This window comes from Diceros bicornis, chromosome 35 (genome assembly GCF_020826845.1).
Source record: "Diceros bicornis minor isolate mBicDic1 chromosome 35, mDicBic1.mat.cur, whole genome shotgun sequence".
Lineage (NCBI taxonomy): Eukaryota > Metazoa > Chordata > Mammalia > Perissodactyla > Rhinocerotidae > Diceros > Diceros bicornis.
This window is the reverse complement of record NC_080774.1, coordinates 27,152,700-27,224,328: the sequence shown is the minus strand read 5'-3', so window position 1 is coordinate 27,224,328 and position 71,629 is coordinate 27,152,700. Positions and strand designations below refer to the sequence as shown.

At 45.7% G+C, this 71,629-nt stretch overlaps 1 protein-coding gene and 2 long non-coding RNA genes across 5 annotated transcripts; 2 read left to right on the top strand and 1 right to left on the bottom strand.

Moving 5' to 3' along the window:
* Positions 1-37,377: 37,377 nt before the first annotated feature.
* Positions 37,378-40,377, top strand: LOC131398406 (cationic amino acid transporter 4-like). The gene is given in 7 exon segments (XM_058531912.1): positions 37,378-38,410; positions 38,884-38,980; positions 38,982-39,037; positions 39,040-39,132; positions 39,135-39,472; positions 39,730-39,838; positions 39,939-40,377. Coding segments are annotated over 7 exon segments (1,848 nt in total). The 5' UTR covers positions 37,378-37,428; the 3' UTR covers positions 40,112-40,377.
* A 3,343-nt stretch (positions 40,378-43,720) lies between these two features.
* Positions 43,721-54,760, bottom strand: LOC131398414 (uncharacterized). Of its 2 annotated transcripts, none has more exons than XR_009216873.1 (3): positions 54,744-54,760; positions 45,690-45,838; positions 43,721-44,308 (listed from the first exon to the last, which is right to left on the bottom strand). It is a non-coding gene; the product is annotated as an uncharacterized LOC131398414 (long non-coding RNA). The 2 variants fall into 2 exon arrangements; XR_009216872.1 differs by lacking the exon at positions 54,744-54,760 and adding an exon at positions 46,134-46,249.
* Positions 54,761-56,778: 2,018 nt separating this feature from the next.
* Positions 56,779-66,455, top strand: LOC131398417 (uncharacterized). 2 transcript variants are annotated; one of them, XR_009216878.1, is made up of 3 exons: positions 56,779-57,000; positions 65,570-65,635; positions 66,248-66,455. It is a non-coding gene; the product is annotated as an uncharacterized LOC131398417 (long non-coding RNA). The 2 variants fall into 2 exon arrangements; XR_009216877.1 differs by having other exon boundaries at positions 56,779-57,019.
* Positions 66,456-71,629: the final 5,174 nt, after the last annotated feature.

Below are 71,629 nucleotides of genomic sequence, written 5' to 3'. Positions count from 1 at the left end.
TATCATAGTTTTAGAGTTGTAGCTCTTCTGTGTGGGATGCAGCCTCAGCATGGCTTGATGAGTAGTGAGTAGGTCTGCAACCAGGATCCGAACCGGCAAACCCTAGGCCGCTGAAGTGGAACATGTGAACTTAACCACTACGCCACTGGACCAGCCCCGATAAAACATTTCTTTAAGTCTGGAAAAACAAAACTTTGGAACATCTTTCTCAGCTCATGCAGTCCTATGTAATTTAATGTTTCTTCTGCTTGAATCCAGTTTTTCCCTTAGTTTTCTCAACTTTGCCTGATGATTGAAGGTGATAGGGACAGTGAGCATCCTAAGTTCACAAAGTTTTCATTAATGTTCATATGATTTTCCCAGTGAAATGGGTGCCTTTCCATTAGGAGGGCATCAGCTTTGTGGCAAGAGAAAGGCTTTAACCCATCCAGAAAACACAGACAATAACGAGAACATATTGATGAGCCATAGGAAGTGGCAGTTGAATGAAGTCCAGCTGCAGGTTCTCAGAGGACCCAGAGGGAGGAGTTCTGAGGCCTCTGGGGACAGAAATAGTCTTTCCTATAGTGGGTGAAGCAATGTAAAAACTGAAACGTGGGATTTGCCACAGAGCCAGGAAGAAACCAGCAGCCATCTTGGGTTTTCCATAGCCCCGTTTGTTGAATTTACAGCCATTGTTTCCCCACCTTAATTTCTCTGCTTCAGGAGCAGACTGTTGCCATGTTGTAAGGACATCAGGATGGCAAAAGTCTGGCAGTGAGGGACTTTTCTTTGCAGAGGCAGAATGGACCTCACCTACATTTGCTAACATTTATAGATTCTGTTGTTGCTGCCTTTACATAAAAATCAGGTAAGGAGCTTTCCTAATATTTAGTGTGAGCCTCAATTTTGATGACAGACAACATTTTATGCCAGGACAATTTAGAGCCCCAGGAATTTCACACAGTTTCTGGAACTCTTATAACACATATTTATAAAGACATTACATAAAGAAGGCTAATGTTATTCCTATTTGACAATGCTTCCCATGAAATTTAACGTATCAGATAAGCCTAATTAGTTTAATACCTGTCTTTTTAAAAGGAGAGAAAACCAATCTTTTGAGATTTTTCAAGGATCCTCTGAAAAATCCCAATGTTAGCTAGAGGTCAAAAAAGACTTCACTTAGAATCTGATTTGGGGAAGTTTGTCAAAAATATCAAAGAAAGTCTTAAAATACTTGCCTAAATAAGATCACAGATCACTATCAAACTTAAATTAAGTATCTGTTTAACCAAGGTGACAAAGCGATTTCAAAGACAAATACAGAAGGTTACATAGCTGCAAAACCTTAGCTCTTTGTAACAGGAATGAGTCAGCTTTTGACATAAAGCATAGGAAATTATTTTGATAAAACATAACATCCCTCCCTTTTATGCAGGTTAGTTAACCGTAAAGAAAATTTTTCATAATCTCTTTATCAAGAGTAGGTTAAAAGCCCAAGAAACCTTGTCCCTATAACAAAAACAGAGAAAACCAAATTCTAATTTTACACCAGCTTATTTCTGATATTAAAACTCATTTACTTAGTGAAATTCATTCCAATCTTTGCCAGCTTGACCATATACAAGACTGTTTTCTCAGGGTTCCCCTTCCACAAACTTCCTTTTTTACATTCAGAATTTGTCCTTTCTTCTTTCCCATAACCAGTTTTACTTTAGGACAAATTTACTTTCTTAACAAAAATATCTCCATTCCTTATACCTTGTTTTATTGGAAACATATATTTTCTCAGCATAAGTTTTTAATGTGGCACAAGATGTGTTTACTAATAGATCCAAACATCTTTTAGTTTTTCTGTAATAAGAAGCCAAAAGTAAATAAACTCTTGTTTAGTAATTAACATTTTCCTGTTTTATCTTATCAGGAGATCTATTTTATCTTTTCTAGATATTCAATGAATTTTCCATCATTTAATTTCATTTAGCAAAACTCTAAGGTTTCAAGTTACCAAAAGATTTGGGTACGCTATTTTAAACTACACATACCATAAAACATAATTATTGCACTTAAAATTCCTACTCCATTAACATGTGTATAATTCATTAATTCTTAACAATCATACTTTGATTATACATGAAAATTTCATGAGACATTAAAGCAGTTAGCCTTAATTTTAAGTTAATTTTTTCTTGCTGACAAATTTCATAACAGTGATACCATGAGATTATTTGATTAATAACCCAAATAGAATAAAAGTTATATGTTTCCATTATCTCCAGTGCTGAGAACTCTGAAGACATGCCTTTCTTAATTAAACCAACCAACTTAAGCAAGCTTTTATTGACCAGAGATTATTTTATAGCACGTTAACTTGAAAAACATTTGGGTTAGTTTCTATTATATTTAGAAATAATTTAGACAAGCTCATGCTTTAAGTTCATTAAATAGAACTCTTTTTAGAAATTAATTTTGTTAATACCACCTGGAGGTAGAAAAATATCACACATGTATATATGTACATACATATATATAGACTGACACAGACCACATAGCTTTTATTTTAAAAATTTCAGCCATGGATCAGGTACAATACAAAACACAGTAGTTTATAAATAATTGTGTCTCTAGCAGATAGAACAAGTTAAGGTTACCTGCTTAAAAGTTGTTGTTGTTAATATTTGTGGAGAAGACCTTTAAGATTTATCTTTGCTGTAGATAAGGAGGTTATGAATTAGATTTGGGGTGAGAGAGCTTCTCCAGCAGCCTGCATTTAAAATGAAACATTTCCCCCCTTTTTTTCTTTCACCTCAGGCTTTACTGATTCAGCTAGCCAGGTTTAGTCTCAGGTGACTGTGGGCTGTTATCTCCTGGGGTGTTTACATTCTAAAGACATGGAAAAATGTAGAACTTCAAAGGACAGACAGAAAAAAATGCAAGTTTTTTCTAGAAGTTTCAGGGTAATTGTGATTTAAAATTTTCCTCCAGTCTTAGGAATTGGGGATGGTCTAAATAAGAGTTCCTGGAGAGGTTACCAGGTTGTGAGTCAGGTCCAGGAGGTTTTAGGATTGGTGAAAGGGAAGGGGTGGAATCTGAACTGCCTGTAGAGCTGCATTTTCAGTCTTACAAAGATTTATGGGACAAGGACAGTTGCTGTCAATGACTCAGAACTTGGGTTGTAACTTTTTACATTAGCCCCAATATGCTTCTTTCTCTCTGGGTATATAGTTTTATTTTAACTTATGTAACTGTGGGCCCTCCAGGACCAGATCAACTGAACCCATCTCTTATCAACAGAAGTGATTAATAATTGCCTTTCAGAAAATGTGCAAAGTCACGTAGTAGTAAGAGCATGTGCAGAGGAAGAAATCTTGACCTGAGATGATGAAGAAACCAAAGATTCTCCTCTCTGTGGATCCCAAAGGACTAGGGGGACATGACCAGAATGTGAAGTTGAACCCTTATCAGAAGTGAGGGGTCCCTCATTCAGGAAGATCTGGTGTTAAAATTCCTTCCCCACCACATCATAGATGTTTATAGACCTATCATAAAAGTTTAGAACCTCATCATAAATGTTTAAAGCCTTACCATAAATGCTTGAAGCCTACCAATCAAAACCTGTACCATGAGCATTTCCTCAACCACCCTATTCTCCTGAATCTCTTAAATTTTGCCCAAAATCCTAATTCAGGGAGATAGATCTGAGGGCACATGCCTTCTGCCTCCCAGCAGATGGATCTCACAGAATAAAGCTGATTTCTTCCCCAAAGGCTGATTCCATAATTAATTCACTGTTTATCCACATCAGGCAAGACAACTCCAATTTGTGCAGTAACAATTGGCGACCACGAAGGGACAAGTTCCTGTGACTGCCTGCCCAAGGCTCTAGAACCCCCAGTCGGGTGTGGGGTCTTTTCCTCGACCCTAAGTGTCTTCCCAGACAATTTTGTCTAGGGGCTCAACTGATTGGATTCCCATTTCCCACCGTGGTGCTTCAGACCCCAAGTGTTTTTTTTTTTTTCTCTTTGGGAGAAGACACAGCTTCTGGATCAAGATGTTTCTTGGCTCTGGGTGAGTAACTTTAAGAAAGCGACTGTTCCTTACCTCATCTCTCTGGTTTGATTTCCTGGAAATATAAGTTTGGCTTATTCTGGGGAATCCTGGTGGGCTGAGACCCAAACCTTGGGCCTGAACCCCTCAAGGTAATTAGAGGTAGGATAAAAGTTTCACTCGTGAAGTTGCTTCTGGATCTGGTCAATTTTGGGCACTAGTTGTGAGCTGCCCCTGACAATCTGGTTTTGAGTAGCTCCTGGCACTGGTTCTGAGCTCCTGCTGGAAAAGTAGCTATTATTCTGGTCTGTGTTGTATGTAGAACTGTACTGTGTGTTAATCTTCTTCTGAATTGAACAGGCTATTTGGGGACTGAGTTTCTCGGTGATAGTAACAAACTTTCTTTAGAAATTACCTTTTTTGTTGTGGCCACTTTGGAAAAAGCCCCCTAAAATGGGCATAACCATAAATAGCTGGCAAAATAACCTGGGATAATTTAAAATTACAGTGGCTGCTTTGAGGGTCCTTTTGTAGAGCCAGGTAACAGACAAATTTTTTTAAAGAGTTGAGCTCACCACCTTCTAGCACCTAAAGGGGCCAGAAGCTGTAAATGTTTACAAAGAACTGCAGAATCTTACCAAGCTTGTTTAGTGTCCTGAGGGCTTGGCTTAATAACCATCAGGTTTGCCAAACTACAGTTGGGCAAAAATGCAGTTACACTCCATTTTGTGGCTGAGGGTCCTACCAAACTGCCATCAGCCTCAGGGGCATTACATTGGCCGTTAGAAGGAAGCCTTGGTTTGGCCTTCGTTGTGAGGGTCTTGGTTTCAGGGATGCCTGAAATTTTCACAAACTGGTTCTAGCTGCAGCATAAAATATACTTTTGACCAGCTGTCTCCAAATTCTGAAACAATGGGAAACAATAATTCAATCCCCATCTGTAGCCCCTTAGGCTGAATTCTCCCAAACTGGGCGACTTTTAGCTACAAGCCCATGAAACAGGAAAAGATGATATTCTTTTATAACACCATATGGCCACAATGTTCTTTAAACTCTGAAGAAATTGGCCAGACGATGGCTCATTCAGGAACTCTGAGAAATTTGGTTTGAGTACTCAATGGTTTATTGATCCTTCTCCTATCACAGATGGTCACTATTTTTCCTTGTCTCTGTCTTTTGTGTCATTTGTCATAAAAAGGAAAAAACCATAGGGCAAGACACAGGCATCTCCACAAGCCTATTGTCTGGGTGGGCCCCAAGTAAAGTTTGCTGTAGGTTAAGTATGTGCATAAGGTCAAAGCTATTGCTAAGGGGCCCCTTGGAAGCCAAAAAAGACCACAAAATTGGTGGGTACAGGTGGAGCAGCTAAGAGCCATTATGGTGCTCGCCACCTCCGGGAGACTTCTGTGATAGGATAAGTTGGCCTCAGAATAGGCTAGATGATGACATGTCCCCTGCCAACCTCAAGAAAATTTTGGTGGAATGAGGTACTCTGTAAAACAGCACACAATCCCCAACCCTGAGGCACTTCCTTCCTAGGTATTACTTTGGCTCCGAGAGACCCATGGCATAGGGTTAAAGCTATTAATGTGCATATAAGATGAGTTTTTTTTTTTTTCTTTTGTCTTGTTCTATGTCTTGAGAGCTTGGCTTTGTGACCTCTTTGGTCTCTGCCATCCAGAGAATGCATGTACCAGCGTGCTTTTGGTGGCCGGTAGCACAGACTGGGGTTCCGAGATGTATTCTCTTTGTCTACCTGTATCATCTCTCAGGGGAGTTTGTCATGAGGAGTCCCAGTCCATCGGGTGCCTTTGTTGTCTCAACCTTCATTGCTTGTTAGTGCACTAACATCTATGCAGTGCAAGCCTTTGCTTTCTTGGACTATTTTTGGGAGTGAACTTTCTGGATCTTGTGAGGGCTGCTTTGTTTGCACTCTCTTTTGGGGACACCTCTTGTGTCCATAGTTAAGCCATAAATGCTTATTGGTTTGAGTTGATATTAAGATCCTACTCATCAACGGTCATAGGATGGATCCTTAAATTGGAAAAATTTCTGAATTGGAAAATTTATTAGAAAGCTATCATAATGACTAGTTTTAAGAACTTAAGCAAATTTGGAGTCTCAGCCTCCTCTCATGATCTTATAGATGCTAATGAAAGCTCCAGCTGCCACCCCCCCAGGGTAAATTTGTCTAGAGTTTAATTGTTCACTTGGAAAAGGTGCCTTTATTAAACACTTTGTGCAGACTTTTTAAAGGTATGTGATACGTTGTCCTGAAGTTTTAGAATACAAAAACCTTTTGATTCACCTCTTAAGTTAAAAATATCCCTGATATAAAGGAGCAATTGGAAAAATGTAGCTTAAAGGGTGGGTCAGACCCTTTTATCATTCAGACTGTAATCCAGTTCTTTGGGGAACTGGAAACAAGCCTCTTTGTCTTGAAAATCACTGCAGGGCCAGAGGTATGCCTCTAGAATGTGATTCAAAGTTCACTGGTCATTTTTCCAATCCTAAATCCTCCTCTGTTCCTCTCAAAATGCTCACAGATATTGGGATGTTAGAAAATGATAAGACAAATATGTCCCAGAAATTGCATCATGGAGAAAACTTTAATGATTTCCCTGTGCCTTTGCAATGTAGTTGGACAGGTAAATCAACCTATAATGTCATCTAAGTTTACAACCCAGTTTCTGAGGCATGAAGAGCAACTGTCCTTTAAAAAAATCCTTGCAAGAGTGGAAACACAGCTCTAGAGGCAGTTCAGATTTCACCCATTTCCCTTATCTCAAAGAGCTGGCAAACTTTCTGAGAACTATCTAGCCCATCACTAATTCCTAAGACTGAAGAAAAAAAGAAAAAGGAAAGAAAAATGGTCATAAGAGTGCCCTCATCAACAATCTAGCATCTTGTGTCTTCTCCACAAATATTAGTAAAAAGGTTAAAACAAATTTGGATTCATAACTAGGGAGCCTTGTATTACTGTGCCTGATTCATGGCAGTAATTTTAAAACAGTAGCTGTGGAGTCTTTGTGTCTGTGTGTGTGTGTGTGTGTGTGTGTGTGTGTGTGTGTGTGATATCTGTACTCTGGATGGTGTACCTTCTAAAGGGCTTTATTCAATTGGTTTAAGGTAAGCGCTTATATAAACCATTTCTAAATGTAATGGCAACTAACCCAAATGTCTTTCAAGTTAGCATGATAAAAATTAATCTTTGGTAAATGAAAGCTTATATAACATTGCTGGTTTAATTAAAATGGACACGTCCTCAGAGTTATCCGCACTGGATATGATGCAGACATGTAGTCTTTATTCTACATTTATTGGTCAAATAAGCTGATGTTATTCCTATTACCAAACTGGTTAGCAAAAATAATAACTTAAAATGATAGCTGATTTTGCCTACTGTCTCATGGAGTTCTGTAGGCAATCTAAGTAATTATTGGGAATGAGTAAACTAAATAGACATGAAAAGATAATGTTGGGTGAACTTTTTAACAATAATTATGTTATGGCATGTACATTTAAGATAACTTCCAAAATCTCTCTGGTAACTTAAAACTTTGAAGTTTTGCTAGATGAGATTAAATGATAAAAAACACATTGAATATCTGGGTCATTTTCAAATAAGATAAAATACTGAAACATTATCACTAAACATGTCTAAATTTATCTACTCTTGGCTTCTTATTGCAGAGAAACTAAAAGATGTTTTGGTCTATTAGTAAACATGTCTTGTATTTTATTAAAAATTGTATTATGAAGTATCATGTTTCTGGAAATTATGAAAAGTGTTTATAACCTTGCCAAGCCACAGAATGTTAATGTAAAAGAAAGTTCATAATTACTTACTTTTTAGTTTTCACTACAAATTAAGGTCTGTAAGAGTTAAAAATTTTAATTAATATATGTAATTAAAGCTACTAAATATTAATAATGAAAACATCTTTCTATTCAAGAAAAATAAGGTCTATATTTTCAGTAAAGAAGATATAAAGAATGGAAATATTTTTGTTTCGTTAAGAAAGATAACTTTATCACGAAATACTAGAAGGGAAGAAAGAAGGCATGGGACAAATTCTGAATGTAAAAAAGAAAGTTACAGAAGGTTTGTAGAAGAGGAACACTGAGGAAAGACTTTTGTGTGGTAACACCTATGGAAGAAAGCCTATTAAAAAAATGCCTATCAGGCTCTAAATATCTGCTTTAATTTGGCCAATTTTTGAACATAGAGCTAATTTTAAAAAATCCTCCTAAATACCCCATTAGTTTTCAGCCAGGACAAACAGTAAATATTTCTAGCAATATTTAATAACTCCATTAATTCTAATTTATTTTCCACTGTGCTGTTTAAGAGAATAGCATAGCAGATTTTTACTGGGAAAACCCTCAGAGTCTCATCAACTCTGGAGCGGCCTATCAGGGAGCCCTCCTACGATAGTGGATATGAGAGTCTCAGTAAGGCAACTAACTTGGTGGACTTCTGTAACAGTTGTGTAGTCTTTTCTTTTAGGTACCTTTTTACGTATAGCTTTAATTTTTCATTAGCTTTCTGCAACAAAACTTTAAAAGAAACCATCTTAGAATTTTGAAGCCTTTGCTTTCAAGTGCACATTTTAAATGATTTTATCTAATTAGAATGCTCTGTCTACTGGCTATTGTGATTTTAAATCATTCTTAGTAATTTCGGTTGATTGACATAGAAATTTACAAAAGAAGGGACCATAGTTCTTAAATCTAAACCCAGTTGGAGTTACTGATAGAGAAACCTCTCAGAAACGTTAGAAAATGAAAGTCTCATGTGAAAGAAAAGCACACATATAAGAATGACAGTAGAAAAATCCCTCAATTTAGTGAGAGTACCCACTGGTCAAAGAAAAAAACCCTTCTGAGGAAATCCCTTCCTATAACAATGGCTGCCGCATGGGACTGAGACAATCATCTCCTGGATGGTCACCCCCCAATCCCAAAAAAAAGCACTGACCTCAACCAAAGGGAGGGACGTCAGAACCTCAGAGGACCCGCAATCAGAAGAGTCAGCTATACATGGAAATGGTGAGCCCAGGGAGGCTTGTGCAGGCACCAAACCTGGTTCCAGGGGAGGACAGTCCATGAAAGTGAGATCACTTCAGGTCCTGCTTTCTGACACCATATTTGCTAACCTAGAAATAAAGAGACAAAATGAGAGGCAGAGAGATCTTTATCTGGGGATCAAGAATTTCAATTCTGGGAGCACAGATTCAGGTAGAAACCCAAATAGTGTCCCACCAGGGAGTAAAAGTCAGGGGCCTTTAAAGGCATAGAAGGGAGGTTTGCATGACAAAGAATGTTAATTATGGCTTGGTGCAGAGAGCCAATCTTGGCTAAAAACAATTGATTGCTAAGGCTTGCTAGAGGGAGGTAAAAGTCCATCACTGTGAGGAGCTGCAGTTTCTGGCAGCGTTACTCAGTTCAAAAGTTCATGATCTGCCCAATGAGGACGTGCATAAAACCCATTTCCTTCATGGCTTCCAAGCTCCATTTTAAAGCCCTTAGACTTAAGTGACTGTTTTGTTTCACATTTCACAACTTCAATCAGATAATGCACAAGTGGCCAGTTTGGGGGAAACACTGGCCTCCTGACTTCTTACTCTATTCCTCTGTTTGCCAGGTTTCATCTCTCTCTGGCACTCAGCCCTTCCTGCCCTTGGAGTTCTTCATGGTGTTTACACAAATAATCCATAACCAATGTATAAATCAAAATTGGAGTGAGTTAATTATGCGCTAGATCTGAGGGCCATATAGCATGGGAGAGTCCTTTCACAAAGGAATGGAGCACTCCAAAGAAGTGGGGGTATGCCAAGTGGTCAAACAGTGTCTATCACATATGATTGGAATGTCCTTTTTACAGTAGCCATGAAATTGCTTTACTGGCACAGCAATTTTGGGAATGCAGCAGGTCAGTGGTCTCAAGGTGGGTGGTCACAGCAGGTGAGCAATCAATCCCTAGCCTAGAGAGAGATGCTTATCCATAAGGAAATGCTGATGTGGAGGAAGTTACTTTATCTTTAAGGGCATTATTCTTGTCTTTGGGACATGGTAAATACTTAAAGCAGATATACAATACATGCTCAACAGCCAAGTGAGGTCCTTTCAGAAAAACAAGGTCAGGCCAAATTAGTTTTACATCAAATGGCTTCCTCATATACTCCAATATATCCTATTGCTTGTCATTTATTCATCACTTGGAAACAGTTTGGTGCTTTATCTTTTATTTTGATAAAACCTTTATTCACATGCCATAATACTCACAGACTGAAAATGTACACTTCAGTGGGTTGTAGTCTAGCCACAGAATTCTGCAACCATCACCACTATCTAATTTCAGAACATTTTCATCACCCCAAAAAGAAACACTGTACCCATTAGCAGTCATTTCCCATTCCTCTCTCCCTCCATCCTCTGGAAGCCATTAATCTACTCTCTGTCTCTGTGGATTTGCCTATTCTGGACATCTCATATCAATGAAATCATACAATACGTGATCTTTTGTGACTTGCTTCTTTCACTTAGCATAATGTTCTCAAGATTCATTCATGTTGTATCACCACTTTATTCATTCTTATGGACAAATAACATTCCATTCTATGGATATTTCACATTTTGTTTCTCCATCATGAATTGACGGACATTTGGATTGCTTCTACTTTGGGGCAATTATGAGTAATGCTGGTATGAAAATTCATGTACAATTTTTTGTGTGGACACATATTTTTCATGTCTGAGTATATACCTAGGGATGGAAGGGCTGGCTCATACAGTAACTTCATGTTTAGCACTTTAAGGAACTGCACAGTTGTTTTCCAAAACAGCTGCACCATCTTACATTTGCAACAGCAGTGTGAGAGGGTTCCAGTCACTCCACATCATCTTCAACACTTGTTCTTAACTGACTTTTTGACTGTAGCCATCCTGGTGATGCATTGCACTGTGGTGTTGATTTGCATTTCCCTAGTGACTAATGAAGTCAAGAATCTTTCCATGTGCTTCTTGGACATTTGTATATCTTCTTTGGAGAAAGGTCTGTTCACTTCCTTTGCCCATGTTTAAATTGGGCTATTTATCTTTTTATTGTTGAGTTGTAAGTGTTCTTTATATATTCTGGATACAATCCCCTTATCAGATATATGATTTGCAAGTATTTTCTCCCATTCTGTGGATTATTATCTTTTCACTTTCTTGATGGTATCCTTTGAAACAGATGAGTTTTTAATTTTGATGAAGTCTAATTTATCTATATTTTTCTTAGGTTGCTTGAATTTTGGTGGCATATTTAAAGAAACCATTGCAGGGAGAGCAAAATGGATAAAAAGGGTCAATTATATGGTGATGGATAGAAACTACATTTTGGTGGTGAGCACACTGTAGTGTATAAAGCTGTTGAATTATAATGCTGTACACCTGAAACCTATGCAATGTAATAAACCAATTTTTTCCTCAATAAAAATAAAAAATAAAATAAATAAAGAAAGAAACCATTGCCTAATCTGTGCTCATGAAAATTTACTCGTATGTTTTCTTCTAAGAGTTTTTTGGGAGTTTAGCTAAACTCCACAGCATTGCTGCCTCGGCATCCATTTTGTGTTTCCAAGTGGCCTGCAGGGGCCTTGGGGTGACACTAGCCCCTCCTGAGAGTGCACACCATAGATAATCACCAGCAGAGTCACAAGTAAATGTAAGTTCCTGGTTTGACACCTGCAACTGCCCTTGTGAGAACCATCCTCCCCACATCCCAGGGCCTTTCCCTTGTGTGTCCCCTACATAAGATCCCTGGGAAGCTCACCAAACCCTCTTTTTGGTTTGAATTGACCAATCCAGACTTAGCCTGGAAACCCCAAAGCACTCTGCTTGTTGACCCCAATGAAGGCATATGCCCTAGGTCCTCCCCTGCTCTCTGCCTTAACCTCCAGGTGTGGCCCCTCAAGGTCAGTCTGCTGTGGACCTTCTCCAGCACCTGTAACAAACTTCTCTACTCCAAGTCTTTTGTGGTCATTTGTTGAACAGAGGCTCACCATCCAATACACCCAGGGCTCTACTTAACAAATGTTAACTTGACAAAGTCACAATAGGCATTACAGGCATACCTCCTTTTATTATACTTTGCAGATATTTTGTTTTTTACAAATTGAAGGTGTAGAGGAAGAGGGAGAATTCCTCCCACTTTTTCTCTTCTTGTTCTTATGGTTGGCCAAAGAGTTAAAAATGACATAAGGCAGGTTGGCAAAAGAAAATCAAACAAAGTTTAATACATGTACAGGAGGAATTCGCTTAAGCATGAAGAATTCCAAAACAGTCAGGCAAAATGAGGTGTATATGTCCTTCTGGACTAAGGAGGGGGAGATAGAGGTCTGAGACTACAAAGGGGGAGAAAGTAACTTACAAAAAGATGAAAAGAGTTCATATCTGGTAAACAAATGGTTGCATTGTCCCATCTACAGACAATGGGACCTGAAAGAGATATTTTTATAAAATGGCCCTTGCTAGATGCCTTCCTGACTACTACATCTAGAATTATCTATGGTAACAGTTCCTTTCTGGTGTTGATGCAAATAATCCATAGTCAGTCTATAAATCAAAATTGGGGTGAGTTTACTATGTGCCAGATCTGAGCACTAGCCCAGGACGTTCCTTAAGGAAGGAAAGTCACCAAAGAAGTTGGGTGTACAGAGTGGTTATATACCATCATGGAACAAAGAGCATACTTCACGTATGATAGCAATATCCCTTTTACAATAGTCATGAGATTGCTTTCCTGGCACAGCAGATCCATGAACACAGCAGGTCAGTGGTCACAAGGTGAGAACAACAGGTCAGTAATTAATCCTTAGTTCAGGGAGAGATGCTTATGCTTAAGGAAATGCCGATATGGGAGGAAGTTACATCCCTATCTTTAAGGGCATTCGTCTTGCCTTTGGGACATAGTAAATATTTAAAGCAGATGTACAATGCATGCTTAACAGGCCATGTCAGGTCCTTCTGGGAACACAAAGTCAGGCCAAATTAGTGTCAACCCAAATGGCTTCCTCATATACTCCAATATATCCTATTGCTCTTCATTTATTTATCACTGGGACAAGCCCTTCTATCTTAAATTCTTTTAGACAATTTGGGGGAAGGTCAAATGTTCTTCTAGAGTCTTCTGAGCCTTGACTATCTTCATTTCAAAATAGTCTGCATACCAGAGGGGCACATCTTGGGGCGGCCTGCCCTGAACCCCATCAGTTCCCTCCCCTGAAACTTCCCTGGAAGTTTCTCATATTAAAAGCTGAGCCAGTGACTGTGGAGAGAAAAAAGTTGTAGCTGAGTGATAAGAAATCTGCAAAGATAGCAAAGAACACAGATTAGAGTGAGGATGAACAAGCAGAAAGGAAGGGATCAGAGCACATCTCCTCACACCCCATTAAACCAGTTCCTCGATCCTGGGAATAAAGTCAGTCCAATAAAATGGGTGAGCTTCATTCACCTGATGGAAAATGTTAATCTTCTCTTTTAATAGGTGTAAGTTAGACACTACTTGCCCTGTTTGGTTCACATAAAAGCAACATTTTCACTGATGACTGCACAAGCTCCTCCTTGCTGGGCAGTCAGTGTGTCCAGAGCAGGTCAATTGTGGAGGACCACAGAGGTCAGGCTGATAATCTCTGACGAGTATTTTCAAAGTTTCCATGGTGGTGCTGAACTCTTGTTCTATTACCATGGAGAGGTTTAAGATCATCTTTTCCAACCCATAATTTCCAAAGCTGGGGAATAAGACACTCAATGCTGAAAAGAACTTGGAGCTGTGATACACAAGAAGATTCTCTATGATTTCTGAATTGGCACATTTATGTGGCACAATCTTATGAACAAAGGAACCCAAGCTTGTAATGTGGCTGGCATTTAGGATGGAGCATCTGGTGACAGAATGGTCCACATCGTCCTGACCAATTAGGTGGGAACCCTTTCTATACTTTATTGCCACATAAAATGAAAAGACCAGTGTGGTCTGCAGACAAGGTTAAAGCTGAACCTGTAGTTCCCAGCGTCTGGAGTATTCCATGACCTTTGCCACTGGTACTGTTAGTGCCTAAACATCTCCATTTTCCATGGATTCCTGTCAATCTGAGAGAGAAGAAGACATTGTGGAATAGCTGGTACGGGTGGCCTGCACTCTGATTTTGGCAGCTATAAATCCTGGTCCTGTCACCTGACAGAGTGAGTCTAGGGTTTTGACCCACCCGTACATAGTCTGGGGTATTGGGCAGCTTAACCATGTGGGCAGCTGCAATACCCCAAGTTGTACAAGGGTGGCTCATAAGCCATCCAGAACATTTGGTGATTTGGCAAATGTTTGTGCCAAAGGGAGTAGTGTTAGAGTCACTTACAATTTCCTTGAGAGGTTTGAAGATGCCACCTGTGGGATCAAACCACAGAGTTTGATTGCACTATTGTCCTGGAATGTCACCCAGGAAAGGTCCAGTGTCATGTTTACTTTCAATGCAAAGGGAACAATTTTCACCTATTTTCTTTCTCTGGACAAGGGACAGCTTCTATGGAGGGTTTCTGGGCCCAAAGTAGCTCACCAGAAGAAAAGGCAGAGTGAAGTTTTCCTTGTTGTGGATGCCATACCCTGTCGTTCATCTATCTTCTGTACTTAGTCCACCAGGTGTTCACACCAGCAGGAACAGACATGTTCAGGTTCTTTTGTGCTCTCTAGCTGTCAACATAACCAGAAGTCAGATTAATTAGTTAGCATGGCCAGGGTTTGGTAAACTGGCATAGGGGGTGTTTGGTCTGTGCTTGATCTGTTGAGAAAGAGAGGGTTAGTAAAAGCGAGACACAGGTTGGAAAAGAGCCCATAGTGGAAACTTAGAGAGGGGAAGATGGACAGGTAAAGACCAGTGTTCTCCAGTCAACTTTCTAATAAATGATTAAAGGAATATATATATTTCTTAATAGGAAAAAGATTGTGTGTGTGTGTGTGTGTGTGTGTGTGTGTGTGTGTGTGTGTGTGTGTTTGTGTCTGTAGAGAGTTTTAAAAGCAAGGGGGAAAATAGGTGAAAGTGAGGTTTCTTGCTCCATGGTCTTGGGAAAAGTCTCTACTTCATGAGGTCAGCTGCTTGTGTGGTCTGGGAACTGGCCCTGAAAATCCTTAGTTTAAGGTCACCTGTGGGGACTGTCTCCTAGTTGTCTTGAGAGTGATGTTCTGAGTCTATTATGGCATGGCTTGCATGGATCCAGGAAGATTTTTCCTTTAATTTGAGGGCAGGTATGTGGTCAGTAGGACTTCATAAGGTCCTTGACAGCATGTTTCTTTTCCTAAAGACCTCAGAGAGTGTACTTCCAGTTGTTTGGGTGGTAGTTTTTCCTGATCTCCTTGGAAATCACCCGATCTCCTGGTCCAAAGGGATGGCAAGGCCTCTCAGAAGGTGGGGCCACATCTCTTTTACCTGTTGATGATATGCTTCAAGTATACCTGTTAATTTTTGTCTATAGCTAGTCATAGCATCAAATTATTTAAGGTCCAATAATATTCACTTAATCCATGAATGGAAGGTTTAGAGATGCCAGTAGGCATCAGCTGTCCAAAAACTATTGAAAAGGAGTCAATCCATGTCTCCTATTTGGAATATTCCAGATCTTTATAAGGGCCAAGGGAAGAGCTTCTGCCCACCTAGGTCTAGCTTCTTGACAGACCTTTCCTAAAGTCTCTTTGATGTCTAGATTTTTATGTTCCACTTGCCCTGATGATTGAGGATGATATGGGGTATGAAATTTTAATGAGTACCCCAGAGTTTCTGCAAGCAAGTTGCTTATCTCTGCTGTAAAATGAGTTCCTTGGTCTGATTCAATCCATAAAGGAATGCCAAAACAAGGAATAACTTCAGTCATTAATTTCTTTACCATTGTTGTGGCATCTGTATTTCTACTCAGATAGCATTCAGTACATCCAATAACCATGCAGATGATAACCAAACAGTGAGAATAGCCTAAAGCTGGGAGCAGGTCTATAAAGTGCATTTGGAGTGCTGCAAAGGGCGGTGTGGGCCTGGAGGGACTTCCTGGGGTACACTGATTTCTCCCAGAAACTTGGTGAGATTGGCAAGTAGTGCACTAGGAAGTAGTTGAGTCACAAATTTTGTGGCTGCCATGGCAAAACCAATTGTCTTTTAGTTTCTTAACTATCCCGTCTGCAAATATGTCCCATTTGGTGGGAGATAAGTGTAAGCCAAAAAGTCAAAGGAAAAGGAGCTACAGGAAGTCCCTTGGCCCAGTGTCTAATCCATTTGATCATTATTTGGCATCCTTTTGTATCCAATTGTCTTTTTCAGAATGTGGGGCATTTGTCTGAGAGTTAACAATGTCGGTCATGGATAAAGGCAGGTTTAAAAATTGGTAATTATTGGCAATTATCTATGGTAAGAGCTCCTTCCTAGGACAGGCCTTTCTATCTTAAATTCTTTTAGGCAATTTCGGGGAAGGTCAAATGTTCTTCCAGAGTCTTCTGAGTCTGGATTGTCTTCAATTCAAAAGAATCTGCACATCAGAGTGGCACACCTTTGGACGGTCTGCCCACAAACCCCAAAGGTTTGTGGCAGTCCACTTCAAGCAAGTGCTTCAGTGACATGTTTCCAACAGCGTTTTCTGGCTTCATGTCTTTGTGTGACATTTCAGTAATTCTCACAATGTTTCCAACTTTTTAATTATTATTAATTTGTTATGGTGAGCTGTGATCATTGACCTTTGATGTTAGTATTGTAATTGCTTTGGGTTGCCACGAATTGCACCATGTAAGACAGCAAACCTAATCGATAAATGTTGTGTTGTTCTGACTGCTCCAATGATGAACCATTCCCCCATCTCTTTCCGTCTCCTCAGGCCTCCCTAGTCCCTGAGACACAACAGTAGGCCAACTCATAGCCCTACAACAGTGCCCAAGTGTTCGAGTGAAGAAAGAGTCGCATGACTCTCACTTTAAATCAAAAGCTAGAAATGATTAGGCTTAGTAAGGAAGGAATGTCAAAATCCTAGATGGGCCAAAAGCTAGGTCTCTTGTGCAAAACAGTTAGCCAAGCTGTGAATGCAAAGGAAAAGTTCTGGAAGGAAATTAAAAGTGCTACTCTAGTGAACACATGAATGATAAGAAAGCAAAACACCTTATTGCTGATATGGAGAAAGTTTTAAAGGCAGGTTTAAAAATTGGTAATTATTGGCAATTATCTATGGTAAGAGCTCCTTCCTAGGACAGGCCTTTCTATCTTAAATTCTTTTAGGCAATTTCGGGGAAGGTCAAATGTTCTTCCAGAGTCTTCTGAGTCTGGATTGTCTTCAATTCAAAAGAATCTGCACATCAGAGTGGCACACCTTTGGACGGTCTGCCCACAAACCCCAAAGGTTTGTGGCAGTCCACTTCAAGCAAATTCAAAATTTGTCCCTTCTTCTTTCCCAAAACCAGTTTTACTTTAGCACATGTTTACTTTCTTAACAAAAATATCTCCATTCCTTATACCTTCTTTTACTGGAAACATATATTTTGTCAGCATAGTTTTTAATGTGGCACAAGATGAGTTTATCAATAGACCCAAACATCTTTTAGTTTTTCTGTAATAAGAAGCAAAAAGTAAATAAACTCTTGTTCAGTAATTAACATGTTTCTGTTTTATCTTATCTGGAGATCTGTTTTATCTTTTCTAGATGTTCAGTGAATTCTCCACCATTTACTTTCATTTAGCAAAACTCTAAGGTTTCAAGTCACCAAAAGATTTGGGGAAGCTGTTTTAAAGTTCACATACTATAAAATATAATTATTGCACTTAAAATTCCTACTTCATTAACATCTATATAAGTCATTAAGTCTTAACAATCATACTTTGATTATTCATGAAAATTTCATGAGACATTAAAGCAGTTAGCCTTCATATTAAGTTGATTTATTCTTCCTGACAAATTTCATAACAGTGATACCATGAGCTTATTTGGTTAATAACCCAGGTAGATTAAAAGTGGTATGTTTCCATTATCTCCAGTGCTGAGAACTCTGAAGACATGCCTATTTTAATTAAACGAAAAAACTTAAGCAAGCTTTTATTGACCAAAGATTATTTTATAGCATGTTAACTTGAAAAACATTTGCGTTAGTTTCTATTATATTTAGAAATAATTTATATAAGCTCTTACTTTAAGTTCATTAAATAGAACTCTTTTTAGAAATTAATTTTGTTGATACCATCTGGAGGTATAAAAATATCACACATGAATAATGTACATACATATATATAGACTGACACAGACAGAGATCATATAGCTTTTATTTAAAAAATTTTAGCCATGGATTAGGTACAATACAAAACTCAATAGTTTACAAATAATTGTGTCTCTAGCAGATAGAACAAATTAAGATGCCTTCTTAAAGCTGTTTTGTTGTTATTGTTAATATTGGTGGAGATGAATTTAAGATTTATCTTTGCTGTAGATAAGGAGGCTGTGAATTAGATTTGGGGTGAGAGAGCCTCTCTAGCAGCCTACATTTAAAATGAAACATTTTTTTTCCCTTTTTTCTTTAATCTCAGGCTTTACTGATTGTGCTACCAGGCTTAGTGTCAGGTGACTGTGGGCTGTTATCTCGTGGGGTGTGTTCATTCTGAAGATATTTACCACTTCAAAGGACAGAGAGAAAAAATGCAAGTTTTTCCTAGGAGATTCAGGGTAATTGTGATTTAAAATTTTCCTTGAGTCTTAGGAATTGGGGATTGTCTAAATAAGAGTTCTTGGAGAGGTTACCAGGCTTTGAGTCAGACTGGGAGCTTTTAGGATTGGTGAAGGGGAATGGGATCAATGTGAACTGCCTTTAGAGCTGCACTTTCAGTTTTGAAAATATATATGAGATAAGGACACTTGCTCTCAATGCCTCAGAAATTGGGTTGTAACTTTTTACATTATCCCTAATTTGCTTCATCTCTGGGTATATAGTTTTATTTTAACTTATGTAACTGTGGGCCCTCCAGGCCCATTCTACTGACCCTGTCTCTTATCAACAGAGTGATTAATAATTGCCTTTCAGAAAATGTGCAAAGTCACGTAGCCAGAGCAAGTGCAGAGGAAGAAATCTTGACCTGAGATGATGGAGAAACCAAATATTCTCCTCCCTGTGGATCCCAAAGGACCAGGGGGACATGACCAGAGCGTGAAGTTGGACCCTTATCAGAAGTGAGGGGTCCCTCATTCAGGAAGATCTGATGTTAAAATTCCTTCCCCATCTCATCATAAATGTTTAGAACCCTATCATAAAAGTTTAGAAACTCATCATAAATGTTTAAAGCCTTACCATAAATGCTTGAAGCCTACCAATCAAAACCTGTACCACGAGCATTTCCTCAAACCACCTTGTTCTCCCTAACCTCTTAAATTTTGCCCCAAATTCTGAATCAGGGAGATAGATCTGAGGGCACATGTCTCCTACCTCCCTGCAGATGGATTTTGCAGAATAAAGCTGATTTCTCCCCCAAAGGCTGATTCCGTAATTAATTCACTGTTTATGCACATCAGGCAAGACAACTCCAATTTTGTGTAGTAACTATTGGCGACCATGAAGAGACAAAGTCCTGTGACTGCCTGCCCAGGGCTCTGGAACCCCCAGCGGGGTGTGGGGTCTTTTCATAGACCCTAAGTGGCTTCCCAGACAATTTTGTCTAGAGGCTCACCTGTTTGTATTCCCATTTCCCACTGTGGTGCTCCAGACCACAAGGATATTTATTTTTTTCTCTCTGGGAGAAGACACAGCTTCTGGATCAAGACATTTCTGGGCTCTGGGTGAGTAACTTTAAGAAAGCAAGTGTCCCTTACCTCATCTGTCTGGTTTGATTTCCTGGAAATGTAAGTTTGGCTTGTATTCTGGGGAATCCTGGTGGACTGAGACCTGAACCTTGGGCCTGAACCCCCCAAGGTCATTAGAGGCAGGATAAAAGGTTCACTTGTGAAGTTGCTTCTGGATCTGGGAAATTCTTGGGACTGGTTGTGACCTGCTCCTGGCAATCTGGTTTTGAGTACCTCCTGGCAGTGGTTCTGAGCTACCTCTGGAGAACTAGCTAGTAGTCTGGTCTGTTATATGTAGAACTGTATTGTGTGTTAATGTTTGTCTGAATTGAATAGGCTGTTTGGGGACTGAGTTTCTCAGTGATCGTAACAAACTATCTTTAGAAATTACATTGTATGTTGTGGCCACTTTGGAAAAAGCCCCCTAAAATGAGGACAACCATAAAAAGCTGACAAGGTAACCTGGGATAACTTAAAATTACCATGGCCACATTGGGGCTCCTTTTGTACAGCCAGATAATAGAGAAATTTCTTTAAAGAGTTGAGCTTACCATCTTCCAGTATCTAAAGGTTCCAGAAGCTGTAAATGTTTACAAAGAACTGCAGAATCTCACCAAGCTTGTTTAGTGTCCCGAAGGCTTGGTTTAATAACAATCAGGTTGGAGGTCCCAAACTACAGTTGGGCAAAACTGAAGTTGCCCTCCATTTTGTGGCTAGGATCCTACCAAACTGCCATCAGCCTCAGGGGAATTACATTCACCATTAAAATGAAGCCTTGGTTTGGCCTTCATTGTGAGGGTCTTGGTTTCAGGGATGCTTGCAATTTTCATGATCTGATTCTAGCTGCAGCATAAATATACTTTTGACCAGCTGTCTCTAAATTCTGAAACAATGGGAAACCCTAATTCTATCCCACATGTAGCCCATTAGGCTGCATTATCCAAAACTGGGCAATTTTTAGCTACAAGAACATGAAGCAAGAAAAGGTGATATTCTTTTTTAACACCGTATGGCCACAATGTTCTTTAAACTCCAGAGAAAATGGCCAGATGATGGATCATTCTGCAACTCTTAGAAATTTGATCTGAGTACTCATTGGTTTATTGATCCTTATCTTTTCAGACATGGTCACTATTTTTCCTTGACTCTGTCTTTTGTGTCATTTGTCATAATAAGGAAAAAACCATAGGGCAAGATGCAAGCATTTCCACAAGCCTATTGTCTGGGCGTGCCCGAAGTGCCTTTGCTGCAGGTTAAGTATGTGCATAAGGTGACAGCTATTGCTAAGGGGCCTCTTTGAAGCCACAAAAGGCCACAAAATTGATGGACACAGGTTGAGAAGTTAAGAGCTATTAGGATGCTACATTTTCAGTTTGTGAGTATTATGGTATGTGAATAAAGGTGTTATCAAAATAAAAGAGCATCAAACTGTTTCACTACAAGTTAAGGTCTGTAAGGTTAAAAATTTTAATTAACGTGTGTTAATTGAAGTTACTAAATGTTAATAACGAAAACATCTTTGTATTCAAGTAAGAAATATATTTTCAGTAAACGAGGTATAAATAATGGAAATACTTTTGTTTGTTTTGTTAAGAAAGATAAATTTGTCCTGAAATACTAGAAGGGAAGAAAGAATGCATGGGACAAATTCTGAATGTAAAAAAGAAAGATACAGAGGATTTGTGAAAGAGGAAGTGTGATGAAAGAATGTTGTGCAGTAACACTTAGGGAGGAAAGCCTATTAAAAAAATTCCTATCAGGCTCTGAATATTGGCTTTTAATTTGGCCAATTTTTGACAAGAGAGATAATTACAAAAGAAAAATCCTCCTAAATATATTGTCAGTTTTCAGCCAGGACAATGACTAAGTATATCTGGCAGTATTAAATAACCCCATTAATTCTAGTTTTAATTCCACTGACCTGTTTAGGGAATAGCATAGCAGTTTACCAGGAAAACCCTCAGAGTCTCATCAACTCTGGAAGGGGCCAATCTGGGGCCCCTCCTACAAGAGTGGATATAAGGGTGTCAGTAAGGCCACTAACTTGGTGGACTTCTGTTACAGTTGTGTAGTCTTTTCTTTTAGGTACCTTTTTAGGTATAGCTTTAATTTTTCGTTAGCTTTTTGCAACAAAACTTTCAATGAAACCATTTTAGAATTTTGAAGGCTTTGCTTTTAAGTGCACTTTTTAAATGATCTTATTTAACTAGAATGTTCCTCCTACTGGCCACTGTGACTTTAAATCATCCTTAGGAATTTTGGTCTGTTGAGATAGAAATTTACAACAGAAGCGACCATAGTTCTCAAACATAAAACCGGCTTGAGTTCCTGATAGAGAAACCCCTCGGAAACTTTAGAAAATGAAAGTCCCATGTGAAAGAAAAGCACACAGACAAGAATGACAATAGAGAAATCCCTCAATTTAGTGAGAGTACTCACAGACCAAAGAAAAAACCCTGCTGAGGAAATCCCCTCCTGCGACAATGATGGCCACAGCCGACTGAGAAAATCGTCTCCTGAGCGGTCATCCCTGATCCCAAAAAAAGGCACTGACCTCGACCAAATGGAGGGAGGTCAGAACCTGAGAGGACCCACAATTGGAAGAGTCTGTGATCCATGGAAATGGAGATCCTAAGAAGGCTCATGTAGGTACCATACCCGGTTCCAGGGGAGGCCAGTCCACAAAGGTGAGATCACCTCAGGCTCTGCTTTCTGACACTATATTTGTTAACCTAGAAATAAAGAGATAAAATGAGAGGCAGAGAGGTCTTTATTTGGAGATCACATAATTGCAATTCTGGGAGCACAGATTCAGGTAGAAACCCAAATAGTGTCCCACTAGGGATTAAAGTCAGGGGCTTTTAAAGGCACAGAAGGGAGGTTTGCATTACAAAGAATGTTATTTGGGGTTGGAGGCAGAAAGCTAATCTTGGCTAAAAATAATTGATTGCTAAGGCTTGCTAGAGGGAGGTAAAAGTTCATTGCTCTGATAGCTGCAGGTTTCTTGCAGCATTACTCAGTTCAAAAGTTCATGTTCTGCCCGATGAGGACGTGCAAAAGACCCATTTCCTTCATGGCTTCCAAGCTCCATTTTAAAGCCCTTAGACATAAGCAACTCTTGTTTTGTTTCACATTTCACAACTTCAATCAGGTAATGCACAAGGGGCCAGCTTGAGAGAAACACTGGTCTCCTGACTTCTTACTCTGTTTCTCTGTTTCCCAGGCTTCATCTCTCAGTGGCACTCAGCTCTTCCTGCCCCTGGAGTTCTTTCCTATCTCAATGCAAATAACCGATAACCAATCAATAAATCAAAATTGGGGTGAGTCTATTATGAGCAAGATCTGAGGACCATATAGCCCAGGAGAGTCCTTTCACAAAGGAATGGAGCACTCCAAAGAAGTGGGGGTATGCCAAGTGGTCAAAGAGCATCTATCACATATGACTGGAGTGTCCCTTTTACAATAGTTATGAAATTGCTTTATTGGCACAGCAATTCTGGAATGCACCAGGTGGGTGGTCTCCAGGTGGGTGGTCATAGCAGCTCAGCATTCAATCCCTAGCCTAGGGAGCAGTGCTTATCCTTAAAGAAATGCTGACGTGGAGGAAGTTACATCCTTATCTTTAAGGGTATTCTTCTTGTCCTTGGGACATAGTAAATACTTAAAGCAGATATAGAATACATGTTCAACAACCATGTCAGCCCTCTTTTTGAAAAACAAGTTCAGGCCAAATTAGTTTTAAACCAAATGGCTTTCTCACATACTCCAATATATCCTATTGCTTGTCATTTATTCATTACTTGGAAACAGTTTGGTGCTTTATATTTTATTTTGATAACAACTTTATTCACATACCATAATACTCACAAACTGAAAATGTACACTTCAGTTGGTTGTAGTATATCCACAGAATTCTGCAACCATCACCACTATCTAATTTCAGAACATTTTCATCACCCCAAAAAGAAACGCTGTACCCATTAGCAGTCACTTCCCATTCCTCTCTCCCTCCATCCCCTGGCAACCACTAATCTACTCTCTGTCTCTGTGGATTTGCCTATTCTGGACATTTCATGTCAATGAAATCATACTATGTGATTTTTTTTGACTGGCTTCTTTCACTTAGCATAATGTTCTCAAGATTCACTTATGTTGTATCACCACTTTACTCATTCTTATGAACAAATAACATTCCATTCTATGGATATTTCACGTTTTGTTTCTCCATCATGAGTTGACGGACATTTGGATTGCTTCTACTTTTGGGCAATTATGAGTAATGCTGGTATGAAAATTCATGTACAATTTTTTGTGTGGACACATATTTTCATGTCTTGGTTATATACCTGGTGATGGAAGGGCTGGCTCATACATTAACTTCATGTTTAGGATTTCAAGGAACTGCCCAGTCATTTTCCAAAACAGCTACACCATCTTACATTCCCAACAGCAGTGTGAGAGTGTTCCAATCACTCCACATCATCTTCAACACTTGTTCTTATCTGACTTTTTGACTGTAGCCATCCGGGGCGATGCATTGCACTGCGGTTTTGATTTGCATTTCATAATGACTAATGATGTTAAGAATCTTTCCATGTGCTTATTGGATGTTTGTACATCTTCTTTGGAGAAATGTCTATTCAGATCCTTTGCCCATTTTTAAATTGGGCTATTTATCTTTTTATTGTTGAGTTGTAAGTGTTCTTTATATATTCTGGATACAATCTCCTTATCAGATACATGATTTGCAAATATTTTCTCCCATTCTGTGGATTATTCTCTTTTCACTTTCTCGATGGTATCCTTTGAAGCAGATGAGTTTTTAATTTTGATGAAGTCTAATTTATCTATATTTTTCTTAGGTTGCTCTAATTTTGGTGGCATATTTAAAGAAACCATTGTGGGGAGGGAAAAATGGGTAAAAATGGTCAATTATATGGTGGTGGATGGAAACTACATTTTGGTGGTAAGCATGCTGTAGTGCATAAAGTTGTTGAATTATAATGCTGTACACCTGAAACCTATGCAATGTAATAAACCAATGTTACCTCAAAAAAATAAAAAATAAAAGAAAGAAAGACAGGCACCATTGCCTAATCTGTGCTCATGAAAATTTAGTCGTATGTTTTCTTCCGAGTTTTATGGGAGTTTAGCTAAACTACTCCACAGCATTGCTGCCTCGGCATCCATTTTCTGTGGCCAAGGGGGCTGCAGGGACCTTGAGGTGACACTAGCCCCTCCCAAAAGTGCTTGCCCTAGATAACCACCCACAGAGTCACAAGTAAATGTCAGTTCCTGATATGACTCCCACCACTGCCGTTGTGAGAAGCATTTGCCCCACATCCCAGGGCCTTCCCCTTGTGTGCCCCCTACATAAGACCCCTAGGAAGCTTACCAAAACCTCTTTTTGCTTTGAATTGACCGATCCAGACTTAGCCTTGGAACCCCAAAGCACTCTGCCTGCGAACCCCAATGAAGGCACATGCCCCGCGTCCTGCCTTGCTCTCTGCCTTAACCTCCAGGTGTGGCCCCTCAAGGTCTGTCTGCTGTGGACCTTCTCCAGGACCTGTGAGTAATAGACTTCTCTAGTCCAAGTCCTTTGTGGTCATTTGTTGAACAGAGGCTCACCATCCAATACCCCCAGGGCTCTACTTAACAAATGTTAACTTGACAAAGTCACAATAGGTATTAGAGTCATACCTCCTTTTATTGCACTTTGCAGATATTTTGTTTTTTAAAAATTGAAGGTGTATGGGAAGAGGGAAAATTCCTCCGCTTGTTCCTTTCTTGTTCTTACGGCTGGTCAGAGTTAACGATGACATAAGGCAGGTTGGCAAGAGAAAATCAAACAAGTTTAATACATGTACATGGGGAATTCACATAAGCATGAAGAATTCAAAAACAAACAGGCAAAATGAGGTATATATGTCCTTCTGGACTAAGGAGAGGGGGATAGAGGTCTGAGACTACAACGGGGGAGAAAAAGATGAAAAGAGTTCATATCTGGTAAACAAATGTTGCATTGTCCCATCTATAGACAATGGGACCTGAAAGAGATCATTTGATAAAATGGCCCTTGCCAGATGCCTTCCTGCCTACCATACCTAGAATTATCTATGGCAACAGCTCCTTTCTGGTGTTGATGCAAATCATCCATAGTCAATCTATAAATCAATGTTGGCGTGAGTTTATTATGTGCCAGATCTGAGGACTAGCCTAGGACCATCAGGAAGGTCACCAAAGAAGTTGGGTGTACAGAGTGGTTATATACCATCTTTGAACAAAGAGCGTACTTCACATATGATTGGGATGTCTCTTTTACAATAGTCATGAGATTGCTTTCCTGGAACAGCAGATCCATGAACACAGCAGGTCAGTGGTCACAAGGTGAGCATAGCAGGTCAGTAATTGATCGTTAGTTTAGGGAGAGATGCTTGTCCTTAATGAAATGCCGATATGGGAGGAAGTTACATCCCTATCTTTAAGGCATCATTCTTGTCTTTGGGACATAGTTAATATTTTAAAAAGATGTACAATGCATGCTTAACAGGCCATGTCGGGTCCTTTTGGAAAAACAAAATCAGGCCAAATGAGTTTTAAGCCAAATGTCTTCCTTATATACTCCAATATATCTTATTGTTTTTCATTTATTTATCACTGGGACAAGGCCTTCTATCTTAAATTCTTTTAGACAATTTGGGTGAAGGTCAAATGTTCTTTTAGAGTCTTCTGAACCTTGACTGTCTTCAGTTCAAAATCGTCTGCATACCAGAGGGGCACAGCTTGGGGTGGCCTGCCCTGAACCACACCAGTTCCCACCCCTGAAACTTCCCTGGAAGTTTCACATATTAAAAGCTGAGCCGGTGACTATGGAGAGAGAAAAGTTGTAGCTGAGTGATAAGAAATCTGCAAAGATAGCAAAGGACACAGATTAGAGTGAGGATGAACAAGCAGAAAGGAAGGGATCAGAGCACATCTCTTCATACCCCATTAAACCAGTTCCCCGATCCTGGGAATAAGTCAGTCCAATAAAATGGGTGAGCTTCATTCATCTGGTGGAAAATGTTAATCTTCTCTTTTAATAGATGTAAGTTGGACACTACTTGCCCTGTTTGGTCCACATAATAGCAACATTTTCACCGATGACTGCACAAGCTCCTCCTTGCTGGGCAGTCTGTGTGTCTAGAGCATGTCAATTGTGGAGAAGCACAGAGGCCAGGCTGTTCATCTCTGACTGGAGTATTTTCAAAATTTCCATGGTGATGCTGAACTCTTGTTCTATTACCATGGAGAGGTTTAAGATCATCTTTTCCAACCCATAATTCCCAAAGCTGGGGAATAAGACACTCAATGCTGAAAAAGAACTTGGAGTTCTGATACGCAAGTGGATTCTTTATGATTTCTCAACTGCCACATTTATGTGGCACAATCTTATGAACAAAGGAACCCAAGCTTACAATGTGGCTGGCATTAGGGTGGAGCATCTGGTGACAAAAGAGTCCACATCATCCTGACCAATTAGGTGAGAACCCTTTCTATAGTTGTTGCCATATAAAACAAAAAGACCAATGTGGTTACAGACAAGGTTAGAACTGAACCTGTAGTTCCCAGGGTCTGGAGTATTCCATGACCTTTGCCACTGGTACTGTTTGTGCCTAAGCATTTCCATTTTGCATGCACTCCTGTCAATCTGAGTGAGCAGAACACCTTGTGGAAGAGCTGATATAGGAGGCCTGCAGGCTGACTTTGGCAGCTGTAAAGCCTGGCCCTGTCACCTGACCAAGTGAGTCTAGAGTTTTGATCCACCCGTGTATAGTTTGTGGTTTGGGGCAGCTTAACCATGCAGGCAGCTTCAATACCCCAAGTTGTACAAGGGCAGCTCATAAGCCATCCAGAACTTTTAGTGTTTTGGCAAATGATGGTGCCAAAGGGTGTAGTGTTACATTCACTTACAATTTCCTTGAAAGGTTTAAAGATGTCACCTGTGGAATCAAACCACAGAGTTTGATTGCAATGTTGTCCTGGAATGTCACTCAGGAAAGGTCCAATGTCGTGTTTACTTTCAATGCAAAGGGAAAAACTTTCACTTACTGTCTTTATCTGGACAAGGGATGGTCCTGTAGCCTCTCTAGAGGTTTTCTGGGTCCCAAGTGACTCACCAGAAGAAGAGGCAGAGTGATGTTTTCCTTGTCGTGGATACCATACCCTGTCGTTCATCCATCTTCTGTACTTAGTCCACCAGGTGTTCACATCAGCAGGAACAGAGACTAGCTCAGGCTTTTTTGCAATCCCTAGCTGTTGACATAACCAGCAGTCAGATTGATCAGTTAGCATGGCCAGGGTTTGGTAAACTGGCATAAAGGGGTGTTTGGTCTGTGTTCGACCTGTTGAGAAAGAGAGGGTTAGTAAGAGCAAGACACAGATTGGAAAAGACCCCATAGTAGAAACTTTGAGAGGGGAGGTAGGACAGATAGAGACCAGCACTCTCCAGTCAGCTTTCTAATAAATGATTAAAAGGAATATTATATATTCATTCATAGGAAAAGGATTGTGTGTATGTGTAAAGTTTTAAAAGCAAGGGGAAAGTAGGCGAAAGCGAGGTTTCTTGATCCACGATCTTGCAAAAAGTCTCTACTCCATGTGGCCAGCTGCTTCTGTGGTCTGGGAACTGGCCCTGGAAATCCTTAGTTTAAGGTCACCTGTGGGGACTGCCCCCTAGTTGTTCTGAGAGTCACGTTCTGAGTCTATTTTGGTGTGGCTTGCATGGATCCAGGAATACTTTTCCTTTAATTTGATGGCAGTTAGGTGGTCAGTAGGGCTTCATAAGGTCCTTCCCAGCGAGATGACAGCATATTTTATCTCCTAAAGACCTCAGAGAGTGTACTTACAGTTGTTTGGGTGGTAGTTTTTCCTGGTCTCCTTGGAAATCACCGGATCTCCTGGTCCAAATGGATGGCAAGGCATTTCAGAAGGTGGGGCCACACCTCTTTTACCTGTTGATGATATGCTTCAAGTATACCTGTTAATCTTTGTCTATAGCTAGTCATAGCATCCAGTTACTCATTTAAGCTCCAATAATATTCACTTAATCCAGGAATGGAATGCTTAGAGATGCCAGTAAGTATCGGGTGTCCAAAAACTATTTCAAAAGGAGTCAATCCATGTCTATTTGGGATATTCTAGATCTTTATAAGGGGCAAAGGCAGAGTTTCTGCTCATTTAAGTCCAGTTTCTTGACAGACCTTCCCTAAAGTCCTTTTGATGTCTAGATTTTTATGTTCCACTTGCCCTGATGATTGAGGATGATATGGGGCATGAAATTTTAATGAGTACCCAGAGTTTCTGTAAGCAAGTAGTTGTCTCTGCTATAAATGAGCTCCTTGGCCTGATTTGATCCATAAAGGAATGCCAAAACAAGGAATAACTTCAGTTACTAATTTCTTTACCACCGTTGTGGCATCTGCATGTCTAGTCGGATAGCATTTGGTCCATCCACTAACCATGTAGACAATAACCAAGCAGTGAGAATAACCTAAAGCTTGAGGCATGTCTATAAAGTCCATTTGGAGTGCCACAAAGGGCAGTGTGGGCCTGGGAGGACTTCCTGGGGTACACTGATTTCTCCCAGATACTTGGTGAGATTTGCAAGTATTGCACCGGGAAATAATTGAGTCAGAAATTTTGTGGCTGCCATGGCAAAACCAATTGTCTTTTAGTACCTTAACTATCTCCTGTCTTCACATATGTCCCATTTGGTGAGAGACAAGTGCAAACCAAAAAGTCAATGGAAAAGGAGCTACTGGAAATCCCTTTTGCCCAGTGTATAATCTGTCTGATCATTGTTTGGTGTCCTTTTGTACCCAATTGTCTTTTTCAGAATGTGAGGCATTTGCCTGAGAGTTAACAATGTCAGTCAGGGATAAAGGCAGGTTTAAAAATTGATAATTATTGGCAATTATCTACAGTAAGAGCTCCTTCCTAGGACAGGCCATTCTATCTTAAATTCTTTTAGGCAACTTTGGGGAAGGTCAAGTGTTCTTCCAGAATCTTCTGAGCCTCGTCTTCAGATCAAAAGATTCTGTATATCTGAGTGGCACATCTTGGGATGGCCTGCCATGAACCCCATCAAAGGTTCGTGGCAACTCCGCATCAAGCAAGTCTTTTGGCCCCATTTTTCCAACAGCATTTGCTCACTTCATGTCTTCGTGTCACATTTCAGTAATTCTCGTAATGTGTCCAACTTTTTAATTATTATAAATTTGTTGTGGTGATCTGTGGTCATTGATCTTTGATGTTAGTATTGTAATTGTTTTGGGTTGCCACCAATTGCACCCATGTAAGACAGCAAACCTAATAGATAAATGTGTTGTTGTGACTGCTCCACCGACCGGCCGTTCCCCCATCTCTCTCCCTCTCCTCAGGCCTCCCTATTCCCTGAGATGCAACAATATTGAAATTAGGCCAACTAATTACCCTACAACAGTGCCCAAGTTCTCAAGTAAAAGAAGAGTCGCATGCCTTTCACTTTAATCAAAACCTAGAAATGATTAGGCTCAGTGAGGAAGGAACGTCAAAAGCCAAGATAGGCCGAAAGCTAGGCCTCTTGTGCCAAACAGTTAGCCAAGCTGTAAATGCAAAGGAAAAGTTCTGGAAGGAAATTAGAAGTGCTACTCTAGTGAACACATGAATGATAAGAAGGCAAAACAGCCTTATTGCTGATATGGAGAAAGTTTTAGGGGTCTGGATAGAAGATCAAACCAGCCATGACATTCCCTTAAGCCAAAGTCTAATCCAGAGCAAGGCCCTCACTCTCTTCAATTCTATAAAGATTGAGAGAGGTGAGGAAACTTCAGAAGAAAAGGTTGAAGCTAGTAGAAGTTGGTTCATGAGGTTTACGGAAAGAAGCTGTGTTCATAACGTAAAAGTGAGGGGGAAGCAGCAAGTGCTGATGTAGAAGCTGCGGCAAGTTATCCAGAAGACCTAGCTAAGATCTTAGATCACTAATGAAGGTGGCTACTCTAAAGAATGGATTTTCATTGTAGGTGAAATCCCCTTTTATTGGAAGAACATGCCTTCTAAGACTTTCATAGCTAGAGAAGAGAAGTCAATTCCTGGCTTCAAAACTTCAAAGGACCAGCTGACACTCTTGTTAGGGGCTGATGCACCTGGTGACTTGTAATTGAAGCCAATGCTCACTTAACATTCTGAAAATCCTAGGGCCCTTAAGAATATTGCTAAATCTACTCTGCCTGTGCTCTATAAATGGAACAACAAAGCCTGGATGACAGCACATCTGTTTACAACTTGGTTACTCTATATTTTAAGCCCACTGTTGAGATGTACTGCTTAGAAAAAAAGATTCCTTTCAAAATATTGCTGCTCATTGACAATGCACCTGGTCACCCAAGAGCTCTGATGGAGATGTGCAACGAGATTGATGTTGTTTTCATGCCTGCTAACACAACATCTCTTCTGCAGGGTCTGGGCAGCCTTTTTGATCATGGATCAAGGAGTAACTTTGCCTTCCAAGTCTTATTATTTAAGAAATATATTTTATAAGGCTGTAGCTGCCATAGATAGTGATTCCTCTGAAGGATCTGGCCAAAGTAAATTGAAAACCTTCTGGAAAGGATTCACCATTCTAGATGCCATTAAGAACATTTGTGATTCATGGGAAGAGGTCAAAATATCAATTAATAGGAGTTTGGAAGAAGTTGATTCCAAGCCTCATGGATGAACTTGAGGGCTTCAAGACTTTAGTGGGTGAAGTCACTGCACATGTGGTGGAAATAGCCAGAGAACTAGAATTAGAAGTGGAGCCTGAAGATGTGACTGAATTGCTGTAATCTCATGATAAAACTTTAATGGATGAGGAGTTGCTTCTTAAGGATGGGAGAAGAAAGTGTTTTCTTGAGATGGAATCTAATCCTGGTGAAGATGCTGTGAAGACTGTTGAAAGGATAACTAAGGATTTAGAATATTACATAAACTTAGTTGATAAAACAGTGATAGGTTTTGAGAGGAGTGACTCCAACTTTGAAAGAAGTTATACTATTGGTAAAATGCTATCAAACAGTATTGAACGCTACAGAGAAATTGTTTGTGAAAGGAAGAGTCAATCAATGTGCAAACTTCACTGTTGGCTTATTTTAAGAAATTGTCACACTCACCCCAGCCTTCAGCAACCACCACCCTGATCAGTCAGCAGCCATGAACACTGAGGTAAGACTCTCCCCCAGCAAAAAGATTGCAACTCACTGAAGTCTCAGATGATGGTTAGCATATTTTAGCAATAAATATTTTTAAATTTATGTATGTACAGTATTTTTTAGACATAATGCTATTGTGCATCAATGCCAGTGTAAACATAACTTCTTTTTTTTTTGAGGAAGATTGGCCCTGCACTAACATCTGTTGCCAAGCTTCCTCTTTTTCATTTTTCTCCCCAAAGCCCCAGTAGTTGTATATCATAATTGTACAGTTGTAGTCCTTCTATGTGGGACACCGCCTCAACATGGCTTGATGAGCGGTGAGTAGGTCCACATCCGGTATCTGAACTGGCCAACCCTGGACCACCACAGCAGAATATGTAAACTTAACCACTACGCCACCAGGCCGGCCCCTAAACATAACTTTTATATGCACTGGGAAAGCAAAAAATTCATGTGACTTACTTCTTTGTGATATTCATTTCATTGCAGTTGTCTGGAACTGAACCTACAATATCCCCAAGGTATGCCTGTATAGTTTCAGCTTCTAGATTTAGCTCTTTGATCCATTTTGAGTTAATTTTTGTATGTGGTGTGAGGTAGGAGTCTGACTTCATTCATTTGCATGTGGATATCCAGTTATTGCAGCATAGTGTGTTGAAAGGACTATTCTTTCCCCCATTGAATTGTTTTGGCACTCTTGTCAAAAAACAATTGGCCATCAAGTGGAGGAGAAAACAAAGCATAGAGAAAATATTTGTAAAAGTATATCTGATACAGGATTGTTACCCAAAATATACAAAGAACTCTTAAAAATCAACATTAAGAAATCAATAATCTAATTAAAAATGGGTAAAAGATCTGAATGGACATGTCATCAAAGAAGATATAGAGTTGGCAAATAAGCCTATGAAAAGAGGCTCCACATCCTATGTCATTAGGGAATTGCAAATTAAAACAACGAGATGTCACTACACATCTGTTAGAATGGCTAAAATCCAATACACTGACAGCATCAAATGTTGCTGAGGATGTAGAATAGCAGGAATATGCCTTTGTTGCTGGTGGGAATGCAATATGGCAAAGCCATTTTGGAAGACAGTTTGGCAGTTTCTTACAAAACTAAACATAATTTTACCCTATGAATCAGCAACCATGCTGTTTGGTATTTACCCAAATGAGTTGAAAACTTATGTCCACACAAAAACCTACACATGGATGTTTACAGCAGCTTCATTCATAATTGCCAAAACTTGGAAGCAACCAAGATGTCCTTCAGTAGGTGAACGAATAAATAACCTGTGGTCCATGCACACAAGAAATATTACTCAGCACTAAAAAGAAAGGATCTATCAAGCCATGAAAAGACACAAGACAACCTTAAATGCATATGATTAAGTGAAAAAGGCCAATCTCAAAGGCTACATACTGTGTGATTACAATTATATGACATTCTGGAAAGGCAAAACTGTGGGGAGAGTAAAAAGAGCAGTTATTGTCACGGTTTAGTGGGGAGGGATGGGTGAATATGTGAGGCATAGAGGAATTTTAGGGCACACTGTAACAGTGTATACATGTCGCTATACATTTGTCATAACCCATGGAATGTACTACACCAAGAGTGAGCCCTAATGTAGACTATGGACTTTAGGTGATAATGACAAGTCAATGTAGGTTCATCAATTATAACAAATGTACCAATCTGGTAGGGGATGTTGATCGTCGGGGGAGCTATGCATGTGTAGGGGCTGGGGGTATATAGGAACTCTACCATTTGCTTAATTTTGTTGTGAACCTAAAACTCCTCTAAAAAATAAAGTTTATTTTTAAAAAAGTGATTGGCCATAAATTTAAATTGGCCATAAATTATTAAAATTTAATTGTCCATATTTTTGGACTCTCAATTCTGTTCCGTATGTCCATCTTTATGTCAGTAAAACACTGTCTTGATTACTGTGGCTTTGTAGTCAGTTTAGAAATCAGAAAATATAAGTCCTCCAACTTTGTTCTTTGTAAAGATTGTTTCGGATATTCTGGGCCCCTTGCATCTCCATATGAATTTTAGGATGAGCTTGATAATTTTTGCAAAATAGGCAGTTGGGATTTTGACAGGGATTGCACTGAATCTGCAGACCAATTTGGGGAGTATTGCCATCTTGACAACATTACGTTTTCCAGTCCATGAACGTGGGATGTCTTTCCACTTATTTAGGTCTTCTGTTACTTTTTTCAATGATGTTTAGCAGATTTCAGTGCACAAGTCTTGCATTTCTTTTGTTAAATTTATTATAAGTATGTTTATACATAAATTTATTCTTTTTGATGCTATGTAGACAGATTTGATTTCTTAATTTCATTTCTGGATTGTTCATTGCTAGTGTATAGAAATACAACTGATCTTTGAATGTTGATCTTGTATCCTGCACCTTTGCTGAACTTGTTTATTAGTTCTAATATTTTTTGTGCAGATTCCTTAGGATTTTCTCCACATAAGCTCATGTCATCTGAGGCTAGAGATAGTTTTACTTCTTCCTTTCCAACCTGGATTCCTTTTATTTCATGTTCTCACCTAATTGCCATGGCCCGAGCCTCTAGTAAAATGTTGAGTACAAGTGGTGAGAGAGGACATCCTGATGTTGTTCCTGATCAAAGGGAAAGCTTTCAGTCTCTTACCGCTGAGTGTAGTAGCCAAGGGTTCATCATAGATGGTCTTTATCAGTTTGGGGGAGGTCCCTTCTGTTCCAGGCTTGTTGACTGTTTTTTTCTGTGTCTTTTGAGATGATCATGTGGTTTTTGTCCTTTATTAATATGGCGTCATACATTGATTGATTTTCATATGTTAAATCCATCTTGCATTCCTGAGATAAATCTCGCTTGATTTTTATATGTTGCTGGATTCGATTTGCTGGTATTCAGTTGAGCAATTCTGTATCTATACTCACAAAAGATATTGGTCTGTAGTTTTCTTTTCTTGTGATGTCTTTTTGGGTTTGGTGTCAGGGTGATCTTGGCTTTGTAGGATGAGATGAGAAGTGTTCTCTCTTTTTCTTCTTATATTTTTTGATGCTTTATCTTCACTGCATCTTCCTGGTGTTGCTCTGTCTAACTGTCTTGCTCAGTGGGGTCCAGCACTTGGCCCAGCCATATCCCTGGAAGTTTACAGCTTACTGTATCAACTATGCTTGGCCATGAATATCCATTGGGTGTTGATGCCTGTGAAGGGGTGTGGTGAGAGCCCTTCTCTGGGTAGATAAGATGTCAGTGCTCTGAAACCCTGCACACCAGCTCTCAGGTTGTCATTGGTAAGGCCTTGGGGGAGCTCCTGTTACAAAGTTGCTCAAGCCTCTTGGTTGGAAATGCATTTTTATGAACTTTTGTGAAGGCATTTCAGAACAAGGAACATTTGCTCAGTTATGTTTAGGCCCCACAGGAGCAAGGTATGGGAGATGTCACCCCTGCAGGAAGTGGGAGCCCATCTGAGAAGTTCCTCAAGACAACATCAGCCAAATATCAGAAAAGGCAAAGGAGTCTGCTAAGGCAAAGTGTTCTAAGTGGCACCATCTTGTCTGGAAGTCGCCCATCCTGTCACCAGCCCACTGAGTCAGACAGCCTGAAGGTGCCCATAAAATCCTATTCCAAAACCACATATAAACCTGACAATATGGAGAGACTTCTGGGGGAAGAGGATATCTGTTTTGGCTTTGCTTTTCTTGGATGGTATGTCATCATTTTGCTGTAAAGAAGTTAACATCTTGTGACACCAACCTTTCCACTTTCAAAGAAGAAGGAAGAGCGGGAGGACAAAGACCCCTCAGCCCCAGGAATAAATAAGCCCAATGGGGGTTTGTGATGGTCACATGATGAGATACATGACATGTCTCCTCGTGATGGGACTGGCATGGAGTAGATGCTCAGTCCATGACACCTCTCACAGATATCCACAAGTGGGGAGCTGCCATTAGGGTCCCCAGGCTTTACAGGTGCTCCTGGGCTAGGAGCGGCTGCCATTGGTGTCTGAGGGGCCCTAGGGTGCCCCCAGCTGGAGGGCTGTAGTCATCCCCAGGAGTCTGCTTGCCTCCTTTCAGGACATTGTGTGTATCTAGAAGCTCAGAACAGCCAGCATGAGTTCTGCCAACTCACAGAACACTCCCCAAAGCTGGGCACTCCCTTGTCAGTGGATGAGGGTGGCTTACTGCTATCCCATTGTGCTGTGATGTCAGGGACTGCCCAGGGCTTCTCAGCCATATTCATACCCTCCTCTTATCAGAGCCTCGCCTGACTCCCGCAGCCCCCACACCTCCCAGTATTGAGGGGTCTGGATGGTGCCCAGCTGGTGGAGTACATGTGTTGGGATGAGGGGTCAAGGAGAGCGTCTGCAGCAGTGGAAAGTAGGTGGGCTCCATACCCTACCCCCAGACAGGGACCTTAACTTCCACCAGCCTAGCAAAGCCACCCCAGCGATCTGGGCTACTCGCTTTCCTGATGGCCTGGGCTTCCTCATCCTTGAACCAAACACAGTAATAGGGCCTCCCTTGAACCTGGGGAGCTCTGGCCTTGACACTCTGTGAGGTGTGGGTAGGGTGTCCTGAGAGCCTGTGGGACCTGGAGGTGGTGCTCAGTTCTGGATACGTCCCCAGGGGTGGGGGTGGGCACAGAGCAGTAGGAGCAATGGCGACAGAAGGTGAGTGGCAGCAACACCTGTGGGGACAGACTGAGGCCAGAGAGGAGTTGAAGGCTCAGGTACTGGGGACAGGGGCACAGCAGAAGTAGATGTGTCAGTGGTGTGGTGGTGGCCTGTAGTGCTGTGGGGCCTTGACTTCAGGTGTGGGGCCCAGGGCACCTCCCACTCCTGGCAGAGTGCGCTGATACACTAGTCTGTGGGGCAAGAAGGAGGGTCGTGAACGCTGCTGTCTGAGGCCAGGCGGCCACCCCTGCGAGAACACTCCTCTTCCGGGTCCTGGAGGCCCGGCCCAGCTCCCAGGAAGCCTTGGGTTTCCACCCTGTTCTGGGATCCCAGATCACTGGAGAGGTTCCTAGCTGGGATCACTGGGGCTGTCCCTTCCCCATCCCAGGGCCTCTCTCAAACACGCTCAGGTTCTGCTCCAACAGGCTCCCTCGCTTGACTGGGAGGCAGGCCAAAGGAATCTTCCATGCTTCCTGTGACCTCCTGCCCACCCTGCTCATGGGCTCTGACCCCTGCCTCACCCAGCCCCTCAGCTGGCCAGTGGTTTCTGGCTTGGGTCCCCAGGGCAGGGTCAAAGAAAGGACTGAAGGCTGGTCAGGACCCAGCTGGGCACCTGTCACTCCCTCTCGCCCTTGTAGGTGCCGGTAGCTGTTTTGGTGCTCCACTCAGCTGCCCACCATGGCCCGGGGGCTGCCCAGCACCGCCAGCCTGGCACGCTTCTGCCAGAAGCTGAACCGGCTGAAGACACTGGAGGAGTCCACCAGGGAGATGTCGCTGCAGCGCCACCTGACCACACTGCACCTGACCCTGCTGGGTGTGAGTGGCATGACGGGCTTTGGCCTCTATGTGCTCATGGGCACCGTGGCCAAGGAGATGGCTGGCCCTGCAGTGCTTGTGTCCTTCAGCATGGCTGCTGTGGCCTCCCTGCTGGCATCCTTTTGCTATGCGGAGTTTGGGGCACGTCCGCCTGACAGGGGCTCTGCTTACCTGTTCACCTACGTGTCCATGGGTGAGCTGTGGGCCTTCCTCATTGGCTGGAATGTGCTCCTCCGGTGCCTCATTGGTAGCGCCGCCATGGCTCGCACCTGGAGCAGCTACCTGCATGCCATCTTCAGCCACCAAATCCGCAGCTTCACTGATGGCCATGTGGGCATCTGGCAGGTGCCCTTCCTGGCCCAGTACCCAGACTTCTTGGCTGCTGGCATCATACTTTTGGCCTCCACATTCATCCTCTGTGGAGCCCGTGTCTCTTCCTGGCTCAACCGTACCTTCTCTGCCATCAGCCTGGTCGTCATCCTCTTCACCGTCATCCTGGGTTGTGTCCTGGCCCGCCTGCACAACTGGAGCACTGAGGAGGGCGGCTTTGCACCCTTTGGCTTCTCTGGCATCATGGCTGGTGCCGCCACCTGCTTCTATACCTTCGTGGGCTTTGATGTAATTGTTGGCTCCAGCGAGGTGGCCCAGAACCCACAGCGAGCCATGCCTATGGCCATTGTCATCTCTCTTGGCCTGGCGGCTGGCACCTACATTCTCACCTCCACTGTGTCCACCCTCATGGTGCCCTGGCACAGCCTGGACCCAGACTCAGTGCTCTCTGATGCCTTTTACCAGCGGGGCTATAGTTGGGCGGGCTTCATTGTGATAGCTGGTGCGATCTGCGGTAAGGGGCCCTTCCCCCTTACCGCAGGTAAGGTGGGAGGGGACAGGGTGGTGGTCCCCTGCCCTAAGCCTCCCAGGGAACATCTCCATCTGATCCTGTGTTCCCAGTTGCATCCTGGGCCCAGGAAGGGGCTAATGATTAGACTCCCCACCCAGGCTGGTTGGGAGGGACCTACTCACACCGCACAATTGTACATAGAATGTCAGCTCTGGCCACGTGTTTCCAGATCCTTTCCTGGTAGAGGACTCAGCCATCATCAGATTCTCCAGTGGGTCTGTCACCTAAACTGGGATGTCCCATTCCTGGGTGGTGAGGGGGAACAATCCAGCATCCCACATACACTCAGGCTCATGCTGAGGGCCCAGATAACCTCATGTCTGTGTTCCCAAGGGGCAAACCATGACCTGGCCCCCACTAGTGGCCCCAGGTGGGCCTGTCCACCATGCTGACCAGTCTCCCACGCTCTGCCACAGCCATGACCGCTCTCCTGCTCAGAATCCTCATTTTCCTGCCACGCATGGTCTATGCCACGGCCGCCGATGGGCTCTTCTTCCAGGTGTTTGCCCACGTGCCCCTGGATGCAGGTGTCCGTGGTGGGCATCCTGGTGTTTGGGATCCTCATGGCTTTCCGGCACTGCTGCTAGATCTCAGGGCATTGGTCCAGTTTGTGTCCATCGGCACACTGCTGGTCTACACCTTCATGGCCAGCGGCATCATCGTGCTAGCTTCCAAAAGTCCCCTCCATCCAGTTACCTGGGCCCAGTCAGCCCTGTGGGCACAGAGCAGGCCTCAGCCGCTGAGCCTGGGCAGCTGCGACCAGCCCTGAGGCCCTACCTCGGCTTCCTGGGTGGGTGCTGGCCTGGAGCCACCGTGGCTTGGGCACTTGGTGTCCTGGTGGCCTCAGCCATCACTCTGGACTGCGTGCTGGTCTTTGGGAACTCTGCCCTGCACCTCCCACTCTGGGGCTACACCCTGCTGCTCCTGCTCAGCTCCATCATGTTTCTGCTCAGTCTCCTCATCCTGGGGGCCCACCAGCAACAGCGCCAGCGGGACGCCTTCCAGGTACTTCCTCCAGCCAACACCCCTCACCCTCAGCCCAGCCAGCTCCCCTCGTCCCTTCCTCCTCTGCCATGGCAGGATGAACCAGGGATCACAGGGTGGGAGAGGCCAGCACTCCATCCCCCTCTTTCTGCATGGTGGTGGGCACTTTTCTCCAGAATCTCTAGAGGCAGAGAAAGCCTCTGTGGACTCCTGAGAAATCAGGCCCTGGGCCAGCAGACCTTCCCACAGCCCAGCCCAGCTCTGCCCTTGTCCCTCAGGTTCCCCTGGTGCCCCTGACTCCAGCCCTGAGCATCCTCCTCAACATCTTCCTCATGCTGCACCTGAGCCACCTGGTCTGGCTGAGCTTCTCCATCTGGCTGCTGATCGGTGAGTGGGGGCCAGGCTGGGAGCCCAGGTGGGCTGCAGGAGGAGGGCAAGCAGGGAAGCAGGGCTGGGGCCTGCCCTCAGGCTTGTACCCCCATTGCAGGACTCGTGATGTATTTTGGCTACGGCATCTGGCACAGCAAGGAGAACCAGCGGGAGCGGCCGGGGTTGACTGTCACACTTGACAGCCTGGAGGAGACAGCACAGGCCCTGCAGCCCCCTAGCCCTGCACCGGCCCAAGATCCTGGCTGTACAGAGCCGTCCACAAGTCCATGATGACCAGTGGGGGCCTGCCTGGGCTGGCAGCCTCTTCTATTCAGGGCAGCTTGTGTTTCCAGGCCTGCCAATGCTGGGAGTTCCTCAGGATCTTAGCCCAAGTGCCGAGCTTCGAGTCTTTGGGAGTGGGCCATGGCTGGCACTAGTGTGGTGGACTCTGCCCCGCACCTTCCAATTTATGAAGACCTCAAGCTACCTTGGCAGGTGGAGTAGGGTGGGCAGGGAAGAGGCCCCTAGCCCCTGGGATCCACAATAATAAGCGCTCAGCCAGCCACATGGCCTGTTGCCATGTCTACTGTGGCATTCTTCATGGTAATGAGTCCTAATCTGCCCCCAGGAACCAGGCAATTGTCTCCAATACATGGCAAAGATGCTGAGGTTCTGTAAAGGGGAGGTGCCAGCCCTGGGACAGCCTGAGCCAGAGACACAGCCAGGCCTGGGTCCCGGGGTTCTGCCTTCAGGCCATGCCCTCTGGCCAGATCAGAGGAGAGCTAGACACACCAGGCAGAGGGGTCCCAGGCAGGGTGTGAACAGGCACCTCCCAGGCTCCCCACATGGCCGCGTAGGGGCAGATCCATAGAGCAGAGCCAAGATACCAAGGAGGTTGCCTAGAGAGGACAGTGGAGTTCTGGGGTTCCCTTGGTTTCCCAGGGCTCCCAGAGAGCAGGGCATGTGCCTGAGGCCTCCCCCAGGATGTAGAGCCCACCTGTCTGGGTACATGCATGTCTCAGGCACAGGCCTACAGGCTCTCCTGGGGGTGCACAGCCACGTGCAGCCTGAGGCACAGCGGTTTCCAAGCTCAGGGCTGCCCGCAGCTCCCCAGCTGCCTCTCTCCAGGGCTTTGAGATAAAGGTCCGGGATGGGACCCACGCCTGCAGGTGGGGGCACAAGCGCCTGGGCCTGCTCCAGGTACTTTCTAGCCCACCTGGTGGCTGTGAGTTCCCAGTCTTTGGGGGTCCCCAGGCCCACCCTGCACCCCCACTGGTCTCCCCAAGGCCACGCTACATCTGCCATAGACGCCCCCACCTCCCCGTTCCTGCCTGTAAGGACCACACAGGAAGCTGCTGGCTCTGGTAGCTTTACTCCTCGGCTCTCTGCAGCCTTGACCTCAGCTTTCTCTGGGCCCCAAGGACGACCAGGTACCCGTGACCCAACTCCAATAAGCAGGCTCAGGGCCATGTTCTCTCACCCTGGCCTTTCTGAACCTGCCTCCCATGGATACAGCTCTGGGGACAGAGAGGAGGAGGGACCCCAAGGCTTTGCTGAGGCTCCAGGTACCAGATGATTCCAGATGCTGCCCAGCCTGAGCCCCAGCCCTGGCCCTCCCCAACCTGGCCCATGTCGCTCTACCAGCTAGCTGCCAGCATGCCCCTGGTCACCAGGGACCCATAAGAAGGCAGCCCCTTATCTCCCTGGGGTGGGTACCCCCAAATCCCTGCCCCTCCCTGGAACCAAGAGAGAGCTTGGCTTCAGCAGCCCCCATGCCTCTCCTCTAGACCATGGGCTCAGGGGCATGGGGACATTCTTCAGCAGGTGGGACTCAGGCCCCTGGGAGTATTCCAGAGCCAGAACCAGGCCAGCCCGCTGGGTGCTTCCGTGTCCTCTGTTAGGGACATTCTTTCCACCCCTTGGGCTCCACTTGAGATCTTGGTCAGAGTGTGGTCCTCGTGCAGTTGCCTCAGGCTGGGGCGGGCAGCTGCCCAGACACGATCTCAGGTGTGACCTTGGGCAGCAGTGACATATGTGTCCAGATATACAGCCTCCCCACCCCATGGCTCCCAGGAAGCCCCGTGAGCAGGTCCCATGGCTTTGGGCTGGTGGGTCTCCAAGGAGACATATAGCAGGTCCCAAAGGACCATGTACCCACCAACTCAACCCCTCCAACCTCCCCCATCCCAGCCCTCCACAGCCAGTGGGCTGCTACCAGGAAGGGGCTGGTTCTCACAAGCTGAGCAGGTTTGCACCCAAGAGGTGCCTGTGTCCTTGCCTGGGGTCCTAAGGCATGAGATCATCTGCCCACCATACTCCTTACTCCATGGATGAGGTCCAGAGCTGGGAGGGGACCTGCCCTAGGAATCCAGCCCCAGAGCAGCTGAGACGACTTCTCCTGTCAGGCTCCTTTCTCCCTTTCCTTGGACTCTGGCTGCACAGACCCCAGGGCAGGGCTGCTGAGAGGGGAGGGGCTCTACTGTGAGGGGAGTGCTGGCAGGGGGAGAAGCGCTGGGAGCCAGGCAGGGCCAGAGTTGACCACAGCCAATGTGGGGACAGCTGGTGAGCGGGGAGCTGCTGGGAACACTGGAGACAGACTGGGAAAGTGTTCTCCAGACGCACACCGGCAGGAGCCCCACTGGACCAGCGCCCTGTATCATGTTCTCCTGCAGGTCCCTATCCAAAACTGGCTGTGGTGGTCCCAAGAAGCACCCTGGCTGGAGTTGGGGTAGGGAGAGTCTGCCTGGGAGCTGAAGGGAGGAGTTCTCCCCCCACCCCCTGCCCTGGTTCTGCTAGGGCTTCATCCATGGTTCCCAAGGTTGCGCCCCCACCCTTCCCAACCCCCAACCCCACACCAGCAGACAAAGGCCACAGACCTCAGGAATGGGCGAGCAATTGGGTGCCAGGGCCACCCTGGTGACAGTGTCCAGCTCCCAGCAGCAGCAGTGGGGGCAGGTGCTGGGCCCCCTCTAAGGCACCTGGGCAGCCGGATGTGGGGGTGGGGAAGCCAGCTCTGTCTGCTCAGGGTTGGCAGTGCCTTTCGGGGCCTTTGCCTGCAGATGAGGACAGCAGGCCGGGGCTCCAGCCACCATCCTCCAAAGTGTGGCCCAGGGTCCAGCCAGGCCCGCAGCTCCCCTCCTCAGACTTGGTCCTCCAGGAGAGATGGTCTTCCCCAACCACGTACAATAGCAGCAGGTCACAGGAGAAGGGGATTTGCGAGAGGCAAGGCAGACCCATGTCCTGGCCCCCAACCTGCCATTCCGCTGCCTCCCCAGCTCTCACCCCGAGACTAAACGTCAGCACAGGGGCCCGGGTGTGCACTCCGGAGGCACACGCTTGCCGGCAGCCAGAGGGAGCCATGTTGGCCAGACTCACCACACCCAGCCAAGCCGCTCCGGTGCCCAGAGTGAGGGTTGAGGGGATGAGCCCGAGCTTCCCTGCCTGAGGGAGACCTGGACTGAGCCTCTTTGGCTGTGGCTGTTGCCCCATCCCACCCCTCACCCCTGCCTATCCCCACCCACCCTAGCCTGGCCCCTACCTGCCCAGTGATGAGGATGTTGAAGCGGATCCCGTACAGCACGGACTCTCTCTCCAGACCCTGTCCACCACGGAGCCACCAGCAATGCTAGGTCCTCTGAGACCCCTCCAGCAGCAGGCACGAGGTCCCTGATGCAGAACACGGGGCAGTAGGGGCTGAAGTGTAGGTCACAATGGCAGCACTTGAAATAGGTGGCATCCCAGGTCTCCAAGGCATTGGGCCTGAGAGGGGGTAGGGCGAGGGGGTCAGGCCAGTCAGGGGACAAGGAGGATCTGGGGCAGCCAGGACCCACCATGCTGACCTGTAGAAGTTGAACTTGCTGAAGGTGACAGTGTTTTGAAGAACAGCATGAAGTTCTCAGCCTAGAGCAGCAGGGGCTTCCCACAGGTGGGGGAGGTCAGGGGCAGGCTCTGCTGGTCCTGGGACCTGCCCTGGGTGTTGGTGACACTTACATGGGCACAGCGTCACTCTCCATGGGGCACCAGCCCTGGATCTCACAGGTCCTGTGGGTCCTGTTGAACTCCACACACTGGCCCATTTTTATGCCTTGAAAACACAAGACAAACTCCAGGCCCTCAAGTCTCCACAGGGCCTGGGAAGTGCGTGGGCAGGGGGCTGTTGGCAGAAAGAAGAGACGCAGAGGCACCACTGGGCCTACATGCGGGAGACACCAAGGGTCCCAGCACGGCCCCCTGAAACCCCACCCCAGTGGAGGCGCTGGAAGACAGGCCTACAGATGTGGCTGTGCGTCCCCGTCTCCTCTTCAGGACAGTCTTTGTCAGCCCAGCGGTTCACCAGTGGGGTGGAGGGTGCTGAGGTGATGAGAGAATAGCGTCACCCAGGCCCAGGAGGTGTCTCCTCTTCGTCACCCAGCCCTGCATTCCCCAGGGACATGCTACTCCCCTGCTTAACTTTCCGGTGTCCCCTGAGTCTGATGGCACATGGGAAAGCTGCAGGGTGCAAAGAGAAGGTAGTGGTCAGAGGGGGGAGAGTGAGCAGGCCCGGGCAGATCAGGGTGCAGTGCTGTATCCCAAGGCAGAGCAAGACTCCTTCCATTCTGATATTACTGTTCTTGGTGGGAGCGGAAGTGACTCCTCAGGGCCCAGCTTCTCTGGTGCAAATAGGATGACAGAATAGGGAAGGTGGAGGGACCCTGGGAGGCTAAGTTCATGCCAGGGTGGAGGTGCTGGGCGTGGCAGACAAAGGGCGGGACCCTTATCGGAGGACTTTTAGTGATGTGGGACCCCACGCACTGTCCAAGGGACCACAGGCTAGTCCCTTCCAGGCTTGTTCTGCTGTGAAACAGGGACATTACTGCCTGTACACGGTCACAGAGTTCTGGGCATCAGCAAGGAGGGGATGGTGGCGAGCTTTCTGGGAGTCCCAGACCTGCAGAGGAAGCGCCCTCAAGCGTCAGGCACTCGCACAGACAAGGTTCTGCCAGGTGGAGGGTGGACGCCTCTGTCCAGGGCCCCGGGCTCATGGGCAGCAGGAGGAACGCAGCACCAGGGTGGCAGGGAAGGCTCGAGGACGTGGTGACCACCATCACGGAAAGGGAGACTTCCCAGGGTGGAAAGCAAGGGCTGGCAGGCTCTGACGGTGTCACCTGTGAGGGCTCAGCCTGGCTGCTGCGTGGAGCGTACCTGGGGGCCCACAAGCAGACCACAGGCACAGCGGGGGCAGCAGGGAAACCCGTCAGGAGACGGAATGGACAGGAGGAGGGGCAGGGAGGTGGGGAGTCGGGTCCAGCTTTGGCCCTGGTAGACGGCATGGCCCTCAGTGGATGGAAAGAGGCTGCAGTGGGAGAGGGAGAGGGTTTCTCCTTGGACGTGGTGGGCGTGCATCAGGAGGCAGCTGTGCTCGGGGCAGGTGGTCACCGGGGCTACAGCTGGGGCGTCAACAGAACAGAGGTGGAAACTAGGGCTGTAGAGGATCTGGGTGGGGGTAAAAGGGGCCAGAAATGCAGCATGGGAAGGGCAGAGGAGGAGACAGACCACAGTGCCCAGGTCAGGGAGAAGAGCTTTAGGGGCCCCAGGCCCCTCCACATCAAGCTCAAGCCTTTAGTTCCCAGGCCCCCCACTTTTCCAGGTGCACCTTTGTGAATGCAGTACCTCTGGCCTGTCTTCCTGCCCCGTCTCCTTGTACACCTGGAAACCTCTTACACATCCTCGAGACCCCTGTCCAGGGCCACTCCTCTGTCAGGCCCTTCCTGAGCCCGGCCGGGTGACAGGGCCAGCACTCCCTCTGGCATCATGTGCCCCTCTTGTACACATTCGTTGCAAGAGTGGTGTCAGAGGTGTCAGCGCCTGGCAGCAACACCAAGGCACCCACCTGTGACAGCTCCACGAAGTCAGCCATGTCCCACAGCCGGTTCCCCAGCTCCTCAATCTGGGACACGGAAACCCTTTGAGTTTGGTGATGATGGAAATCGGGGGTCCAGGTCCTGATCCTGGTAGCCTTTTGTGGCAAGGAGGGCCCACCTGGGGAGGAGGCAATGGGCAGTGTGGTGTGTCCCGGCACTCAGTGAGCAGTGGCAGAGCTGGGCCCCACCCACTCAGCCCCTAAACCCTGTAGGCTCCCAGCACAGAGTTCAGAGCCACCGCCTCTTCTCCACCCTCATTTCCACCCCAAACACCCTGCACAGCCCAGAAGCCCTGGCCATGCATCGGAGAGCCAATGCTCTCAGACCCAGATGCCCACCACCACCTCCTTCACCAGCCTTCACCCTCCCCTGCCCCGGCCACCCCCAGCTCCCTCCTTAAACGCTCGCCTGACCCAGCCACCACTGTGGTCTTTCTCAGGGGCCCCAGGGCTCCAGCTCTTGCAGGAGCCAGGGACTACCTCCTGCCCCTCCCGGGGCCTCCTGGGCAGAGTGAGACCCATCCTGCTCTTTGCCCAGAGCCCAACACGGGGCTGGGGACAAGGCCCAGGAAAGGAGGCAGGTGGGCACAGAGGAGGACACGAGCACGCGGCTTGCTCTTGTACCTGCTGCCTCTAGACAGACGGAGATCCTTCCTTCTGCCCCCACCCTGTCCCAACCTGCCCCCTCCACTACCGCCAATCCAGCCCCTGAGGAGTAACCCCCTCCCTCAGCCCAGCAGGACCAGTCACGGTCCCTCCAGCCAACCTGCCCAGGAGCCACTCTCTTACCCCACCAGAGAGAAGATGACCTCGAGCTGCAGCAGCCTCTGCAGGGCGCCCACCCCCCAGTTCCTGGTCATCACCTACTTCTCAGTTTGTAATCCAGAAGCCCCCAGCAGGTCACAGCCCCTGGGGAGCCCACGCTCTCAGCTCCTGCTGGCTGCTGGGGAGCAGGGTCAGCAGAGCAGCTGCAGCCCCAGCTGAACAGGAGGTAACGCAGGCGCCCAGGCCAGGCCAGGCCAGCAGCTGTTACAGGGACACTCCCACTGGGGGCAGGACCCAGCCCCACCCCCGCCCTGGGCTCAGTGCCCACCCCCAGCTGCCCTGGGCCTCCCTTCCTTTCCAGACTCCCTCTGTCTGGCACTGCGAGTCAGAGAGGAGCAGCCCCTCTCCCCTGCCCTCTGGCCTCACTTCCTTGGGGGCTGAGGGGATGACAGCTGTTATAGGTACATTGAGAAGGAGACAGGGGGGTCGTAGCGGCCCAGAGGAGGGATCAAGGAGAGCTTCAGGAAGAAGGGACCTCTGAGCTGACACCCGCAGATTCTGAAGTTCAACAAGCACAGCTGGGGAGGAATGTTGCTGGAGGAGAAAGCCGCATATGCGACGCTGGAGCCTGAGAGAGAACTGGGACCCACAGAGTGGGAGCGTGACTCTGGCTCCAGAGAGGAGGGTGGCTGGCTCTGCAAGGTTCCCAGGCCCTCCTGTGTGATGCTGGGCAGAGCTGCCCCACCCCCCTAGCACAGAGACTAAAGCCCAGCTCTGGAGTCAGGCATGGTCCCCAGTCCGCAGAAGGGAGGTGACGCTGGATCCACACGGGACGGCAGGGGGAACAAGCGCCGGCGAGGAGGCCAGTCCTGCACCTGGCCCATGGGGCGCGCCCTTCTGCGCCCTGACCAGGAGCAGGCTCAAGGGCAGCATGGGCCAGCGCTGGTTTCTGCAGCACCAACAGCACGGGGTTGCCTGGGCCACAGCCTACTGGCTGCTGGCCACGCCTGTTCACTGCACGCCACATTCAATTGGTCCATACCGCCCGCGGGTCCGCCCACATCCCCGGATGTGCTCTAGGTGGTGCCTGGCTCAGGCCCAGCCTCAGTGCCAGAGACTGCGAACTGGTCATAACCATGAGGGGTCCCTGTGAAAGGTCTGGGGAGAACGAAGAGCAGGAGGAACAAGCGGCGGCGGCTGCTGGGCGTCCTGCAGGGGTCCTGGAGGCCGAGGAGGGTTCAGATGCAGATTCAGACTCCTACCTGAAGACAGTTGCCCCAGGCCAGTGGGTTCAGGCCTGTATCCTCACCTTGGGGGCTTCCAGGCAGGGGTGGAGGGGGCAGGCTGGGGCCAAGGGTGCGGACGACCCTTGTCCAGCAGAGAGCGCATCCCTCTGTGGGACCCCTTCAGGGCAGCCCGCGGCTCCTCCAGCCCCCTGCCCTCCTGGAAATGCTCTTGGCAGCATCAGTTGTTCCACCATCAGAACACGCTTCCAGAATGATGTTAAAATACAAAAACCTAGCCAAACCATCTAAGAAGGGGTGTCCCACCCTTTCCTGAAATGAGATCAGGGCTGGGTTTTACCAACCCACAGGAGAAACTAAGCTGATGGATGTATAGAACTTAGAGAAGGAATAAACGAAGGTAAAATAAAACAATGTTCAGTTTTTATTTTTCTTATTCTTAACTGATCTAACAGATTCATTTTGTTCAAAATAATAATCGTAAAATTAAATTTAGTGATAATAGGTCATGGATAAGAGAACTGTAGGAGAGCCATTTTATAAGCGATGGGAGGGAGAAACTGGGGAGACTGTCATAAGGGAGCTGCACTAACCATGAAGAAACACAGTGTTATTTCAAAGTGAACTGAGCTTAGTTGTAAATTTATATTGTAAGCTCTAGGGAAACCATTTAAAAACTTTAAAAGAAGTGTAAATCATATGCTAAAAGAAAAGAAAAAGAGGAATCATATAAAATGCTCAATTAAAACCAGAGAAGACAAAAAATGATTTAAAAAGTGCAAAACAAAAAAAGAAAGATCAAAAGCAACGGATAGAAACAGTTGCAAATATGGTGGATATTAATCCAACTATATCAATCATCACTTTAAATAGAAATGGTCTAAATACAGCCACTAAGAGACAGAGACCATGAGAATGGATTAAAAAACTAAGAAGGAACCACATGCTGTCCACAAGAAACCCACCTTCATTATAAACACACAGAGAGGTTAGAATTAAAGGACACAACAAGATCAGCCAGGAACACACATCCAAAGAAAGCTAGAGCGGCTGAATTAACGTCAGACAAAGCCGACTTCAGAACAAGGAAAATTCTCAGGGATAAAGAATGGCATTCCATAATGTTAAAGGGGTCAATTCTCCAAGAAGACGTAACAGTCCTTAAGATACATGCATCTAACAACAGAACATCAAAATATGTGAGGAAAAACCTATAAAACTGCAAAGAGAAATAGACAAATCCACTATCCTAGAGGACAGACACAGAAATAGACAAATCCACCACTACAGCAGAAAACACTGCTCTCTCAGGAACTGATAGAGGCAGCAGGAGAAAACCAGTCAGGACAAACTGAACTGTTCACCATCAACTGGATCTGATTAACATTTATAAAATACTGCATCCAACAAAGAATATTCAGTCTTCAAAAGCTCATCCTGAACATTCACCAGACAGACCACATTCTGGCTTAAAAAAGCCCACACCTCAGCAAATTTAAAACAATAGAAATCAGATAAAGTATTTCTCAGACCAAAAAGCACTTCCAAGTAGGAAACAAAAACAGAAAGATAGCTGGAAAATCCCAAAATATTTGCAGATTAAACAAAACATGGATCAAAAAAAGAAGTCTCAAGAGAAATTGCAAATATTTTCCACTAAATGAAAATGAACATACAGCTTATCAAAACGTGTGGAACGCAGTGAAAGCAGTACCCAGAGGGAAATTTATAGCATTGCACGCATAGATTAGAAACAAGAAAGATCTGAAACAATAATCTAAGCTAGAGGACCAGGAAGAAAGTAAGCCTAAAACAAACAAAGAGAGGAAATAATAAAAATTACAGCAGAAATTAATGACACTGAAAATAGGAAATCAATAGTGAAATCAATAAATATGAAACTAGTTCTTTGAAAAGATCAAAAGAATGGATAAACCTCTAGCCAGGCTAACTGAAAGAAAAAAGAGAGAAACACAAATTAGTAATATCAGGAATGAGAGAGGGGCTATAATTACTGATCCCATGAACATTAAAAGTCATCTTCCCTGATGAGTTCTGTTGGATCTATAGCAAATCTTCAAATGAACTAATTCAAATCTTTCCCTAACACTTTCACATTTGCCCTTTAATTTATATAAACAAAATATTGATGAAGATATGATTTAATGTTTAAATCATTTCCAACTGGTAAGACTCTGTTATTCATAAATTAGACATCACCAACATGCAAAACTTTTGGGATTCAAAGGACACCATTAAGAAAGTGAAAAGACAATCCACAATACAGAGAAAAAGTTGCAACTCACACCTGATAAGAAACATACCTAGAATACATAAAGAACTATGACAACTCAGGTATAAAAAGACAAATAACCCAATTTAAAAATGGGCCAATGAGCTGAACAGACATTTCTCCAAAGATATGCAAATGGCCACTGAGCACGTGAAAAGATGTCAACATCATTAGCCATCAGAGAAACACCAATCAAAACCACAGTGTGATATCATTTCACACCTGTAGGATGGCTATAATCAAAAAGACATATGGTATGTGTTGGTGAGGATGTGGAGAAACCAGAACCCTCACACACTGGCAGGAATGTAAATGGTGCAGTCACTTTGGAAAAACGTCTTGCAGGTATTCAAATAGTGAAACAGACAGTTACCATGTGACCCAGCAATTCCACCCCTGGGTATACATCATGAACGCAGATAGCCACACAAAAACTTGTACAGGAATGTTCATAGCAGCAATATTCATAATAGCCAAAAAGTGGAAACAACTCAAATGTCCCTCAACAGAGGAAAGGAGAAATACCCTGTGCTACAGCCACACAGTGGATATTATTCAGCATCAGAATCAATGAAGGGCTGACACATGCTACAACATGGATGGACCCTGAAACCATTATGCTGAGTGAAAGAAGCCAGACACAGAAGGTCACACATTGTACAATTCCACTGATATGGAATGTTCAAAATGGGCCAAACCATAAAACAGAAAGTGAATTTGTGTTTGCCTAGTGGGGGTTAGGGGAAATGGGACTGTCTCCTAACGAGGAACGTCATTCTCTTAGGGGGATGATGGGAAACTTCCAGAATCGATGGTGATGATGTTGCAGAATTCTGTGAATATTCTAAAAAACACTGAATTGCACACTTTCGAGTGTGACTTGTATTGTATGTGAACTATATCTCACTAAAGCTGGTACCATGACTAACACACTGCATTGTGCATTGTCATAGAAAGTATGCCCCAGAAGGGAGCACAGAATCTTGTTCACTCACTTTAAAGGATCTGAACTAGGGTAACGAAAACCCAGAGGAATTCTGTTAGTTAACATTCTAGGAAACATGACATCCTGAAATATTCATGAGGATTTCCATGTTTTAACGTTTTTTACAAAAAGGCACCTAAGGTTTAAAGAAACATATTCACAAGTGTCAGGAAAGAATCATCATCACTCAGGGGGAGGGGAACACGGGGAAGTCATCAAATGGGAGAGAAGTGTACGAGTTTGTGTCACATGAGTGTGCACCCTGAATATGAAAGTGGACCCACATTTATTACTGCTTAACCCAAAAGATGACCTCAGAAGTCAAATAGCACAGTTAACAATACCTGTTTCAAAAGCATCAGTTTCTGAAAAACTAAAATATTAAGAAATAAATACTTTGCAATCATGAAGAACTGAATCTTCTAAATTCCCAGTTTTAACACCAAAAACTCCTGAAGATTCCATTGCATACTCCTTGGAGTGACTCTCCTCCTCCTGGTTGGAATGGATTCTGGAAGTGATAGACGCCTTAAGGATAAAACTAGAAAGAATCCAACGGTGTTTTTAAAAGGCTATTTGTTGATCCTGAATCTAATCCTAAACTTTGTATCAGAAAACAGACATCAATGCAGATCACCAGAACCAGCAGGCAGAGCAGCAAAGGATCATGAATAATTCAGTACTTTTGCAGTGATAGTTCAGGACTTGTGTCTATTAAGATTCATCAGGCTTTAATGTACTTCTCACGAGTGATCAAAAACAAACGCATTCAGATTTGTCACAAAGGTGTGTTCCTGTTCTTCATACCAATCTTTGTACCCCCCTTAGTTCACGTGACCATCACGGACCACAGTACACTCCCCTGGGCGCACACTGCTCTCCAGGGCCGAGGTGCCTGAGGTGCTGGAGCCACGGAAGTCCCCGCTGCTTAGCCAGGTGACAGCTCCAAGCTCTGCCTCCTCCACTTCTGCCCTGGGCAGGTTAGGAGGACCCACGCCCACCCCAGCCCGGGCCTCTCAGGTGGTTGTCATGACCCAGTCAAGGTTTAATGACTTTTAGGGCCCAGGGTCACCAACTATGAACACACAAAGAAGCTACTCTCTACGCACATTACGATCATATCAAGGAACATTCTTGACACTAAAAACGAAGAATGTTGTTTCCAGAATAAAGGACAGACCTTCCTGTGAAACAGCAGTTGCCAAGCTTCCCCTGATGTGTGTGTGTACATAACATATAAATCACACACACCCACGCCTTTCTAAGGGGTTTCCTCTTCTCTAAATGGAGATGATGACTAAGCTACCTCCCAGGGATGTGGTGAGAATTAAGCACAGGGACAGTGTTGGATCCAGTCCCAGCAGAGAGTAAGAGGGAAGAAGTGTCAGCCACCTGATTCTCACACACACGTCTCCTCCTGTACTTGATCTGCTCACTGCCCTCTGTCAGGGGATACTGTCATGGGCTAGCCTGGAGCAGAGCCTGGTCGTGGGAACCAGGCCTTGGAGAGGCCTGGGTGGGGACACCAGGTCACTGGGCAGGGGCTCCATGGTTTCATTTGTACAATGCAGGGACAGCCCTTGGAATGCAAAGAAGGAAATGCTGAGGGCAGAGGGAGCCCCAGGAGCAGCTGCCTCAGGTCCCCAGGAAGAGTAGAACCGCAGCCCCCACCACAGCAGGAAGGCCCGAGAGTCTTACCCAAGCGCAGGAGCCCATGGCTAACTGCATGCAGCCCCACAGGAAGGCCAGCAGCACAGCACAGGCGGGCTCACGGAAGGTGCAGAAGGAGACCAGGAGGGACATGATGGCTGTGGGGCCCAGAGTCACATCCCGGGAGGTGCCCGGGAAGAAATGCAGGGAGCACCCATGAAGGCAGGGCAGAGGCCGTACTGTGGGGAAGAGAGAGGGATGAGCATCCAGGAGGCAGGCGGCACGCCCACGGGGTCCCTGTGGTTGTCGTCTGAGCAAAGGAGTCTGTGTGTCCACTGGGTACTTGGGGCACACCAGTGCACACAGGCAGGGTAAACGCTCACTCTCTATTATCCACAGTGTGACCTGCAGGGATCAGGGGACCTCTTTTCTCCCCCACCAAAATGGGGCCCTGGGTGCCACCTGCAGGAGCACAAAGGCCTGTGAGCTTCTGTGTGTGAGTCTGAGAAAGCGTTCTTAAGGCTGCAGTGAGTCATCCCGCTGCCCCATCAGGAAATCCAGAACTAGCCGGGTGCCTAAGTGTGACAAGTGTGACAAGAGCAGTTACAGGGACGAGTGTCTGCCCAAAGGCAGTCACAGGCTCTAGATTGTAAACCAAGGCTTCTTGGCCCCATGGGGCTGGAACCCTGGGTGCCCCGCTTGTCTGGAGGGGATACTATGCATTTCTACTCTGCTTCTGGGTGGGCTCTGAGGCTTGGAGTGGGGTCAGGGCTTGGGGAGGGCATGTGGCCAGCAGCAAGGACAGACTTCTCATCCGGGGCAGGAGTCAGGCCACCTCAGCATAGGCCAGCGCCTGGGGAATGACCTTGAGCCCCACCAAGAACCTGGCAATGAAGCCCATCTTCAGCCACTGCACACAGGGACAGCCAGGTGGGGATGGACAGCTTTCTCTGCAGGGCAGCAGCGGGGCAGCAGAGGGCTGGCTGGGCCAGGCAGGGGCCTGAGGGCCTGGCCTAGCTGCAACTTCCCAGAAGACGGCATGCCTGAGGGCGACACAGACCAGCAGTCAGGGTCCAGGCTTCAAAGAACCCAGCAATAGGGCCGGGGGGCCAGGGACGTCAGGAGAGGCACAACCTGTCTCCCCTCCAGGGGGTCTGACCCAGATGGTTAAATCCCCTCTTGCTGGTCTGAGATGGGAAGCCAACCACCTGTGCAGAGGGGGCCTCAACCAAAGGTGGAGTGTCACTCTCCCCTGCTCACTGCTCCTAGGTGAGCAAACTCTAGGTACCCAAACCCTAGGTGCCTTCTCTCCCTCCATCAACGCTGGCTGGGAAGAATGTGAGAAAGGATTTCTCAATGAGAAGCCTAAACGCTAATTAGACTCAAGGTTTCTCCTCCTGGGAGAATTTGTTTGCTTTTCTTTTTTCCCCTCCCCAGAGAATTTAACGGGGAGCAGTGCAGAGAGAAGCAAGGTCCAGGGTGCACCCTCGCCTGGCTGGTGGGGTGTGGGTGGGGGGATTGGAGGCCCTGAGAGACCAGAAAATTTCCACGGGCGCAACATGGGGGACTCCACTCACTAAGGTGGGCTGCAGTGCTGGAGGGGGTGTCTCCTATCCTGAGGCCCCGTCTTACCTGTGGCATTTGCATCCCTATGAAGGTCCCATGGATTCTAGTTGTTTCTGGAGAACTTTAGAGGCTCCTCGATTAATTCAGGGTGCGCAGCATTCTTTAGGATCCCGGCGCCCCCTGTCGCAGAGCCGGCCTCAGAGCCCCCTCACCCCGCGCCCCGGGAGGCGGCTCTGGACAGAACCCGGCCGCCACCCCCGAAGCCGCCTGCCCGAACCCTGGGGTCTAAGGGTGGGACCCCACGCCGGCTAACGGTCCGCGGCCCGCCAGGCCCAGCAAGGGGGAGGGCGGCGGGGACCCAGGTGGGGACGCGGTGGGTGGAGAATGGGGGTCCCCGGTGGAGGCCCCCGCACCCTCGGACTCCGCACCGCCCCTGGAGTCCGCTGCGCCAGGGGCGACCCCGGCCCGTCCCCGGCAGCTCGCCCACCACGTGCCGGGCCTGCCGCCCGCCGCGGACTCACTTGTCGCCGCAGCTCGCGGTCTCTGGATGTCGCCTCAACCGCGTCCGCAGGAACCACAGAGGGAGGGGGAGCGAGGGGCGGGGCCTGAGGTGCACATGTCCTGGGGCGGGGCCGGGAAGTCCGGGGGTGGGGCCTTGACGAGCAGGTGTCCTCAGGGCTGGGCGGATCCGGGGCGGGGTCTGGCGGGAACCTGCTCCCCGCGCGGAGTTGGGCGCGGTAGCCGCTTCCCTGAGCTGCCCGGGGATGGGCAATGACCCAGTCAGTGGGCATCGCTTATGGGGACAATGGTGCCACTCTGTGTCCAGGGCTCCCTATTTTTCTTATGCCTGAGATTCCCAAACCTCAGCTGCCCTGGCACAGACTGGAGGGCGGGGTGAGGGAGGCCTCTGTGTTTTGGGTTTCAGGAGCCATCCCTGCGCGGTCGGGTCCTGTGGTCGCATTGACGAGGCCTGGCTCTGGTGTGGGAACGGGCTGTGCTCTGCCTGGAGCAGCCCTCACCACTCGGGGCACCCAAGCCCCACACGGAGGCACTGAGCAGGGTGGCGGGGGACACAAAGCCGAGAGCTGATTGATGCCGCTGGGCGGATGGTTCTGGAGAGAAAGGACTTGTAGGCAGACCGTGGAAGGTGGGCCTGTGGACAACTGAGAATAGTCAGCATCTGTGTGGGCTCCAGGACCGGGTCTTAGCCTGAACCGGAGGCCCTGGGGTGAAGAGCCTTTTGTGCCAGTCCGAGCAGGCGGGGCTGCGGCTGGGCTGTGCAGGAGGGGAGTGTGCAGCCAGCCTCAGCCCGAGGGTGAACTGGGACCTTGTGAGCCTTAAACCTGGGGCATCTGGGCCAGCTCTCCCCAGGAGACTTTCCTGCCTCAGCAGCCGCCGCCTGTGCTCCTCTGACCCCTCCTCAACCTCGCTGGCCCACAGCCTCCCTGGGAGGCTGCAGGCAGGCTCTTTCCCGCAGGTGCTGCCCACCCTACCTCTGCTGGCGCGTGCCATGCCATCACCCCAAATTCTTGTGTGGACAGATGTCCCCAAGGAAAGGGAATTGGCAGGAGGAGTGTGGTGGCGGGCACGGAAGTGGGGAGAGGCTGCCCAGGTGTTGATGATGCTCCAGCCAAGGAGGAGGACTTGGGGGGCCAGGTTCATGCCCTCTCCAAGGCAGACTTCAGCTGCTAAGCGGTTTTCTGGGCCCAATTTTGTTTGCTTGTTTTAACATAATTTCAGACTTATGAAAAGCTGCTACACACAACATAAAGAACTTTCAGAGACCCTTCACCCAGATTTCCGAATTGTTTCATCCTCTCTCTGTTTATCTGCATAGCTTTCTTTCTGGGCCATTGTAGTAAGTTATAGACATGATGCCCCATAACCTCTTAACATTTCAGAATGTTATTTCCTAAAAGTGAGTGCAGTCTCCTTCATAACCACAGCACTTCTTTCCATTCAGGGGGTTACTATTGCTACCAGGCCACCATCTGATCCTCAGACCCACTCGGGTTTCACCAGCTACCCGACTAATGTCCACTACCCAGGTGGGACCCAGTGCAGGGTCACTCGCTGCGTGCAGTTGTCTCTCTAGTGCCCATCAGTCAGGAACGGTCCCTCAGGCTTTCCTGACCTTGACGCCTGTAAAGCGTGCAGCCTGGGTGTGTGTTCTCGGATGTTTCCTCGGGTTTAGGCCCAGGTTGGGCGTTGTTGGAAAGAGCACTGCAGCCGTGGCCCAGGGTGTCTGTAGCCCATCACTGGGGACATTAGCTTGATCACTGGGCTAAGGGGTGTTGGCCAGGTTTTCCTGCTGTATAGTTGAATAAGTACTTTGTGCCTAAATTAAGTAACAAGGGGGATTTAGTGAGAAAATATACAGAGACTATGCGGTTATCACTAGTGTTCGCATCCCTTGATGATCCTCGGCCAGATCAGTTATTAATAGGTTGGTTGCCAAATGATGATTTTCTGATGTCATCCCTCTTGCATTTATTAGCAGGCACTCTGTGGTAAGGAAGACTTTTCTCGTTTATTTGTGTATATCAACCTGGACTTGGGGGTCGTTGTGTGATCCACCAGGCTGTAATCGTTACTGCTGTCATTGATTTTGATGTCCAGATCGCCCCTGGTTGTGCCAGCAGGAGCCCCTACCTAAGGCCTGTTTCTGTGTCTCCCTCAGGACATCAGCCATGCCTTTCCCTTCCTACGGCCTCCAGCACACCCGCCTCTTGAAGTGACACATCTCTTATCAGACCCTGCCTCCCACGAGATCTGGAGGTCAGAAACTCTGCTCCAGGTGAGAGCCGAGGCAGCTCTTCTCTGCTTCCATTTCAAAATAAACAGCTCAGCCACCTTCCACCCCATGGAGCAGAGGCCTAAAGACTGCCCCTCATCCTGGGGGTGGTTCTAAATTGTTAGTGTTTTCCTGCTGTGACGTGTAGAAAACAGAGACAGAAGAAAGTTACCCACCTGTCTAACCTATATGTCATGGGCAGTGTTTTTCATCCCAGGATTCCCTCTCCACAGGGTTTGGTTTGGTTTTTCTCATGGTGATGTAATTGCTGCCTAGTCTTTTAGTTTCCAGTGGATCCGTGTAAATGCTCTCCCCACCCTACTCCGCCTCTCTGACCCACTCCCCTGTCTATGGAGATGGTTCCTGTGATCACCCTCGTGTGGGTATAAACCCTGCCCCGGCAGCAATCTCATGACGCTGAATGGAGAAAGCCCTCAAAGCCTTCACCTTGGTCGGCAGGCAGCCCCCGGCCCTTCCATGTCAGGGGATCAAAACAGGAGATGGCAGGGCCCCTTGTCTGCCATGTGCAGGCTCCAGACTCTGCCTCAGGCTTGGGCTGGCTCCCTCCCTCAGCGCACCGCTGACCGCCCCCCAGGCCAGCCTGTCTCTTCCCAGCATGGCTCAGAGGAATTTGGCCAATTCTGACCCTGGACTCTGGGGCTTGGTTGGTAACCGGGAGCATTGCTTGTTGACACCTGGAATGTGGATAAGATGGGATTCTGTCCCTCCTACCTTGTACATGACCCATGGCGTGTGGGTTGCTGTGCTTTTTGAGGCTTCCATGTCATTGTCACAGCAGCACCGGGAGGTGGGACAGCTGGAAACATCACCCTGTTCACAGAAGGGGGCCCCGGTGCTTCCCCTGGCTCACAGCTAATGTGGGCTCTGGGCTCTGCCAGCCCGGGGGGAGGACAGGTGACCAAGACCTGGGCTTACAGGGCAGAACTGGAGGGTTGTTTCCTGGACTGAAACGCTGATGCTCTTTTTTTTATTTAAAAAAATTTTTTGGAATTATGGTAAAATACATATATAAAATTTACCATCTTAAGTAATTTAAAGTGTACAGTTCAGTAGTGTTAAGTATCTTCGCACGGTTGTAATGGATCTCCAGAACTTTTTCATCTTGTAAAACTGAAACTCTGTACCCATTAAACAACAATTCCTCATTTCTGCCTCCTCCCAGCCCCTGGCAACCACGACTCTCCTTTCTGTCTCTATGAATTTGACTCCTCTAGGTACCTGGATAAGTGGAATCACACAGTATTTGTCTTTTCATGACTGACTTATTTCACTCGGCATAGTGTCTTCAAGGTTTATCCACATTGTTGCATATGTCAGAATTTCCTTCCTTTTTAAGGCCGAATAATATTCCATTGTATGGATAGACCACATTTTGTTTTTCCATTCATCTGTTGATGGACACTTGGGTTGCTTCCACCTCTTGGCTATTGAAAATAATGCTGCTATGAACATGGGTATGCAAACATCTCTTGGAGACCCTAGTTTCAGTTTCTGGGAGGTATATACCCAGAAGTGGAATTGCTGAACCATCTGGTCATTCTGTTTAATTTTTTGAGGAACCACGATACTGCTTTCCACAGTGGCTGCAGAATTTTACATTCCTTCCATCAGTGCACAAGGGTTCCGGTTTCTCCACATCCTCACCAATGCTCGTTATTTTCTGTCTTTTGACTATAGCCATCCTCATGGACGTGAGGTGGTATCTCATTGTGATTTTGGTTAGCGTTGTCCTAATGGTTAGTGCTGGTGAGCATCTTCTCAGCTCCTTATTGGCTATTTTTTTGTCTTGTTTGGAGAAATTTCTGTTCAAATCCTTTGTCCATTTTTGAATTGGATTGTTGTTTTGTGGTTTTTTATTAATTTCATAATAGTTTATAACATTGTGAACTTTTGGTTGTACACTATTATTTGTCAGTTACCATATAAATGTGTCCCTTCACCCCTTGTGCCCTCCCCCAACCCCCTTCTCCCTGGTAACCACCAAACTGTTCTCTATGTCTAGGTGTTAATTTATCTTGCGCATATGAGTGAAGTCATACAGTCTTTGTATTTCTCTGTCTGGTGTATTTCACTTAACATAATACCCTCCAGGTCCATCCATGTTGTTGCAAATGAGACGAGTTTGTCTTTCTTTATGGCTGAGTAGTATTCCATTCTGTGTATATAACACATCTTCTTTGTCCAGTCATCAGTCGAAGGACACTTGGGTTGCTTCCACTTCTTGGCTATAGTGAATAATACTGCAATGAACGTAGGGGTGTATAAGCCTCTTTGGATTGTTGATTTCTGGTTTGTTGGATAGATACCCACTAGTGGGATAGCTGGATCATAAGGTATTTCTATTTTTAATTTTTTATCTCTATACTGTTTTCCATAGAGGCTGCACCACTTTGCATTCCCACCAGCAGTGAATGAGGGTTCCTGTTTCTCCACAACCTCTCCAATATTTGTTATTTTTTGTCTTGGTGATTGTAGCCATTCCAATGGGTATAAGTTGATATCTTAGTGTAGTTTTTATTTGCATTTCCCTGATGATTAGTGATGTTGAAGATCTTTCCATGTACCTATTGGCCATCTGTATATTTTCCTCTGCCCATTTTTTGATCAGGTTGTTTGTTTTTTTCTTTGTTCACTTGTGTGAGTTCTTTGTATGTCATGGAGATTAACCCCTTGTTGGATATATGATTTGGAAATATTTTCTTCCAGCTGCTGGGTTGTCTTTTCATTTTGATCCTGGTTTCATTTGTGTTGCAGAGGCTCTTTAGTCTAATGAAGTCTCACTTGTTTATTTTTTCTTTTGTTCCTCTTTTCTGAGTAGACATGAAATTCAAAAGGATTCCTCTATGACATATGTCAAAGAGTGTACTGCCTGTATTTTCTTCCAGGAGTTTTATAGTTTCAGGTCTTACCTTCAAGTCTTTGATCCATTTTGAGTTAATTTTTGTGTATGGCAAAAGCAGATGGTCTACTTTCATTCTTTTGCATGTGGCTGTCTAGTTTTCACTGCACCAAACTTTCCTTTCTCCATTGAATGTTCTTAGCTCATTTGTCGAAGATGAGCTGTCCGTAGATGTGTGGTTTTCTTTCTGGCCTTTCAATTCTGTTCCACTATCTGTGTGTCTGTTTTTGTACCAGTACCATGCTGTTTTAGTTATTATATCTTTGTAGTATATTTTGAACTCAGGGATTGTGATGCCTCTAGCTTTGTTCTTTTCTCTCAGGATTGCTTTAGCTATATGGGGTCTTTTGTTGGCCCGTGTGAATTTGAGTATTCTCTGTTCTATTTCTGTGAAGAATGTCATTGGGATTCTGGTTGGGATTGCATTGAATCTGTAGATTGCTTTAGGTAGTATGGATATTTTAACTGTGTTTATTCTTCCAATCCATGAGCATGGGATATCCTTCCATTTCTTTATGTCATCTTCAATTTCTTTCAATAATGTCTTATAGTTTTCATTGTACAGGTCTTTCACCTCCTTGGTTAAATTTATTCCTAGATATTTTATCTTTTTTTGTTGCGATTGTAAATGGGATTGTCTTCTTGAGTTCTGTTTCTGTTAGTTCGTTATTAGCATATAGAAATGCAACTGATTTTTGTAGGTTCATTTTGTACCCTGCAACTTTGCTGTAGTTGTTGATTATTTCTAATAGTTTTCCAATGGATTCTTTATGGCTTCCTATATAGAAAATCATGTTGTCTGCAAACAGCAAGAGTTTCACTTCACTGCCTATTTGGATTCCTTTTATTCCTTTTTCTTGCCTAATTGCTCTGCCAAAGCCTCCCGTACTATGTTGAATAAGAGTTGGGAGAGTGGGCACCCTTGTCTTGTTCCTGTTCTCAGAGGAATGGTTTTCAGTTTTTCCCTGTTGAGTATGATGTTTGCAGTGGGTTTGTCATATATGGCCTTTATTATGTTGAGGTACTTTCCTTCTATACCCATTTTGTTGAGAGTTTTTATCATAAATTGATGTTGGATCTTGTCAAATGCTTTCTCTGCATCTATTGAGATGATCATGTGTTTTTTATTCCTCGTTCTGTTGATGTTGTTTATCACATTGATCGATTTGTGGTTGTTGAACCATCCCTGTGTCCCTGGTATAAATCCCACTTGATCATCGTGTATGATCTTTTTAATGTATTGCTTTACTCAGTTTGCCAATATTTTGTTGAGGATTTTTGCATCTATGTTCATCAGTGATATTGGCCTGTAATTTTCCTTCTTTGTATTGTCCTTTTCTGGCTTTGGTATCAGGGTGATGCTGGCCTCTTAGAATGTGTTCCTGTGTTAGGAAGTGTTCCATCTTCCTCTATTTTTTGGAATATTTTGAGAAGGATAGGTATTAAATCTACTTTGAATGTTTGGTAAAAGTTTCCAGAGAAGCCGTCTGGTCTTGGACTTTTATTTTTTGGGAGGTTTTTATTACACTTTCAATCTTTTTACTTGTGATTGGTCTATTCAGATTCTGTGTTTCTTCTTGATTCAGTTTTGGGAGGTTGTATGAGTCCAAGAATTTATCCATTTCTTCCAGATTGTCCAATTTGTTGGCATATAGTTTTCATAGTATTCTTTTATAATCCTTTGTATTTCTTTGGTATCCATTGTAATTTCTTCTCTTTCATTTCTAATTTTATTTATTTGAGCCTTGTCTCTTTTTTCTTAGTGAGTCTGGCTACGACTGTGTCAATTTTGTTTATCTTATCAAAGAACCAGTTCTTTGTTTCATTGATCCTTTCTACTGTTTTTTTGGTTTCAATTTCATTTATTTCTGCTCTAATTTTTATTATTTCCCTCCTTCTGCTGAATTTGGGCTTTATTTGTTCTTCTTTTTCTAATTCCATTACGTGTAATTTAAGGTTGCTTATTTGGGATTTGTCTTGTTTGTTAAGGTGGGCCTGTGTTGCTATGAGTTTCCCTCTCGGGACTGCTTTTACTCCATCCCATATGAGTTGGTATGGTGTATTTTCATTTTCATTTGTCTCCAGATGTTTTTTGCTTTCTCCTTTAATTTCTTTAATGATCCATTGTTTGTTCAGTAGCGTGTTGGTTAGACTCCACATCTTTGTCACTTTCCCAGTTTTTTTCTTGTAGTTGATTTCTAGATTCATAGCATTATGATTGGAAAAGATGCTTGCTATGATTTCAATCTTCTTACATTTATAGAGGCTTGCTTTGTTTCCCATCATATGGTCTATCCTTGAGAATGTTCCATCTGCGCTTGAGAAGAATGTGTAAACTGCTGTGTTTGGATGGAGTGCTCTATGTATATCTATTAAATCCATCTGGTCTAGTTTTTCATTTAAGTCCACTATTTCTTTATTGACTTTCTTCCTGGGTGATCTAATCATTGATGTAAGTGGGGTGTTAAGATCCCATACTATTATTGTGTTGTTTTTAATATCTCCTTTTAGGTTTGGTAATAGTTGCTTTATGTACTTTGGTGGTCCTGTGTTTGGCACATATATATTTATAAGTGATATGTCTTGGTGGAGTGTCTCTTTTATCATTGTATATTGCCCCTCTTTGTCTCTCATTACCTGTTTTATCTTGAAGTCTACTTTGTCTGATATAAGTATGGTGACACCTGCTTTCTTTTGTTTGCCTTTAGCTTGGAGTATTGTCTTCCATCCTTTCACTCTGAGCCTGTGTTTGTCTTTAGAGCTGAGATGTGTTTCCTGGAAGCAGCATATTTTTGGATCCTGTTTTTATATCCATCCCACCACTCTGTGTCTTTTGATTGGAGAATTCAATCCATTTATATTTAGAGTGATTATCAATATATTAGGGCTAATGTTGCTCTTTTATGGCTAATTTTCCTGTTCTTTTGCATTTCTTTTGTTTCTCATCTGGTGTTTTTTGGGCTACCAATTCAGTTTGGTAGTTCTGTATGATGGTTTTCTTAGTTTTCTCTTTATTTATCATATGTGGCTCTGTTTTGATCATTTGTTTAGTGGTTACCATGAGGTTTGTATAAAAAAATCTCATGGATGAGATAGTCCATTTTCTGATGGCCTCTTATTTCCTTAGACTAAGTCGATTCAATATTTTTCCTCTTCTCCTTCTAAGTTATTATTGTCACAACTTATTCCACCTTGTGTTGTGAGTTTCTGTGATAAGGTTATATTTATTTTTGGTGTTTTCCTTCTCTTAATCTTTGATGTTATAGTTAAGTGTTTGCTAACCTATTCTGATAGATAGCTGCAATTTTTCTGATTTTGTCTACCTATTTTTCTCCTTGCTCAAAGATTTGTATCCTCTTTCTCTTTTTTTTCCCCCCAGGCCTGAGGGCCTTCTTGAGCATTTCTTGTAGTGGGGGTCTGCGGCAATGAACTCCCTTAGCTTTTGTTTATCTGGGATAGTTATTGTTTCTCTATCATATCTGAAGGATATTTTCACTGCATAGAATATTCTTAGCTGAAAATTTTTGTCTTTAAGAATTTTGAATATATCATTCCACTCTCTTCTATCCTATAAAGTTTCTGCTGAGAAATTGGCTAAGAGCCTGATAGGAATTCCTTTGTATGTTATTGTTTTTTGTCTTGCTGCCCTTAATAATTTTTGTGTCATTGACTTTTGCCAGCTTTACTACTATATGCCTTGGAGAGGGTCTTTTCATGTTGATATATTTAGGAGATCTATTGACTCATTCACTAGTATTTCCAGCTCTTTCTCCAGGTTTGGGAAGTTCTCAGCTATTATTTCTTTGAATAAGCTCTCTGCTCCTTTTTGCCTCTTTTCTCCCTCTGGAATACCTATAATCCTTATGTTGCATTCCTAATTGAGTCAGATGTTTCTCGGAGAGTTTCTCTTTTTTTCTTTTCTTGGGGAGGAAGATTAACCCTGAGCTAACATCTGTTGCCAATCCTCCTCTTTTTGCTGAGGAAGATTGGCCCTAGGCTAACACCCATGCCCATCTTCCTCTACTTTATATATGGGATGCCTGCCACAGCCTGGCTTGATAAGTGGTGCATAGGTCCACACCCAGGATCTGAACCTGTGAACCCTGCGCTGCTGACACAGAGTGCGCGAGCTTAACCACTACACCGCTGGGCCGGCCCCTCAGAGAATTTCTTCATTTCTTTTTAGTCTTAGTTCTCTCTCCTCCTCCATCTGGAGCATTTCTGCATTCCTATCCTCAGTATTGCTAATTCTTTCCTCCATATTGTCAGCTCTGTTCCTTAAAGATTGCAGAATTTTCCTTATCTCCTCCATTGTGTTTTTCATCACCAACATTTCTGATTGGTTTTTCTTTATAGTTTCAATCTCTTTTGTGAAAAGTGGCTGATTTCATTGAATTATCTATGTGTATTTTCTTTAAATTCATCGAGCCTTTTATGATAGCTATTTTGAATTCTCTGTCATTTAGCTTATAAATTTCTGTGCTTTCAGGATTGATTTCTGAGTGCTTGTCATTTTCCATCTGGTCTGGAGATTTAATATATTTTTGCATACTGCTTGAGGGTGTGGGCTCATTTTTCCTCATGCTGAAAATATGGGTCACAGCTTCCACCTGCCACCACTGGGTGGGGGTCAAGAGCTGTGTATTCTGAGCCTGCTGCAATCTGCAGGCACTCTGGCCATCCGGCTGTACTGAAGCACTGGGCAAGGGGACGAGTTCTTTCTCTTGCCTGACCCATCCTGGGGGCTTCTCACTCTTCCCCCACTATCTGCTCTCCTGGGGTGCTAGGTTGCTGAAGATACTCCTGCAACAGTCAGTCCCCTCCATATGGGAATTTCCCACAGGCTGTGAGAGAACTTGGAGAGTGACAGCTTTCCCACAGAGGGCCGACCCTCCCCCCTCTCTCTCTGAGAGCCCCACAGTCCTGGTCCCAGGGTTTCTGTCACTGGGGAAAGAGCAGAGCTCTTCTTACTTACTTCCTCTCCCTCCAGATGTTCCAGCACCTTCATCTTCGGACGTATGGCTGCATCACTCTCTGATGTCTTTTGTGTTGTGTGAATGTCCTCTGTTGGTATATGAATGTCCTTTTTGTTGTATCTCAGGGGAAGAGAGTCTAAGGGGGAAGCTCACTCTGCCATGATGCTGATATCACTCATTGTTTGATTTTTTTTGCTGACTTTTAGGAGTTCTCCTCATATTCTGGATATTAATCCCTTATCAGATACGTAATTTGCAAATATTTTCACCTGTTCCATGGGTTGCCTTTTTACTCTGTCAATAGTGTCTTTTGATGCACAAAAGCTTTTAATTTTCATGAAGTCCAATTTGTCTATTTTTTTCTTTTGTTGCATGCGCTTTTGGAGTCATATCTAAGAAATCATTGCCAAATTCAATGTCATGAAGCTTTGCCCATGCTTTCTTCTAGGAGTTTTATAGTTTCAGCTCTTACATTTAAGTCTTCAATGCATTTTGAGTCATTGTTTGTACATGGTGTGAGGTAAGGGGCCAGCTTCGTTCATTTGCTTGTGGAGATCCAGTTTTCTGGAAGCATCTGTTGAAAAGACTGTCCTTTCTCCGTGAGTGGTGTTGGTGCCCTTGTCAAAAATCATTTGAGCAGATAATGCTCTTTTGCAGGTTTTTGTTGAAATGTGGCTTCATCGTTATTCCTTGGAGTTGTACCAAAATGCCCCTCATGCCAAGGTATGTTGCTGCAGTCTGTCTCCCCATCTCCTGCTCTGGCCCTGGTGCATGGTCAACCTGCTGCTTCCTGTCCTTGATCACAGCTGGTTTCCAAGGGCTGGAGGAGGGGAAGCAGAAACACACCTTCATCCCTCACTCAGTTGCTGAACAGCAGGTGGGTTTTGTTCTGTGGTGGGCGTGTGCCCTAAGGGCTGGAGGCCAGTCCTCTCTGGGGTCCTCCCCGTGCTGCTCCCAGAGCCCCCTCCCTGGCAGCAGGAATGGATGAGGTTGTGGTGCTTGTGCTCTGGGGGTGGGAAGCCTAGATGCCTCTGGTAGTCAAGTCCGGGTCTGTCCCCTCTACCATCTCAGTGCCTCTTGCTTTCCCACGGAGGTGGCATACGGCAGCTCCCGCCCACCCTGGTGCCCACACTGCCCTCCACTTCCTCCAGAGCATCCGCAGGCAGGGGTTTTTGTGGTGGGTGGGTCTGACATCTTCCTGCATGCGTCCTTTCCTCATCTCCCCATCACCCCCGTAGCAGACACATCTCCTCTGAGTCGTCAGCAGAGGTGTATTTTCTGGATTGCACCCATGGTCCGGGTTTCACTAGGGGTCGCCTCTCTACCTGCTTCTAGATCATCAATGGGCTCTGCAGGTTTGACATCGAGGACTAGGGGACGCGGAACTGCAGCCCATCTGAAGCTGTGAGATCGCCAGCCTGGTCTGCCTGATCTTCTGGCCTCTTCCACCATCAACCGCAGGGTGAGTGTTGGGCGGGAGGGCTGACCCTTATCTCTGCGCCCCTTCCTGTCAAGGCAGTCTTGGGGAGAGGCCAGGGGTAGAGTGCAGCCCTCACCTGTCCCCACTCCCCGTGCCTCTGTCTGTGCTCCAGTTTGCAGGCCAGATGACAGCACTGTGTTCCTGGGCTGACTTCCTCAGCAGCCTTTGTCACTACCACCTCAGGGATCCTGGGCTGGGGACAGGCGCCTGCTGAGCCCTGTGCAGTGAGGTCGAGTGGCCAGCGGTGCCCAGGGCCCCAGTCTCAGCCTGTGCTTCCTGGGAAGCTACCGGACGCTGCTGTCCCTGCTACTGCCTTCTTTGTGGCCTCTCTCTCCTGCATCAGGCCCCTGCCCTGCACCCTCCTCCTCGTGCTGGGCTACCTCCTCTACGCCATGGCCATGACGCTGCTGACTGAGCGGGCAAGCTGCACCAGCTCTGACCGTGGGATGGCTGTGTCCCTGGGCAAGTCAGTGGGATGGCCACCCTGCCCCTCCCTAGTACCTGGAAGGCCACCTCCAAGCTTGAGCCCGGTCACCTTTGAGCTTATAGGGGACGTTTTCCTACAGCTATGGCACCTTCCAGAAGAACCTGAAATGAGAAGGGCACAGTGTCAAAGGGTCACAAGTCACCCAGCCGCCAGGCCCTCCCTCCTCCCCTCAGCTGGAGGCCCCGCAGTGCGGTGGCTGTCAAGGCCTTTTTCTTCTTTAGCCATTTGAGGGTTTAGCCGTGTGAGGCTCAGGAGTCAGTGCGTCCCCAAGAGGGCCTTTGGCCTCTGTTCTCACTGTCCTTGAGGTGGGCAGTGTGTGGCATGAGTCTCCTGTCCCCGGGTGATACCAGGACAGTAGCTCAGCCTCCGGCTCCAGGGAAGAAACAAAGACCCTAAAAGAGATTGCTGAGAAAATTAGATGGTGGTTCTCTGATTCCTAATTTTAAGGTTAAATTTTGCCGCATTTGGCAAAGCAGGGTCATTCTCCAGCAGGGGTGTTCTCCCAGCGATTCCAAGGCTGGGCCGTACGATTCCCTTTTGAGGAGAAAAGATCCTCTAGGAGCACAGGTGCTCGGGGGACAGTGCTCCACCGCTGGCTCCATTCCAGCCCCCGAGCCAGCGAGCCCGTGGCTCAGCGGCTGCCCAGCACCCCCAGCTCGTCCGTGGTCTCTCATCCCCGTGGACGGAGGGGATGCGGCAGGGCCGCAGGAGCTGGGCGTCTGGTCTACAACCAAAGACGGTCCAAAGCATTGTTTGTATCTTCAATAAAACCCAGTGCTCAAATACACAGGGACCTTTTGATGAAACCTGAACGTTCACACCACAAGACAGTTACACGTTTGCCGTCAGAAATCATCCCCCGGGGTCGCGAGCACCTCCCTTCACCCCACAGATGATGCACCAGAGAGAACAACGTCTCAACGGTGATTTTACACCAAGCCTGCTTTGTTCTTAAGTTTTCCAACTGTACATGGGGGGCTTGGTATTTTGATGTAAACTCAAGACAATGTCATTTTGGGGCCTGTGACCAAAAATCAACCCAGATTTGTAACCGACCACAGATGCGCATAAACCTGTTCTTGCTCCTGAGTCTTGCGGTGCCTGGGCTCAGCCTCCACTGAGGTCACCCTCACAGTCCCTTCAGCACTTGGGGACTGCAGAGACCGCTGTTTATGCCGTCTTCGCCCAGAGGGACAGTGAGATCATTTGCAGTGGCGACAGGCCAAGGCGGGTGTAACACTGAAGTGGCTGGAAGAGGGGGGCCCCAGGAGCTCGGGGAAGCGGGCCCAGAGTGGGCCTCGGGCAGCACAGGCCCGGAGCTGGGCTGAGCCAGAGGATTTTGCTGCCTCCTCTGTAGGTCAGAGTTGGCCTCAGTATGAAAAGCTGAGGATCCTGGGACATGCGCTGCATTTTCTGTGGCTCTAGAAGCTCAGAGGGTCCTGTGTGCTTCTGGGGACTGAGCTGCACTGACCAGCCCCAGAACATGATCATCTCGCAAGGAGTGCACCGTCCTGGCCAAGTGTCCGCGTCCCCCTTTCCCTGGGCAGGGCAGGTGCTCTTGTTGTATTAGAGGGAAGTAAGACACCATAGTTTCTACAAGTTCAACATGAACAGATGACAGGCTTTGTCAGCAGACTCATTAAGTCAAGAGAAGGGCTGTGAACACGGTTTGTGAGATGATGGTCTGGGGTCAGACAGCAACGGCACTGTTTCCCCACGACACCCCCAGTGGATGTCTACCCCTGCCCCCGAGGATGCGGTGTCCCATTTACCCTCCATCTCTCTCCATGGCTTCACTTGTCCCCCACACACCACCCTCATCCACATTTCTCTCGTGCTCTCTTTTCTTCACCTGAAAACACTCTCCAGCAACCTACAAAAGAAAAACCGTAATGCTCCACTTCACCCACACATCTATTAACTGTGAAACAGCCACCTACTGTGTGCACCTCAGCTGTGCTGGGGACATGGAGGAAACAGGCAGGACCACCCACTGCCCCGGGACCTCGTGGTGCAGAGCCCAGAAGTCATAAAGAGCAAAGAGGAACGGCAAGGTCAAGGAGGGCACAGGGCCCAGTGGTCGGGGGCCTGGGAGGCGGTATCTGGGGGAGAGCAGACTGCATGTGGGAAGGGCAGCCCACCGCCCGCAGTGGCTGGCGCCCAGGGAGGCAGGAGCAGAGTGGGTGGCTGGGGCTCCAGCTGCTTCCAGGAGAGGGTTTGGGGACCTGACCTTCACAATGATCCCGAGTTCAAGGTTGCAAAGGGCTCTCACTGCAGTTGAGAAAGGAATGGGGGCCGAGAGCAGAGGCTGAAGTACAGTAGAGAGGATGCTCTGGGGGCTGGACGTGGACTTTGGGAGGAGTCCTGGAGTCACGGCAGCTGGGGTGATGGGGTTGGGGGCAGGGGGACACATCAAGGAGGAAATAGACATCCAAGGAGAGAGGTGCTGGCTCGGCTGAGGGGAGGTCAGGCTGGGGACGGGTATCCTTGCTGTGCCATTCTCTTCCTCTCTCCCGGGAGCCTCAGGAGTGTTTGTGCTCTCTGCCTCCACCTCCTCAGCTCCCACTCACATCTCGTCTTTCCATCCTCTGGCCGCCACCCTGACTGCTACCAAAGGGCCAAATCCAGACGCCTCTCAGACCACACGGTCCCAGCCTTCTGGCAGTGCTGAGTGTGGGAGCCACAGCTCTGTGGTTCTCCTGAGGCTCCACTCCAGCGATTCACCAGCCCCTCAGGCTACACTGTTCCTCGGCATTGTCTAGTGGCATCTGGTAATATCCCGAGCGTGCTGTGTTCTACAGGATGTCACCTGGAAAGCTCTGAGTCTGTGCCTCTGAAACTTTCCCCGTTAAGATCTACATTCTAGGCAACCCAGGAAGGTGGGTGAAGCCAGCTGTCTGCATCGGTTGGCCCCCAACAACCAGCCACTGATTTCCTGTGTCCCCTTTCCAAGTGAAAGGGGTGCTGTTTTCACTACACACAGCCCCGTGCTCATTGATGAGATGCACAGTCCTCTGGTCCTCAGGCCAGGTCTCTGAAGGTCTGCTTGGTCCCCCTGCCTCCTCAGCCAGCTGACTTCCTCCCATTCAGTCAGCACCTCCTCACCCTCCCTCCACCTCCCACCCAGCAACCCCTCCTTCCGGGTTGGATTTATTGCCCCCCTCTGCACTTACCTCACACTCCGCAAATAAAAGCAGAGAGGTACTTCTTTACCACTGCTTGGTGCTGGGCCCTTCAAGATGCTGAATAAATAAATATTGTGACTGAATCTCCAACTAGTGTGTTTGCTCCTTGAGAACAAGCAGTAGAGCTCACTCATCTTTCTAGCTCCAGCACCACAGTAGCTGCCCAATAAACACACTGTCTGACAAATACTTATTCTACCTGTTACATACACATCCAGCTCCTAACCTCTCAGGAACCAACATATGAACTACTTGGGTAAATTAATTTATACATGAACAGACAAGGATTGGCACAGGGACAGGGCTACTGAGTCTAATGTTGAACAAAAATCGTTGGACAAAAACACGGTCACTGCCTTGGAAGGGACCTGTCCAATATTCAGATTGTAGAGCTAGGTATGAGAGCGAAACCTGTAAACTGTTAGGAGAGAACATAAGAGGCAATTTTCATAACCTTGCATCAGTCAATGTTTTTTTTTGATATGACATCAAAAGTACAAGTGACGAGAAAAAATCAGATTTCATCAAAATTAAAAATCTTTGTACCGCAAATGATACTATCAAGAAAGTGAAAAGACAACCTACAGTATGGGAGAAAATATTTGGATCTCATTTATTTGATAAGGCGCTTGTATCTAGATTATACAAATACTTACATTTCAACAATAAAAAGGTAAATAATCCAAATTAAAAATGGGTGAAAGATTTGAAAAGACATTTCTGCAAAGAAGATATACAATTGCCAATTAGCACGTGAACAGATACTCAGCATCTTTAGTCATTAGGGAAATGCAAATCAAAACCACAATAAGATATTACTTCATAATCACCGGGATGGCCATAATCAAAAAGACATACAATAACGAGAGTTGGTGACGTGGAGAAATTGGGACCCTCACACATTGCTGGTGGGAATGTAAAATGAGGCAACAGCGTTTTGGCAATTCCTCAAAAAGATAAACACATGGCCCAGCAATTCTGCTCCTAGGTATATATCCAAGAGAATTGAAAACATATCCACGCAAAAACTTGTCCACAAATGTTCATAGAACCATTATTCATGATAGCCCCAAAGTGAAAGAAACCCCAATATCCACCAACTGAGGAATGGATAAATAAAAACTGGTATGACCCATGATGGAATATTATTTGGCCATAGAAAAGAATGGAGTACAGCTAGGTGCTACAACATGGGTAAACTTGAAAACACTATGCTAAGTGGAAGAAGCCATTCACAAAAGACCACATATTGTGAGAGTCTGTTTATATGAAACGTCCAGAATAGGCAAATCTATGGAGACAGAAAGAAGATTAGTGGTTGCTTAAGACTGGGGCAAGGAGGGAGAACGGGGAGTGGCTGTGAATGGGTACAAGGTTTCTTTTGGACAGGACAGAAATGTTCTAAAATCAGATTGTGGCGATGTTTGCAGAACTCTGTGAATATACTAAAAAACACTGAATTCACTTTAAATGGATGAATTGTATGGTATGTGAATTCTATTTCACTAAAGCTATTTTCTTAAATTATGGAATGTGTCAAATCCTGGGGTGTTTTACTTCTGGGA